Source organism: Eumetopias jubatus, unplaced genomic scaffold (genome assembly GCF_037043125.1).
Source record: "Eumetopias jubatus isolate StellerSeaLion01/CBP00866 unplaced genomic scaffold, mEumJub1_p1.0 scaffold_10, whole genome shotgun sequence".
In the NCBI taxonomy this organism is placed as follows: domain Eukaryota; kingdom Metazoa; phylum Chordata; class Mammalia; order Carnivora; family Otariidae; genus Eumetopias; species Eumetopias jubatus.
Genome location: NW_028274816.1, coordinates 63,223,679 through 63,295,291, shown reverse-complemented (window position 1 = coordinate 63,295,291; position 71,613 = coordinate 63,223,679). Strand labels below are relative to the sequence as shown.

The 71,613-nt window shown below is 43.6% G+C and overlaps 5 protein-coding genes and 1 pseudogene across 5 annotated transcripts; 4 read left to right on the top strand and 2 right to left on the bottom strand.

Moving 5' to 3' along the window:
* Positions 1-6,874: 6,874 nt before the first annotated feature.
* Positions 6,875-7,864, top strand: LOC114202502 (olfactory receptor 10A7-like). The gene has a single exon (XM_088027034.1). It carries the CDS (start codon positions 6,875-6,877, stop codon positions 7,862-7,864), a length of 990 nt encoding a protein of 329 aa, XP_087883160.1.
* An 8,396-nt stretch (positions 7,865-16,260) lies between these two features.
* Positions 16,261-17,190, top strand: LOC114204057 (olfactory receptor 6Z7-like). The gene has a single exon (XM_028097273.2). The coding sequence runs from the start codon at positions 16,279-16,281 to the stop codon at positions 17,188-17,190; it is 912 nt and encodes a 303-aa protein (XP_027953074.2). The 5' UTR covers positions 16,261-16,278.
* Positions 17,191-26,699: 9,509 nt separating this feature from the next.
* On the top strand, positions 26,700-27,674 carry LOC148163303 (olfactory receptor 6Z7-like). Its single transcript, XM_088026974.1, has one exon. The coding sequence runs from the start codon at positions 26,700-26,702 to the stop codon at positions 27,672-27,674; it is 975 nt and encodes a 324-aa protein (XP_087883100.1).
* An 8,755-nt stretch (positions 27,675-36,429) lies between these two features.
* Positions 36,430-37,404, bottom strand: LOC148163302 (olfactory receptor 6Z7-like). The gene has a single exon (XM_088027033.1). The coding sequence runs from the start codon at positions 37,402-37,404 to the stop codon at positions 36,430-36,432; it is 975 nt and encodes a 324-aa protein (XP_087883159.1).
* A 9,060-nt stretch (positions 37,405-46,464) lies between these two features.
* On the bottom strand, positions 46,465-47,403 carry LOC148163301 (olfactory receptor 6Z7-like). The gene has a single exon (XM_088026975.1). The coding sequence runs from the start codon at positions 47,401-47,403 to the stop codon at positions 46,465-46,467; it is 939 nt and encodes a 312-aa protein (XP_087883101.1).
* An 18,379-nt stretch (positions 47,404-65,782) lies between these two features.
* LOC114202163 (vomeronasal type-1 receptor 3-like) lies at positions 65,783-66,649 on the top strand (annotated as a pseudogene).
* Positions 66,650-71,613: the final 4,964 nt, after the last annotated feature.

Below are 71,613 nucleotides of genomic sequence, written 5' to 3'. Positions count from 1 at the left end.
CGGTCGCACTGGTTGCTGACAGTCTTCTTTGCAAGTGGAGCATCTTTTGGTTATTCAGGGAGAAAAGGATGGTTCTCTGAGGATCTGACGGGGGCAGGAGGTGTGGATGCCCCCGCTCTGCTTTCTGAGTTGGTGAAGTTCTTTGGGCTTCTGTTTCCTGCTTCGTCCATCATCTGAAGATAACCCCACAGAACAGGATGACAGTAGGGGCATGGGGGTGGGGCAAGGGGACCGCCGGGTCACGTAGGCAGACTGACCCTCTCTGAGCTTCACCTTTTCTGGTCCAAAATAATTGTAAAATAATTCCTCTCCCTTTCCCTCTGTCCCCCCCGCCCTGTTTCCTCCTTCATCCCTCCACCCCTTCTCATTCTCTCAATCCTTTCTCACCATAACTCATTTAAAAAGGTAAAAACGCCCCACACTTACCCACAGAGATGTCCATTGTGGCATTCTCTGGAGTTCTAAAAAATCGAGTACAACTTGATCACAGAGTAATGATGATAATAAGACAGCACACATCAAATGCTTGCCATATGCCAGGACCTGTATTAAGAATATTAATGCATGAGCTCCATTCATTCCCACCACAAACCTTCGAGGTAAGTACTTTTACTCACTTCATTTGGCTGGCAAAGAAAACCTCCTCATGTCACTTGTGTAACTTAGATTTCTTTAAATATTATTTGCCAACACCATATGACAAGATAGTGCACACTAATTAAAATCATGATCATGAACATTTTTATTAATATGGAAAAATACTCCATGGATGAAACACACTAAAATGTAAAATTTTGTTTTCAAAATGAAATCTATACCCATGTATGTAATGCATCGAACATCCATGGGGATGACCTGTGTGGAATTACAGGTAAATTTTCATAAGCCTAATTTTTTCTGATCCTAAAGTGTTAAGTGAAATTATAGTAGGAGTCAAATCATATAAAACATTTCATGTACATACAAATCTGAGGGACATAAGGCCAAACTATAAATCCTGGTTATCACTTTGAAGTGGGATGTGATGTTTCTGGAGAATGCTCAGTTTGTTTTGTGCATACTTATATTATTTCAAATATATTTAAATTTTTTATTTTATTAAATTGTGGTAAAGTACACATAACATAAAATTTACCATCTTAACCATTTTAAGTGTACAGTTCTGTAATTAAGTATATTCACATTGTTGTGCAACCAACTTCCAGAACTTTTTCATCTTGCAAATTAAAACTCTGTACCCATTAAACAACTCCCCATATTTCCTTCCTCCCAGCCCCTGGCACCCACCGTTCTACTTTTGGCCTCCATGAATTTGACTCCCCTGGATACCTCATATAAGTGGAGCTAACGTTTTTATAGCAAGTATGCTTGTTTGTGAAGGGCTTTCATTCCTTCTTCAATGTCTAAAATTTCTGCAGAAGCAAAATTTTTAGAGGTAAAATACATGTCCATGGACAAAATTAAAAATGTTCCAAGGATGTATGATGATAAATGTCTCTTGCCTCTCTGACCCCCAGCGAAACTCTCCAGAGGTAGCCACTGTTAGCAGAATCTTTTATGTCTTTCCAGAAACATCTCTTGCATATACATATGTATATATATGTATAGATTATATATAATACATATATATGTAACCTCTTCTGTTAGTAGAGAAACGATAGCATATTCTTCAGTGTTGTACACCTTGCTTCTACATATTAATACCATTCTTGCAGGAGGAGCTATAGAGTTTTGCAGTGTAAAAATACAACATAATGCATTTCCCCAATCCTATCAGTGGACATTAGGTTCTTTTCAGTCTTCTATTCTTAGAGATAATTCCCAGCTCTAACTAACCTCATACACAGACCTTTGCGTGCACATGCACATCTGTCAGTAGGATAAATTCCTAGAAGTAGAATTGCGTGGCCAAGAGATTTCCTGAGTGTTAATGTGGACAGATGTCTCCACTCTGCCCTTCAAAAAATTTGTTCCAGTCTACACTGCTGCCAACCATGTTATGTGAATGCTTGTGGGAAGATCTTTGTAATCATTCTTAAAGTCTAGGGATGGAGGGGCTGTCATGAGAGGTGATCAGCTCCCTGTCACGAGAGATATGTAAGCAAGGGTTTAACAACTGCTTGGTGGGGGTGTTGTCTTGGTCATGGCTCCAGAATCACAGAAGGGAAGTGGGTGAAGTCACTCGAAGAAACTAAAGATTCTGTAGTTAGTGACCCCACCCATCCTGTAGGAAGTGTAGTTTGCAAGCCATCAAATGTTTCCTGAGTTACCACCCTCAACACCTTTGTGCATGAAAGGCCAGAGACCAGGTTCTAGGCCTCTCACTGGTTTCCCAGTGTCGAGAGAAATGTCAGGACTCATGTCTGACAAGTGCCCAGATATCCCCAGAAACTAAACCCTGCCCTCATAACATGGTGCGTTAGGTCTTCTTAGCCCCATTTTGCTTATGTGGAAACAGAGGCTTAGTGAGGGAACAAAATGGTCCAAGGCCACACAGCTAGGAAGGGGCATCTGGGATTATTCATTTGTAATAGGAACAACGATAACTACTTCTGGCTCTAGATGCCAGACCCTGTTGTATTGATTAATCTAGACTAAAGCCACCATCAGCCCATTTTACAGGAGATGAAACTGAGGAATCTATTAATAGTATATGAACACATTTTCCTTGAAAAATATTAAATTTTTATAGTGAAACAAACATCTCATTTTGCTACAACCCACATGTGTCTTCTCTGCCACTACCTGGTGGTGTGTTTTTCCAAGCTGGATTTTACAATGAATATTGTCTCTAACATGCAACCTCATTAGATTCTCATGACCCTGCAGATGGATCTTTTTTCAAAAAAATTTTTTTTCTCCCAGTTTCTTTACTAGGGAACGGACATTCAGAGAGGCAAAGGTCCTTGCCCACGATCACATGGTCAGAAAAAGGTGGAGCCTGGATTTGAACCCTGCTCTGTCTGAACTCTACTCATGGTCTCATGGTACCAAGGGACTGGAGGCCATCATTCTCACTGGGCCAGTGCAAATGTGAGTACCCCATGGATGATTTCATCCTCCAGGACTGAGGGAAGCAAGTGGAGGGGGTGTTCTATGTGAGCTTGGGGTAAATAGGTCAAGCATATGGGAGGAAACTCATGTGTTACTTTATAAACTATTATCTACTGTGTGTGGAGGCTGCATAGGATAGAGCTTATCCCACAGCCAGACACGTGGGTTCAGATCCATGCTTTTCCATTTACCTCGGCAACTTTACTTAATATCGCTGGCCTCAATTTCCCCATATGGGAAACAAGGAAGATATAACAACAGCACTTCACACAGTTGTAGTGAGTGCCCAGGTAAGGTGAGCAATTCTTATGCCCTCTTCCTACTACAGAGGAGGAGATGGAAATTTGGAGAAGTTGATTCAGCCTCTCTCCAAGTAAGCTCATTTGATCCATGACTTTGGAAATTCTCTCTGTCCTGATGATGCTCAAATGTTTATCCCCATGCTGAAGCTCTCACCTGAACCCCAGACCTGCAAACCCAACCAACCGTCTCCATGACAACCCAACTAGGGGCTCTCACAGCTCTCACGCTCACGTCGGGGGCTGGAGTGTGGACCGGGTAGATGGAAAGGCTTGAGTGTGAATATCTGGTCCACTGCTTAGCAGCAGTGTGACTTTGGGGAAGTTACTCAATGTAAGAGTGCTGGTTTCCTCTTGACTTTGAGCAAGACAGTTATATTCTCTGGGCTTATTTTTTTTTCCTATTTTGTTTTATTTATTTTTTCCAGCTTTTTAAAGATATAATTGATAAATAAAATTGTATATATTTAAAGTGTACAGGTGATAATTTGATATGGGTATATATTGTGAAATGATTACCACAATTAAGTTAACATATCCATCATTACCCACAGTTATATTTGTGGGTGTGCACTGTAAGGACAGCTAAGGTTTACTCTCTTAGCAAATTCTAAATATACAATACAGTGTTATTAACTATAGCCACCACACTGTACTGTAGATCCTCAGAAATTATTCATATCTAAGAGGAAGTTTGTACCTTGGCTGACATCTCAATTCTTTTAATTAATTAACTAATTAATTTGAGAGAGAGAGAGAGAGCATGAGCAGGGGGAGGGGCAGGAGGAAGTGGGAGAAGCAGACTCCCTGCTGAGCAGGGAGCCCAACACGGGGCTCGATCCCAGGACCCTGGGATCATGACCTGAGCTGGAAACAGGCACATAACTGACTGCGCCACGCAGGTGCCCCCAACATCTTATTTCTGCATGCTCCCAGCCTCTAACATCCACCATTCCACTCTGTTTCTATGAATTCAACTTTTTTTTTTTTAAAGATTCCATCTATGGGGCGCCTGGGTGGCTCAGTTGGTTAAGCTTCTGCCTCCGGCTCAGGTCATGATCCCAGGGTCCTGGGATCGAGCCCCGTGTTGGGCTCCTTGCTCAGCAGGGAGCCTGTCTCTCTCTCTCCTGCTCCCCCTGTTTGTGCCCTCTCTCTCGGTCAAATAAGTAAATATTTTTAAAAAATAAAGGTTCCATGTGTAAGTGATGTCATACAGTATTTGTATTCCTCTAACTGATGCATAATGCACTCTGGCTTCATCCATGTTGCCCCAAATGGCAGATTTTCCTTTGCTTTCTTTATGGCTGAATAATATTGCATTGTATATGTAATACATATATTATGTGATTTATGTTCTATATATCACATTATATCTACGTATATATTACTTTATATATATTTTTATATATGTTATATATGTGTGTCACATTTTCTTTGTCACTTATAAATCAGTGGATACTTAGGTTGCTTGCATGTCTTGGCCACTCTGAACAATGCTGCAGTGTGGGGCATTGTATGGGGGTGCAGATGACTTTGAGATAGTGATTTCACTTACTTTGGGACACTTATATTCTCTGGGTTTCATTCTCCTCATCCGCAATTCCGAGACATAGGTTTCTGACTATGAAATCCACCTACAGATGAGAAAATGAGGCTCAGAGGAAAATAGTCGTCTTGCTGGAATTGCAGGGTTAATAAATGGCACATATCAAGCTTCAACACTTACTCCCCAGCTCCAGCCCCCATGACTGTGCCGTTTAGCCACATGCCATGCAGTCTGAGCTTGGCATGATTTTTGGGCTGCGTGGAGATGTGTGGGGACAGCCAGCATGAAGCTGGAATGTGCGTGCAGTGAGTGAGCACCTGGGGAAAATTAGAAGAATGTGTTTAACCGGAGGGGCTTGGTGAGAACTGAGAACAGATCATCTCCTTAGCTATTCAACAGATATTTTTGAGCTACTTCTGTGTGTGCCAGGTCCTGGGGAACGTAACTACGTATGAGATAGATGTTCAGCCACTCAATAAAGAAAGCCAGGCTTCGTGTTAGGTGCTGGGGAGAGAAGCATGGGCAAGACAGAGGTTCGTGCATGCTGTAAAGGTTGATGGAGCATCTAATGCGAGCTGGACAGGACACCAGGTGTTGAGACGCCATTAAAGAGAAGGCTTGCCCCGCTTCCGAGGAAGGCATCCCTCTGTTCCTCCAGGGCAGCATGATGTCAGGGAACAGGTGTGATTTTCCTATTCATCCCCAAATCCGAGCTCAGTGCCTGCTACAGTGCCTGGTGTGGTGAATTCTTCTCTCTGGCTAAATAAATGAATAAATGTGGGGGCCATGCCTCAGGGGAGCTTGAATGCTGTGACAGCAGATTTTAAGCTTCACGTTGTATGTAACAGGAGTATAGAAACAACTGCATGATGTGGGTTCATCTGGATTCCTTTAACAAACACTAATGCCCGTGGACTTAATCATGTGACCGCCCCAGTGCCCAGAACTTCCGTGTATTGTGTCATTTATTCTTCACAAAAAACCCTTGTGAGAGAGAAGTTATAGCACCGTATAATGGGGAATAAGTTGAGCTGGGCATTAAATGGAAAGGTGTCTACTCCCATGGTGCGCACAGTCTATAGAAGGAAATAGATTACTGAAGAAAAAGTAAAGTCGATTTAATTCCAAACTGTGTATAGTGGAGGGGGTGGCTGGTTACATTCTTTCTGGCCATCACGGGAGGGGATTCTGAAAAGATGATTTTTGAGTGGAGACCTGAAGGATGAGAAAAGTCCAGCCAGGGGTGCCTGGGTGGCTCAGTCATTGGGTGTCTGCCTTCGGCTCAGGTCAGGATCCCAGGGTCCTGGGATTGAGCCCTGCATCGGGCTCCCTGCTCTGTGGGAGCCTGCTTCTCCCTCTCCCACTCCCCCTGCTTGTGTTCCCTCTCTCGCTGTGTCTCTCTGTCAAATAAATAAATAAGATCTTGAAAAATTAAAAAAAAAAGTCCAACCATACCCACAGCTGGGGGGACCGAATTGTGCAAGTGTAAAAGCCCTGGGGTGAGAGGGAGGTTTTGAAGCTGGACTTAGCGAGCGAGAAGATCAAAAGAAGACAGGGATGGAGATGTAGCCAAGAACCAATCCTCACAGACCTCGGGAAAGGAAACCAGTGATACAAACAGCCAGGGAACAGCATCTCAAGGGGCAGGGATGGCAAGTGCAAAGGTCCTGAGGCAGGACCAGGCATTGTGGATGCAGCTCCACAGAGAAGAGGTCAGAGGGTAGTTGGGCCAGACCAGTTAGGGCGCTGTGGGCCTCCTAAGGCCCTGGGATCTCCTTCCATGCTCTGGCGGGGGGGGGGGCATTCAAGGAGGACCCTGCGTGTGGCCCGAGCTGATCTGCCTTTTGATAAGATGCCTCCCCTGCTCTGCACAGCGCACGTTGGGGAGACAGAGCCCGGGCAGGCGCAGCTCTGCTCCTCACGGCCTCTCCTTACCTCTTGCCCTCCCAGAGGCCCCTTCCCCCAGCCCGGGTTCATGCCGACGGCCTGGGCTCCCCCGGGCGCCCCCGAAGCCCCACCCTGCGCCAACCAGAGCTGCGCCCCCCACGACCTGGTCCTGCTGGGCTTCGCGCACGTGCCCACGCTGCGGCCGCTGCTCGCTGCGCTCTTCCTGGCCATGTTCCCGCTCACGCTGCTGGGCAACGCGCTCATCGTGCTGCTGACCGCCCTGGACCCGGCCCTGCGCGCGCCCATGTACTTCTTCCTGCGCCACTTGGCCCTGCTGGAGGTCTGCTTCTCGCTGGACATCGCGCCCCGGCTGCTGGGGACCCTGCTGCGGCCCGGGTGGGGCGTGTCCCCCGCGGGCTGCGCCCTGCAGCTGGTCCTGGTGCTGTCGTGCGTCACGTCCGAGTGCTTCCTCCTGACAGCCATGGCCTGGGACCGCTACGTGGCCATCTGCAGGCCCCTGCGCTATGGCGCCATCATGAGCCCCCGGCTTTGCCACCTGCTGGCCGCCACGTGCTGGCTGGCCGGAGTCCCCGTGTCGCTGGTCTTCACCATCTGGCTGTTCAGCTTCCCCTTCTGTGGGCCACGTGGCATCCGCCACTTCTTCTGTGACATCGCCCCTCTGCTGAGCCTGGTGTGCGGGGACACCAGAGTCTTCGAGGCCAATGTGTTGGCGGCCACTGTGCTGGTCATCATGGTTCCCTTCTGTCTGATAGCCACGTCCTACACTGGGGTCTTGGCCACCGTGCTTCGGATGCCATCCGCCACGGGGCGCCACAAGGCCCTGTCCACATGCGCCTCCCACCTCATCGTGGTGGTTCTGTTTTATGGCACCACGGGGGTCATCCACTTGCGACCCAAGGCCAGCTACTCCCCAGAGAGCAAGCAGGTGGTGTCCCTGTCCTACACGCTGGTGACCCCCATGCTCAACCCCCTCATCTACAGCCTTCGGAACAAGGAGGTGAAGGCTGCCCTGGGGCGGGTGTGTTGCCGACACCAGGAATCTGGACCCCAAGAGTGATCTCTTCAGGAATTGTTGATGGATGTTTGACAAGGATCTGTGTGAAAATACAGATTGTGGTAGAGTACTCTGACTTTTTTCTGGAAAACTGTATTTTTTTCCTCTTCCAGTCATGGTAGTGCTGGTTCTTTCTGTCCAAGAAAAGGCTCATGACAGAGAATTCAGTTCCTGATTACAATTATTTGGTAGTGGTAGACAAATTAACCTAATTTGGGTCAACTAGAGTGTATTAGGTAGCAAGTGCCGCAAGACTGCTGTGTGGAACCTAGAATGCGGTGTATTAAAGCATGTTGTTTATTCCCATGAATCTTCAATCAGCTGAGGGTTAGCTAATCTAGGTTGAGGTCATCCAGGTGGTTTTTCTGATCTTGGCTAGGCTTGCTCATGCAAATGAGTGTTGACTGTCATAGACTTGGTGTAGCTAGTTTGGTGTACACGTTTCCCATCCTTTTCCTGGGACCAGAGCTCCAGCATGATTTTTCTCATTACAATAGCTGAATGAGAAGGCCTGGTTGTTCAAGTGATTTTCAGAGCTTTGGCCATGTGACACCCAATAAGATGGCATTAGCCTATGCAAGTCACATGGCCATATCCCCATAGTCATGGGGTAAGGAAGTATACTCTGTCTCTTTGTGGGAGGAACCCTGAGGTTATATGACAAATGATATTGACAAAGGGAGGAGTGAGTAGTTTGGGGCTTTAGAACTTACTTCAGAGAGCCAGACACTGAGATTTTTGTTCAAACTTCTCTTTGTTCATAGCTGTTAAGGATGTAAGCTTATAGATGCCATCAACTATCTGGTCTTTAACAGGAGTTCCTGCTTGATAAAGGAGTCATTGCAAAGAGAATCAGAACCAGTGGTGGTGGATGGGGGGGAAAGATGTGGTTCTAATGATTTTGTTGAGTTTCTGGATCCAGTCATGCCTGAAATCTGTCCTGCCCTTGGGAATTCCTCTTACGTGAACCAGTAAATTTGTCTTTTACTTAAGCCAACTTGGGTTGGTGTTCTATCCCTCTCAGTGCCCTGATTTACTGATCTCTAATAATTAGCCTGGTACATGAGTTACATCATTTCTTCTCTCAAGCTCAGAAAGAGTATTTTTTTGAATATAGGTAAATGTATCAGAGGAAAAGTTTCTTCACTTCAGTTTATGGTCTACCTTTGAAGGGATCTGTTTTTTCTAGAAGACAAACCTGGATTTGAATTGTCACTCTTCATTTTCTTGGTTGTACAAACTAGGACTTGACTTCCCTGAGCCTCAGGCTTCTCATCTGTGAAGTGGGAGTAGTAACCATACTTACCACACCAGGTTGTTACCATTAAACAAGGGGATGTGTGGAAACACCTAGCACAGTGCTTGGAATACAGTTGGCACTCAGTTAATGGTCTCCATTCATTATGCACATAGCTATCCTCATAGATTAGGAACCCAAAGCTCTATCTTTGGGAGGAAATGTACTATGGTATTCCCAGGAGGCTGGATTTGGCACTGGGGGACTTGGGAGTTCAAGTGTGGAATGAAATCCTTCCATGTGGGTTGGACAAGTCTCTCTGAGGCTCAGTCTCACCCTGTATAAATGGGAAAGGGTTTGAGGAAGAACCCCTGCCCTTCTACCACCCAGGTCTCTAATGAGACAATCATAAAAAAATACAACTACTGCCCAAGGCTGAATGAGTTTCTGTTCTTGGTCATCAGACCAGTTCTGCCAAAGTTTTCACCTTTCCCAGGTGTTTTCCCCTTAGTTTGACATCAAGTAACAAACAAGTGTGTACTGAACATCAGCTATGTATCAGGCACTTCTTGAGGCTCCCAGGACACTGTGGTGAATAAGACAGCATAGTCTGGGCCCTCATGACCTTTCAGGAATGTGCAGCATTTTCTTAAGATGTGGTTCAGAAACACCTGGGGTGGTCGTTGAGCATGGAGATGTCACACCCAATGTGTGTAGGTCGGCCCCACCCCATCTACGGCCATACCACCCTGAACGCGCCCGATCTCATCTGATCTCGGAAGCTAAGCCGGGTTGGGCCTGGTTAGTACTTGGGTGGGGGACCGGCCCCACCCCGATCTACTGAATCAGAAACTTTGAGATCACAGTCCAGGAATATGTATTTGTGAAAAAGTGCCCTGGGTTATTCCAATGTAGAGATGTGGATCTACTAGTCTAAAGATCCCTCCTTAGGAGGGAGAGGACAAAGAAGGCAAACACATCAATCCCAATGCAGACACTAAAGGGAAAATGGTCTACAATCTAACCAAACTCTCTTCCCTACCCTGAATCTCTGAGGTCTTCACCACTGAAATCTGCTCAACCTATCTCTATGGACAGTTATGACCAAGATAAGGAACCTCAGTTCTACTATCACTTGGAATATAGAAGTGGTCATTGGGCCATCAACCCTGTGCCCAGTACAGCTGTGGAGAGGAAGAGGTAAAAGGCTGGGCCTCCTGGTACTGGATAAGCCACCCCTTTCCTCAGCCATGGGGCATCTCTCATGACATCTGTTGATTTTCCTGCTGTGCACTCATTCCCCCTTCTTCTGGTAACTGTAGGTGGATTTGTCTTTGGGAAGCTCCATGCATCCTATCTCCTACAGTCTTTTGTCTTTGGCAGTTTGATGGAAGTAACTTCCTCTGCCTTCACCATGTACAGGGTGTTGGCTTGGTAACCCCAAACTAAGCCACTCCTGCACTTTCTCCCTGGAATTGGATCAGTGATTGAAACAAGCACTGAATATGGAACTGACGGTTCTCAGTGGTTGGCCTGGTACTTCTTATCTGGTTTACCAAAAGTGTCCTGGTCCATGATCCTGGCAAAATATGGTTCTTCAGCAATCCCACAGTCTCCAACCACTTTCTTGGCTTAAGTGACCCAGAGTTAGCTTCTCTTTTGAGCAACCAAAGGACTTAAAATGATACTGCATCAGCCCCAGTTTCCCTGCCTGACACTGCAGTTCTGTTTGGCCTGGACCCAGTGGCTGCCAAGGTCACTTTACAGTGCTTTTCTCAAGAAGATGTTCTTGGGTTTTTTGTCCTTCTCACCATTGTTTCAGGTTCTTCTTGAAAACATGACCCAGTTGTTACTGGATTTGAGAACCTCATGGACTCATAAACCCTGACTTTTGAGCCCTAGTCTCTAACTCAGACCTTCCAACAACCGAAGAACACGAGGAACCCTTGGGACAGTTGGTTCCAGGCCGCCATTCTCCCAGATCCCTCCTCTTACATCCTGTCTCCCCTATCCCTGGATGTATCATGAGAAAGCTGTCTGAAGTCAAGCCTATATTTTATGGGACCCAGAACTTTCTAGGAAGTGGGAAGCAGAACTCTAGTTTTATCCTACCCATGCCCCATCATCAAACATCCCTGGAGTATGCACTAGGAGTCAAGCCCTGTGCTTGCCTCTGTGGATACAGAAAGAAAAGACAAGTTTCTTCTTCTGAAATAACTTTTTATAGATGAGGCACAGAAGACAAAAAAGAAGTTATAATTTAGTGTGAAGCATGTTGTAGTAGTACACTGAGTCATTATTTTGAACATTGGGATGGAGATGAGCTAGTATGTATTGAGTACTATGCGTCAGTCACCACACTGGACATGTGACATATTTGCGAATATAATTTTCCAGAAGATGTCTTGGTTTAATGCCTGTCTGATGGTAATAATATTATTGCTTCCATGTGCAAGGTATTTAATCTGCACTGAGCTCAGAGACTTACATGCGTTAAATAGTTTTATCCTCTCAATGACCCTAGGAGGAAGCAAGCGTTATCTTATTTTATAGGGAGGTTCAGAGACAGAGTAAATCATGACAGTTCTGCAGCTATTGAGATTTGCTTCAAGAGCTGAATATCGTCTTCCAGTCTCCAACTCTGCAGAACATTTCCACAACCTCATTCGGAGCATGAGTGGTTAACCAACACTGACCAATCACCTACTGTGGTCCCAGAAGTAATTACATCACACCATACTATTTTATCAGAGAAGGGAACTAATTCTTTGTGGCTAGAGAAAAGAGAGGGTTCATAAATATTTTTCAAAGACTGAAGTTTCATGTGAAATTTAAAGGGTTGAATTAGATTTCATTGTGAGAAAAGGCAATGTCTTGTCGGAAAGAATAGTTTGGGCAAAGTTCCTTAGGAGTAAATGTACTTTAGACCTCTGGATGTTGGTGTGAGCAAGGATAAAGGTGTGGAAAGACTCCCACAAATATCTTAAGGTTGGATATAAAGGTTATAGTGATTCTTTTTTTAAAAAAAGATTTTATTTATTTATTTGAGAGAGAGATCATGAGCAGGGGGGAAGGGTAGAGGGAGAAGCAGACTCCCCACTGAGCAGGGAGCCCGATGTGGAACTCGATCCCAGCACCCTGGGATCATGACCTGAGCCAAAGGCAGACGCTTAACTGACCGAGCCGCCCAGGCGCCCCGGTATAGTGATTGTAATTGTGTAAAAATATACCTAACATAAATTTGCCCTTGTTAACCATCTTTAGGCATACAGTTCTCTGGCATTAAGTACATTCACACTATTACGCAACCATCACTGTCATCCATCTCCAGAACACTTCATCTGGAAAAATGGGAGCTCTGTACCCATCAAACACGAATTCCCAATTCCTCTCTCCTCCAGCCCGTAGCAGCCACCATTCTACTTTCTGTTGCTAGGAATTTGACTACTGTAGGCACCTCATATAAGTGACATCACACAATCTCTCTCCTTTTGTGGGCTGGCTTATTTCACTTAGCATAATGTCTTCAAGATTATCTGTGTAGTAGCATATGTCAGAATTTCCTTCCTTTTTAGGGAGAGCTAAATTCCATTCCATGTATATACCACAGTTTGCTTATATCATTGCCTCCATCCTTGTACACGTGGGTAGCTCCCATCTTTTGGCTATTGTGAATAACACTGATGTGAACACGGAGGTGCAGATACTCATTTCTGCCAGTACTTTGAATGGGCAGCATCGTCTTGGCATCTAATTTCTCCTGGAAAGTTCTCTCCTGTAGTCCTCAGATGCATTAGTTCTTCTTAGAACAAGTTATGAACATGTGTTTCCATGACCAGACTTATCAACCAAAGGCAGGAATGGTTTACCACTCATCCTTATACCCCAGGACCCAAACACAAGACCAGGCATTTGCAAAGCAATCAGTCAATGCACAATGGCCTGAACTGAGGGTGGTTCCAAGGCTCCGCCTCCCCTTAAGCATCCACAGAGTATCAGTAAAAGTGTTTTTCACATCAACTCTTCTCCAGATCTGCAGAGACCAGGGGAGGTCTCTGAGGTCCAGAGCTCCAATTTAAGCCGGCCTCCCTGCCTCCTTCTCACGGTGAGGAGAGTCAACTCAGCAACTTAGAGCATCCAGAACCACGAAGAGAAACAACAGTGGGAGGAGTGGATGCCTCCTTCAGGAACAGCTTCTTCCAGCATGGACTGAAAGGTGACTCCGCTCTTTGGCATCTCCTCCTCCAGGTGGGAGCTGAATGCACCTGAGCATCTGAGCCTCTTTCAGGAGCAGCATCAGCAAGAACAGATCTGAAGCTGTTGTCCTTTGACCATCACACAAGGAGACCAAATGTTCTTCTTGGGGGCTGAGGACAAGGAACAACAGGGAGAAACTGTCTTTTATAGAATATCCAAAGCATACCAGGTACTGACTCTGAATACTTTAGAAATATTAACTGATCTAAGCCTCCCTTAGTACTTATCCACATATTGTACATTAATTTACAAGGCAGAATTAAATGGATTGAGTGACTTTCCTAGAGTTCCACTGCTTTAAAGTTCTCGAACACTTTGAGGCTAAAACCAGTTTGATTCGTGCCCATATAGCCACCACTTTTGGCGCACTGCTTCTTTGCACAAAGCCCCTTACTTAATAAATAATTACCATTAAAGACTTTATCAGCCAAGGGTCTGTCTTCTCATGAGAGAAATTCCTTTTTTTTTTTTTAAAGATTTTATTTATTTGAGAGAGAGAGAGTGAGAGAGAGAGAGCACATGAGAGGGGAGAGGGTCAGAGGGAGAAGCAGACTCCCTGCTGAGCAGGGAGCCCGATGTGGGACTCGATCCCGGGACTCCAGGATCATGACCTGAGCCGAAGGCAGTCACGTAACCAACTGAGCCACCCAGGCGCCCCTCATGAGAGAAATTCTGAGTTTCATTTAGAACAACAGGATTGAAACCCACTTCTGTATAACTCTGAGCTCAAGCTTTAACCACAACACTATGTTGCCCCTCTTCTGACAATGGGGAATTGTATAGTTCAGGTGAGAGATGGTTATCTATAGTTTTGAATAACATACAACTGAAGTTAAGTAGAGTACTCAAGACGACAGATTAAACTCTGTGGCCCAGATTGCTCTGCGGAACAGGAATGTGTTCTTACTGACCACCATATCTCCTTTGAACCTAGCACATCTCTTAGCAAAGAATTTGTGGATAACAATTATTTTTGAGATGGAACAGTCCCTGAATATCTAGTTTTGGGATTTGGGATGCTAATGTGACCCTCTAGGGGTGCACTCGCTGGTTTTGATGCAGATTATCCAGGGATCTCTTGGTTCATCTGAAGTCCTAAGTTAGGAAAGGCAACTCGGAAAAGGATTTGTGGAGGAGGTGCGTGTTGAGTGGATACGGACGAGAAGATAATGAAGATCAGAGGCAGAGCCAAAAAGAGGGGAAGCAAGAAATCTCAGTTGAGGGGAAGGACTGAGGTGGAATGGGAAATGGAAGGTGAGCGGACTCCTATCCAGGAAGTGTTTACTGGGGTGCACGTTCTGCCTGACAGCTATAAAGTGGGTTGGTGGAGTCACACTCCTGAGCCTTGGCTGCCCAGTCTGTGTTCGTGCAGTGACGTACACAACATCTCTGTGTCCCGAGGATTAAATTAGCTTGTGCTCCTTATGCCTTTGCAAAGAACCTTAGGACCTACAAATCCGGCCTCTCGGAAGACTCTGATGCTCTACAGCTAGGAGACAACTTAGAGCAACAAATTCTTTCATGCAGGAAGTTCACCCAGGTTCCCGCTAACATAACTTGAGAGATTGATGCTCAGGACACCTTTCATCCCTAACATTGCTGTGCAGAGTAGACATCTTTCTTATGAAAACTTGGCAGATACCTCTGTCATTAGTTTATTCTCAGTTATTTTTGCTTACATAGCCTTGAACACCAATCTCACGGCCCCCTCTAACCTGGAATTTATTTTGTTGTTGTTGTTGGTTTGTTTGTTCATCGAATCTTTCTCATAGGAAATCAGTGGCCACAGACATGGACTATATGTGTCTTCTTCACCCATGTATTCCCAACACCTAGCATAGAAAGGGAAGTTTAATAAATGGCATCAAATGAATTCTGCAAATGATAGCCTGTAGTCAGAAGGATTCTCTAGTTGAGTCACTTGTCAGCTCTTTACTCCCCATGTCCCAGGTGTAGACTTTTCAGGCTTGATTGTGAAGATAAAATGGAATGGGGTTGGCACAGCGTAGACATCTGGCCCAACTGTGTGTTCTTCGTAGTGTTGTTGCGTCCTGGGCAAGTGAATTCATCTGTTTGGGCTCCATATCTGTCTTATGGCATAAAACCAATGAATATAAGTAGGTTTTATGGCAAGTTACTAATGCATGCGAGAGGCTCAATGAGTTATGGAAGTTTCCATTATGAGATTGTATGTCCCAGTGTACATTAACAATTTTTTTCTGTCAGCCTCAACTTCCTGAAATGTATCAGTAGGGGAAATAATGCCTATGTGTATTTATGATCACATACATTGATACAATAAGTGACATTTCAAGCCTTCTGCTGAAAGGCATGTCAATCTTTTTGGGGATTCCTCCCTCTTTGCTCTTCTTGAATATCATCATTGGTGACCTACAGCCTAATGCAATTCTCAAAATAAATTTGCATTGAGAAGAGGACCATTTTCAAACAAAAGACCTGATCATCTTGCTCTACTCCAGATTTATAGAATACTCCCAAATTCCTACATAGAGTATACTAAGAAAGGAAAAATATAACCTACAATAAGCACTTTTTTGGAACAGAAAAAACAACAATCCTGTTTTCTTATTTGGTATAGCAGTGCCTTATTTATTATAACAACCTCATGGGAGGCCAATGATTTTCTCCCAATTTTCAGGCAGTCTGATTATATAAGGGCACAGACTTAGGCCAATTTGAGTAAAGACTGTGATCTCATGCTGAGAGTTTGGTTCACAAATTCTATTCAGCATTTGTCTGTAAGAGTCAATTTTCAACAGAAGCTGACCTGGCCCAGTCTTAGGGTCTACATACACTGTGAACATACTCCTGATTTTTTTCTTAACTACTGTGTCTCTGAAGAAACCAGAATGTCAACAAACTTGTCTCTCTGCAGAGGGAGAGGTCCCTGGAGTCAGGCAACATGACCAGAGTTCAGGAGTTTGTCTTGCTGGGTTTGTCCACCAGGCTAGACATAAGGGATGTCCTGTTTGCCATCTTCCTGACCCTCTACCTGCTGACCCTCCTGGAGAACACGCTCATCATCTACCTCGTCTGCAGTCACAGCGAGCTCCACAAGCCCATGTACTTCTTCCTGGGCAACCTCAGCTGCCTGGAGATGTGCTACGTGTCAGTGACCATGCCCAGCCTGCTCGTGGGGCTGAGGACTGGACCCTACCACATCTCCTTCACAGTCTGCATGACCCAGCTCTTCTTCTTTATAGTCCTCATCGGCACGGAGTGCACCCTCCTGGCCTCCATGGCCTATGACCGCTATGTGGCCATCTGCCACCCACTCCACTACCCACTGCTCATGAGGCCCCAGGTCTGCCTGGGCTTGGCCATGACTTCATGGCTTGGGGGGCTGTTGGTCTCAGTGGTAAAGACATCTTGCATCGCCAGCCTTTCCTACTGTGGCCCCAACGTTCTCAACCACTTCTTCTGTGATGTCTCCCCTCTGCTCAACCTGTCCTGCACCCATGTGGCCCTGACTGAGCTGGTGGACTTCATCTCTGCCATCGTCATCTTCTGTGGAACACTGTTGGGAGCCCTGGCCTCCTACTCAGCCATCGGGGTGGCCGTGCTCCACATGCCCTCAGCCGCTGCCCGGCGCAAGGCCTTTCCCACCTGCGCCTCCCACCTGGTGGTGGTGGGCATCTTCTACTCAGCAGCCCTCTTCATCTACTGCCGCCCCAGCCGCATCAAATCCATGGACCTCAACAAGGTGCTCTCAGTCATCTACACGGTGGTCACGCCCATGTGCAACCCCATCATCTACTGCCTACGGAACAGGGAGGTCCACGTGGTGCTTCGGAAAACTCTCCACTGGCCTTGATCACAGTCTTGGGTCATTGACCTCTCGTCTCCTGATTGAAGATCTGCCATGGCCACGAGATTCCAAACATAACCGAAAGGCAAAAGAAAAACTAGGGGAGTATGTTTCCCATCTAATAAACAATGAGTTCATTTCAATCAAGAACAAAATCTGAATTACCCATGGGACAAGTGAACAATGTCTACGAGAACACAAGTCGTCAAAGATAAATGATAAGTGACTGGTAACTCACATGACAAGATGGTCCACTTTATCAGTAAACCAAGAAGTGCAAATTTAACAACCCCATCACTTGATTCCTAGAATGACAAATACTTAACAAATGTTTCTATGTGTTCCCGCGAGTAGAGATAGATTATGGATACAGAGATATTCATAGCATCTTTGTAATGAAAGAAAAATCAGAAAAACCCATTATCCATCCAAAATGGATGGATTAAATACATTATATTCATTCTGAGATAAACAGTGGGGCTATTGAATAAAAGGAAATAGATTTATATCTTTGACATGCTGATGTGGCCGATACATATATATTAAATAAAAAATTAAGACAGGGCTTTTTCTCAATCCCTTCCCCATCCCTTTGCTACTAGCTATTACCTATCTATATTCCTTTCTTAAAGATTTTATTATTTATTTGAGAGCGAGTGCATGCACACGTGAGTGGGGGGAGGGGCAGAGGGAGAGAGAGAGAGAGAGTCAAGCAGACTCCCTGCTGAGTGTGGAGCCTGACCTCACCACCCTGAGATCATGACCAGAGCAGAAATCAAGAGTTGGATGCTTAACCAACTGAGCCCCGCAGGCTCCTGACCTATCTCTATTAACAGTGCCTTAAAAAAAAAAAGATTTTATTTATTTATTTGAGAGAGAGAGAGAGCGCACACACGCACACATGAGCAGGGGGTAGGGGCAGAGGGAGAGGGCAAAGCAGACTCCTTGCTGAGCAGGGAGCCCAACACGGGGCCCCATCCTGGACCCTGAGACCACGACCTGAGCTGAAGGCCTAACCGACTGAGCAACCCAGGTGCCCCAGTAGTGCCTTTTAATAAAGAGAAGCTCTCAATTTTGGTGAAGTCTAAATTATCAATATTTAAATTTAGTTATTGCTTTTTACATCCTAACAAAATCTGCCTATTTCCTGGTCGCAGAAAACCATCACCTAGAAGGTTTATAGTTTTAGCTTTCTAATTTGTGCGCATGATGCCACCCAAAAAATGTGCGTGCGTTTATGTGTGTGATATAAGTTGAGCTTTATTTTTTCCTACATAATCCAGTTTCACCAAAATGATTGTTGGAAAGACCCTCCTCTTAAATTGCATTGGCAATTTTCTCAAAAATCAGATTGAGCATAAAAATGTGGCTGTTTCTTTTTTTAAATATTTTATGTAAATTCAATTTAGTTAACATATAATATAGTATTGGTTTCAGGAATAGAATTTAGTGATTCATCAGTTGCGTATAACACCCAGTGCTCATCACATCACGTGCCCTCTTTAAAGCCCATCCCCCAGTTACCCCGTCCCGCACCCACCTCCCTCCAGCAACCCTCAGTTTGTTTCCTAGAGTTAAATCTTTTACGGTTTGCCTCCCTCTGTGTTTATCTTATTTCATTTTCCTTCCCTTCCCCTGTGTTCATCTGTTTTGTTTCTTAAATTCCACATGTGAGTAAAATCATATAATTGTCTTTCTCTGACTGACTGACTTCACTCAGCATAATACCCTTTAGTTCCATCCGCGTCGTTGCAAATGGCAAGATTTTATTCTTTTCGTTGGCTGAGTAATACTCTATTGTGTGTGTGTGTGTGTGTGTGTGTGTGTGTGTGTGTACCACGTCTTCTTTATCTGTTCATCTGTCAGTGGACATGTGGGCTCTTTCCATAGCTTGGGTATTGTTGACATTGCTGTTATAAACATTGGGGTGGAGGTGCCCCTTCTTTTCACTACATCTGTATCTTTGGGGCAAATACCTAGTAGTGCAATTGTGGGGTCATTGGGTAGCTGTATTTTTAACTTCTTAAGGAACCTCCACACTGTTTTCAGAGTGGCTGCACCATTGCATTCCCACCAACAGTGTAAGAGGGTTCCCCTTTCTCCACATCCTCACCGATACCTGTTGTTTCCTGACTTGTTAATTTTAGCCATCCTGACTGGTGTGAGGTGGTATCTCATTGTGGTTTTAATTTATATTTCCCTGATAATGTGGCTCTATTTCTAAACTCCTTATTCATTCTCTATCAATCTATTTGTTTATAATTTCACCAATAGGAGTTTGTCTTGATTACTAGAGTGTTATTGCCAGATTTAATGTCAGGAATTTTAAGTTCTCCCACTATGTTCTTTTTCAAGATAGTTTTGGTTCTTCTAGGTTCTTTACATTACCATACAAATTGTAGACTCGGCTATGCATTTTTGTAAAAAATGCCTCCTTAGGTTATAATTATGATTGGATTGAATCTAGACATCATTTCGGGGCAGAATTGACGTTTTCGGCAACACTGAGTCTTTCAAATCATAAATATGCTATACCTTTGCATTTCTTTAGCGCTTAAAAATTTTTTTGAGTGTAGTTGACCCATGGGACCTTAGTTTCAGGTGTACAACATGGTCACTGCCCAAGTTCAGACATCATGCTGTGCTCACCCCAAGCGCAGCTGCCACCTGTCACGATACAACCTGTTCCAGTGTCATCGGCCACATTCCCTGTGCTGTACCTTCCATCCCCGTGACTCACCCGTCCCATCACTGGAAGCCTGCGCCTCCCACTGCCCTTCACCCATATTTAGCACTTTTAACCTTTAGCTGTCCTGTCAGCCATGTTTCGGATTTTTTACTGTGGGGGTCATGTGTTTCTCTCCTTCCACTTATTTCCATGTATTTAATGTTTTCAGTACTTTTGTATACCTAATCGTTCTGTAAATTTTATTTTCCAATTGCCACGTCTCGTATTTAGAAACAAAACTGGCTTCTGTGCCTTTGTCCTGTATCCTACAATCTTTGTAGTCTCATGTATTAGCTCTAATATGTGTTTCGTAGATTCCTTAGGATTTTCTGTGTGAACAATCATGTTACCTGCAAATAATAGTAATTTTCCTTCTTTTTTCCAATTTTTATGCCTTTTCTTTCTCTCTTCTTGGGTCACGTGTATCTACACACCCAGCCCTCTGAGCTGCAGATCCACGAGTGCCGAGTGGGTTCCTGTGGGGCTGCTTCTGGTCCCGTTGACACAGACACTGGGCACAGACTGGAGATGGTGTGCTCTCCAGTGACCCTGTGTGGAGCTCATCAGAGCCTGTAGCAGTGGCTGGAGCAAGAGGGGAGTCTAAGAGGATCGTAAAGGGCAGCACGATGCAATCTGCCGCTGTTACAGATGCCCCAGATCTCAGCACCTCAACATGCTGAGACTTCTGTCTCACCTGCACCATAATTCTGTGCAGCTTGCCAAGGGGTGCTCTCCCTCCTGCAGTTGCCCAGGGACCCAGAGTCTTTCCTTATAGCACCCGTTGTCCTCCAGAGCCTTGAGGCTCCCCACTTAAAATTTTGTCTGTAGACAGGCAGGGAAAGAGAGAGGGAGAGGAAATGAGAATGAGGCATCCTCCAAGGTTTGAAGGGCCCGGTCTGACATTTATATGCATCACTGTTGCCCACACTTCATTGGCCAGGGATGAGCCACATGGTCATACCGGTGTGCAAGGGGTGCTGGGAGATGTAGTTTAGCGGCATGCTCCTGATTCTGCCACATCACTGCTAAACACACAAATTGTACACGGAAAGGATAGTGTTATTTTTCATCTGTGAGTTCTAAAAAATGGAGACAATATGTATGTATACGTGACCTCCATTTGACAGGTATCAATAATAGCAATCAATAACTACCACTTCCTGAGCTCCTAATACGTACTAGGAATCGTGGTAGGTGCTTTACGCGCATTGATTAGCTTAATCTTCATGAGAACGCTTCCAGGTGACCATCCTCATCACCGTTTTATAGATGGGGACACGGAGACTCAGGGAGGTCAGAGTCACACAACCTTCAAATGACAGATCGGGAATTCAAATTCAGATTCTCATGCTCCAAATTCCCAGGACACGTCTTCAACTTGGGTTGAGCCCAGGCATTCCATCAAATTCCTGGATACCTGCTGGGGATCAAGCCATGTTTACCTTAGCGCACTTCTCCCTCAGGAGGGAGCAAAGGGTTAACTCCTGGTGTCTGGAAGAGCAGAAGTGGGTGAGAGCTTCTCTAAGGAGGTGAGGATGACCCTGAGAGAGGAGTTAGATTTCATTGGGAGGGGAAGGAAAAGCCAGGCAAGCACACGCATGAGTATGTTAAAGTGTTTCAATCTTCGTTCCCTTAGAGATGAGGGGAGCAGAGGACACACTGGAGAGAATGTGGTCACGCGTGAGCTCAAACATATTTTGTGTTGTTTATTGACTGCAGCATATTATAGACCAATGGTTTTACTGTTCCTCAAAGAATGCTGCGTTATGGTGTGGGCACATTACTTTTAAATCTATGTCATTTGATCACACAAAAGGAGAAAAAAAAGGATAAAATTGAATTTGAGAGTTCTCCCTCTGAATTTGCACTGGGCATTCCAGAAACAGAGAGACCTATTTAGTGGACAATCCATAGCCTAGAGAGGAAAAGATGTGTTTCTTTTTATTTATTTATTTTTTTTAAGATTTTATTGCCATGAGAGTCCATGGACTCTGAGAAACCAACTGAGGGTTCTAGAGGGGAGGGGGAGGGGGGATGGGTTAGCCCGCTGATGGGTATTAAAGGAGGGCACGTACTGCATGGAGCACTGGGTGTTACACGAAAACAATGGATCGTGGATCACTACATCAAAAACTAATGATGTAATGTACGGTGATTAACATAACATGTAAAATAAAATATAAAATAAAATAAAAGATTTTATTTCTTTGAGAGAGAGAGTGAGCACAAGCAGGGGAAGGGCAGAGGGGAAGAAGCCAACTTCCTGCTGAGCAGGGAGCCCGATGTGGGGTTCAATCCCAGGAACCTGGGATCGTGACCTGAACCAAAGGCAGACACTGAACTGGCTGAGCCACCCAGGCACCTCGAAAAGATGTGTTTCATGCATAGAATGCTTCATGTGAAATACTAACTCAGGCAGCTAAAATATCCAGCAGGCAGTGGGGAAAGGATGTTTCAGTTTTCTCTATGAGCTGGGAGAATGTTCTATCTCTCTGTTTCTTGTCTTGTTTCAAGCAGAGGTGATCTTGAAACACTTCTGAGAGACTGAGCTCACACTCCCTCCTGCAATGTGTTCCCAAACCTCCAGGTGCCCCTTCTCTGAACACCCACAGGTTGCTCATCTCTCACTATAATTATGTGTAAATGTGTGTTTCGGGGTCATTATCCCTCAGACTCCTAGGAGCAACTTGAGAGCAGGAATTACATCTCATTCAACGTTGCAATGCCAGTATCCCACTCAAATCCTCGCATCTATTACGGGCTCCAAACTGTGTGAGAAAGGACTTGGGACCAACCGTAGCGTCGAGTCGCCTTCCCAAGCCCCAGTCCAATCATGAAAAGTTTCACTTCCGTCTTCCCTCTAAACCCACAGAGGTTAGGACAGCCCCCTAAGGTCCATCTCTTGGATTTAAACTGGACCTTCTGCTTGCAGCTGGATGTAAGGGCAGAGTTCTCTTGGAGCTCAGAGAACACAGGGGGGCCGAAATGGAGAGAGGCGGGTGAACCCATCGCTCAGGACAAAGACAGCTTCTTCCGGACCTCTCTGACGTCCTTGAATTGACTGGCCAACCCTTCAAGTCACTGGCATCTTCACTCGTGTCCAGGGGCAGAAGCTGAATATTGTTGGCCCCCAGAGTCTCCTTTAGAAGAGAAAAGCAGGACCTGTGTCATGGTAGCTGAGAGGTAAGAAAACAAGAGCACTTGATTTGGGAAAGAAAAAAAGGGAAGACCAGAAAAGTTCTGCCTCCTACAAGTCACCTGTGGGGTGCTAAGCCCTACCTGGTGCCATGGAGACTACCTGAGATTTAATCCCCATGACAGTGTGAGAGGGTCCCTACTGCAGATGAAGACACGAGGGTCGGAAAGTCAGAGCCCTGGTCTAGGTCAGGGACAGAGCCTGGGCTGGAACCAGATTCTGTCTGATCCCAAAGGCCTTCTCTTAACCGGAATGACAGTATATTTTAAACTGAGGCTTCTAAAAGAAATGTATCGGGTCAGTACTAGCTTTAAAAATCACATGGCGTGGGCCGCCTGGGTGGCTCAGTCGTTAAGCATCTGCCTTTGGCTCAGGTCATGATCCCAGGGTCCTGGGATCGAGCCCCGCATCGGGCTCCCTGCTCCGCGGGAGGCCTGCTTCTCCCTCCCCCACTCCCCCTGCTTGTGTTCCCTCTCTCGCTGTCTCTCTCTGTCAAATAAATAAATAAAATCTTTAAAAAAAAAAATCACATGGTGTGGCGTGCCTGGCTGGTTCAGTCAGTGGAGGATGTGACTCTTGGTCTCGGGTTTGTGAGCTCAAGCCCCATGTTGGGTGTAGAGATTCCTTAAAAAAAAAAAAAATCTTAAAAAGAATCCCATGGCACAGAACACGAGAGAAAATATCAAAGGGAATCACATAGAATAAAGGTTTAAGTGTTCTTTGTTAGATTTCTGTTTTATTTGTGTTGTGCTGTGTGTGTGTGTGTGTTTGTGTGTGTGTGCGCCACTGTGTTGGGTAACAGCATGAATGTATTTCTTACCCGCATTATGGTAAAAACTCATGAGAGGAACTGCACTCTATTTTCCTGCATCTAGATTGCTTGTACATAGAAAGCAGGCAATAAATGAAAGCCATCTTTACACAGTTTCTTCTTCATTCCTGATGGAAATATTGTTACCGTCCTTGTAATAGTTAACTCAGGTTTAGCGAGATTAAGAATCTTGCTCATGGATACACAGTGGGGTCATAAACTTCTCTGCAGGGGTGGAAACCAAGTCAACCATAATGACATCTTAGGTCCTTGGTGTTAGAGATGACAATTTATCTATTCTACTACTGGGCATTTGGGATGTGTGCAGTCTTTTTTTTCTTTTTTGCTGGTTAAACAGTGTTGCTGTGAACAGTACTTACTCTGGATATATGCTTAGACATAGAATTTCTGGGACATGGTCACATCTTAAAACTTACTACGTTATGCCAGTTTGTTTTCTGAAGTGAGCATACGATTCAGACTCCCAGCAAGTGTGTACAGAAGTTCTCATTATTAAACTTAATATTTTCAGACATCTATATTTGTGCCAATGCCATGGATGTAAAGTGGTATCTAATTTTGGTTTTAATTTCCATTTCCTTGGCTCCTAACGAGATTAACATATTTCCATGTTTCGAGTGATGAAATTCTTTGGTGAGGTATACTTGCAGGGCTTTTCCCCAATTTTCTTTCTTTTTTTTCCTTTTTCCTTTTTTTTTTTTTTTTTTTTTGAGAGAGAGAACACAAGTGGATGGTGCGGGGTAGGGGCAGAGGGAGAGAGAGAGTCTTAAGCAGTCGCCATGCTCCTGGGGAGACGAATGTGGGGCTCAGTCTCATGACCCTGAGATCATGTCCTGAGCCGAAGTCAAGAGTGGGTTACCCGATGAACTGATCCACCCAGGTGCCCCTCCCCAATTTTCTGTGGAAGAGACTATTTTGCATATTAATTGACCAATTTCTTTGTAGAGCCTACATAGGGATCCCTTGTCACTCTTATGTATTGCAGGAATATTTTTCCAGTTTGTGATTTTTAATTTTTTTGTAGTGATCAGATTTTCTTTGGGTGATTAGATTTTTACAATTTAAAGCAGCCGAGTGTTGAATTCTTCTCCTATACTCTTACAGTTTTCTATGCCACCAAGGCCATAAAAATATACTTTTATTTTGTTTTCTACAATTTCAGAGATTTGCACTTCACCTTTATGTTTTTTGTTCACCTGAAATTGATTTACATCATGTGGTGTGATGTATGGCTTCAGTTTCTTTTTATTTTCCTACACAAATGACTAGTCACCTAAAAACCATGTATCGAAAGGCCCATCTTCTTCCTGCTTATCTTCAGTACAAGTTATGTCCTAGGCCAGTTTGTATACACGTGTGACGTGTTCCTGGGCTTTATCCCATTCTGTTACTCTGTGTCTGAGACTTAATTTTTTCACTGGGATGTTTAACTTGGACTACAACACTGCAGAGATTTGGAATACACTGGGGTGGAGATGGAGCTCCAGGGAAACAGATTTTGCTCAATGCTTAGTGGAAAGAAAATGAGTTTCTTTCCCTCTCACTTGCCTATTCTTCAGCCACACTGGCTTTTACTGTCCTCGGTGATGCTAAACCCCCCTTCCTGACCTAAGGTTTTTGCACTTGCTTTTTCCTGTTCTGCCTCAAATGTCCTTCCATCAGCTCAATATTCAGCTCATTCCTCCCGACATTTCAACTATCCTGTTTTGCTTTCTCCTTAGCATTTACCCATTAAGATTTATTTCTATATTTGTCCTTTTGTTTGCTTCCTCTATTCCTCAATACCAAGAATATAAATTTTAAAAGTTCACAACCATTGATTTTGTTCACTGTTGGATTTCAGGCACCCTGTGCATAGTATATACTCAATAAATAGTGGCTATTTTATATATATGATAAATGATAAGTCAGAAATAAATCCAAATAGCATATTTTCTACATGCCAGTTACCTAAAAATCACACTGAATCCTGAGTTAATGACAGAGGCAAAGGACCCCTACTTCTATCACTCTGTCCTTTTGGACAAGGTACTCACTGCCTATGAGCCTCAGTATAGTTGTGTAGGAATGGATAAAACCATGCCATTTTTGTAGGGTTGTGAGCATAAATTGATCTCCATGTGTTTAAAAAGGGCAGTACAATGTAAGGGCACATAAGTGATGTTAATACATGTATTTTCTTTCCTTAAAAAAAGAACATGTTATCTTTCTTGAAGGGGTCGTTTTTAGAAATATTCACGAAGGAAATTACTCATTGGTCTTTCTTAGAAAAACCATTATTGATGGTACTTTTCTCTAATAAGCAATGGCAAATTTCCTCCAGAAATTCAATCAGTTAAAAGAGGTATACATCTCAGAATAAAGGAATTATGATTCTTCCTTTATTTAGAATAGTGCAGGCAACTGTTTAGATCCTGGGAAACTTTTCAAGAAGGAAGGAGTAAGGAAGAAATCCAACCTAGAAAAGACCACTTAAAGTCATAAAAAGAAAAGAAAGAACGATCATAGCTCTGACCTCCATTTTACAGAAAAGATAACTGAGGCTCATAAATGTTGTCTTGCTGAAGATCACAGATTTGCTAAGTACAGGTGGAAGATTTTCAATTCCGGTTTTGCAACTTTCCAGCTCACCAGTCCTCCTGACAACAGTTAACCTACAGCATGTACCTTGGCTCTCAGGGCCCCTGATGCTTCCCTCTTTTACCATTTACTCCTGCCTGGATCATGGTGTCCGCTAACCTATTTCTTTCTCCACTTAGATGGAGAGGTCTCTGGAATTGGCCAATATGTCTAGAATCCAGGGGTTTATCCTACTGGGCTTGTCCGCCAGGCTGGGCATAAGGATTGGCCTGTTTGCCATCTTCCTGACCCTCTACCTGCTGACCCTCCTGGAGAACACGCTCATCATCTACCTCGTCTGCAGTCACAGCGAGCTCCACAAGCCCATGTACTTCTTCCTGGGCAACCTCAGCTGCCTGGAGATGTGCTACGTGTCAGTGACCATGCCCAGCCTGCTCGTGGGGCTGAGGTACAGTCCATGCCATGTGTCTTTCACTGCCTGCATAATTCAGCTTTTTTTATTCAGAGCTCTCATTAGTACCAAGTGCACCCTCCTGGCCTCCATGGCCTATGACCGCTATGTGGCCATCTGCCGCCCACTCCACTACCCACTGCTCATGAGGCCCCAGGTCTGCCTGGGCTTGGCCATGACTTCATGGCTTGGGGGGCTGCTGGTCTCAGTGGTAAAGACATCTTGCATCGCCAGCCTTTCCTACTGTGGCCCCAACGTCCTCAACCACTTCTTCTGTGATGTCTCCCCTCTGCTCAACCTGTCCTGCACCCATGTGGCCCTGACCGAGCTGGTGGACTTCATCTCTGCCATCGTCATCTTCTGTGGGTCCTTTCTTGTTGCTCTGGCCTCCTATGTGGCCATCGGGAGAACCGTGCTTCACATGCCCTCAGCTGCCACCCGCCGCAAAGCCCTCTCCACCTGCGCCTCCCACCTGGTGGTGGTGGGCATCTTCTATGCAGTGGTCCTCTTCATGTGTTCCCGCCTTAGCCACGTCAACTCCACAGACCTCAACACAGTGCTGTCAGTCATCTACACAGTGGTCACGCCCACGTGCAGTCCCGTCATCTACTGCCTACGGAACAGGGAGGTCCACACGGCGCTGCAGAAAACTCTCCACTCACGCTGGGTCTCTTCAACGAGAACTGACCTTGCCCACTCCTGAATTTAAGAGAACAAACTGATGGTCACCAGAGCGGAGGTGGGTGGGGGGACGGGTTAAAAAGGTGTTGGGGATGAAGGAGTGCGCTTGTCACGAGGAGCGCCGGGTGGTGTATGGAAGTGTTGAATCACTCTATTGTACACCTGAAACTAATAGTACACTGCATGTTAACTATACTGGAATTTGAATAAAAACTTAAAAAAAAATAAAACTGTCACAACCAAACGCAGACACAAGCTCAAAGGCAAAGAGAAACCCGGAGGAAAATATTTGCAACGAAATGTATGAAGATGTTCTTAAAATAAATGAGAAAAAATAGGAATGCTCCAAGCGAAAAACAAAAGAAAAATGGTCATGAACAGGAAGGTTATTGAAGGAAAAATATGACTGATGGTCTACCAAAAAAAATGTGCAACCTCTCTAGTAAATTTAATCCAAAGATAGCAGTTTACTCCATGCCTCTTGAAAAATATTATGAAAAATACTATCATTCAAAACATATGTACAAGAATGTTTATTGAAAAATTGTGAGATTTGGAATAAATATTATATATTACAAATTATTGGAAATAACTCAAATGCCCATCAACAGGATATTATTTAAATATATTACATTGTATCCACACTATGAAATAACACACATCCATTGAAGAGATTAAACTAGACCACTGATATCTACTAGAAACTATGGTGGGGATGGTCTGTTGTTGAGTTAGAGATGGAAGAAGCAGTACATGAATTATGTCAACATTTTGTGAAACAGTAATGATAAAGACACTAATTACAATAGTTATTCAAGTTAGCACATACCTAGAAAGGGTATATACCAAACAGTTTTTAAGCGTGAGACCACAGGAGACCCATATTTTCCATTTTATATATTTGAATATTTAACAATAAGCTTGTATGAACTTTATAATTGAATAAATAAACATAGGAGAAAATAGAAATTCAAAGAATGACCTTCTATGGGATGACTTACTCATCACACTAGCGCATCTTAAATTTATTTTAAATTTACTTTTACTTTTCCGCACTTTATTGAGATATAATTGGCATTAACATTGTGTAAATTTAAGGTGTACAATGTGTTGATTCAATCCATTTATATATCATGCATACTTTTAATTTTTAGTTTAAGTAATAAAAATTCATGTTGACAGTACCTCAAGGGAAATGAGCATGTTCTGGTATTGTTTGTGACCATATAGACTGGTGCATTTTAGAAGGGTATTTTGTTAATAAATACAAAAAGTCTTGAGAATCTGAATGCCCTTGTATCCAGCAATTCCACTTTGGGAATTTATCTTGAAGGAAAAAAAATGAAGGAAATGAGCAAAAACTGAGGTACAAAGATACCCATTCAGGACTATTTTCACAAAGACAAATAGCCTAATAGCTTGGTTTTTTAAGTAATAGGAAAGGCCAATAAACCTATGGAATGATGCTCAACCTTCACCACTACGAGAGACATGAAAATCAAAGTAATACGATGAATTTCTGCATAGCAAAAAAAGAAATTGAGAAAACCCAGTATCGGTTGACGGAGGGGTGGGGAGGCACTCTCTAAGACGCTGTGGGAATGCAGATTGAGGTAGTGTTTTTGTAGAACAATCTGCCAATAGTAATTCAAGTTTAAATTCACATACGCTTGGATACAGCAATTGCCATTTTATCTTTGCGCTATAGATACTGAGATAGTCGTTAATGCTCTTCATCAGTGATTCCAGCCCTCCACCTGCCAGGGACATGTGGGATTGCACTTTCTGGGTTCTTGGCGGGTGGGTAGAGTCCCGTGGGTGGGTGAAGTCATGTGAATGGTTCTGGCCAACCAGCAGTGATGTCACCTACAGGCCAAAGCGCTGAGTCCCTGATGTGAGACCTCCTGATCTCTCTCTTCTGTCTTGCGTCGTCTTGTCTTGACTCTGGCAAGTTTCAAAACAGTGGCTGCTTCTCCTACCTGAGTTCCTGACTGTGGTTAGCAGAATCCTCCCCACCTGCCAACCTTCACAGGACATGGGACAGGAGCAATTGATAAACATTTATTAAATTAAGTCACTAAGATTTCGGGGTTATTGTTGTCATAGCATTAACCAGTCTTTCCAGCAAAATACGAAACTATTCAGACATGTGGACAAAGGTAGCTAATCAAAGTCTTTATTGTAACATTTCTTGCAACAACCATAAACTAAAATTTACCTATATTTATCCATAGGTAAAAGACTGATCTGTTATGAGTTTTATGCCTTCACAAACCTTTATTTTTAAAAATTTTTTTCTTTAAATTTTGTATTGTTATGTTAATCACCATACATTACATCATTAGTTTGTGATGTGGGGTTCCATGATTCATTGTTTGTGCATAACACCCAGTGCTCCACCAGAACGTGCCCTCCTTAATACCCATCACCGGGCCAACCCATCCCCCCACCCCCTCCCCTCCAGAACCCTCAGTTTGTTTTTCAGAGTCCATCATCTCTCATGGTTCGTCTCCCCCTCCAATTTCCCCCCTTCATTCTTCAAAGGGGTGCGTGCACCCCGATGTTTATAGCAGCAATGTCCACAATAGCCAAACTGTGGAGAGAGCCAAGATGTCCATCGACAGATGAATGGATAAAGAAGATGTGGTGTATATATACAATGGAATATTATGCAGCCATCAAAAGGAATGAGATCTTACCATTTGCAATGACGTGGGTGGAACTGGAGGGTGTTATGCTTAGTGAAATAAGTCAATCAGAGAAAGACATGTATCATATGACCTCACTGATATGAGGAATTCTTAATCTCAGGAAACAAACTGAGGGTTGCTGGAGTGCGGGTGGGGTGGGAGGGATGGGGTGGCTGGGTGATAGACATTGGGGAGGGTATGTGCCATGGTGAGTGCTGTGAATTGTGCAAGACTTGAATCACAGACCTGTACCTCTGAAACAAATAAGGCAATATATGTTAAGAAGAAAAAAAGAAGATAATTTTTTTATTATGTTCAGTTAGCCACTGTATAGTACATCATTAGTTTTTGATGTAGTGTTCAATGATTCATTAGTTATGTATAACACCCAGTGCTCATCACAACATGTGCCCTCCTTAAATACTCATCACCCTGTTACCCCCTTCCCCCACCCCTCTCCCCTCTGAAATCCTCAGTTTGTTTCCCGGGGTCCAGAGTCTCTCATGGTTTGCCTCCCTCTCTGATTTCTCCCCTTCAGTTTTCCCTCCCTTCCCCTGTGGTCCTCCATGCTATAGTTTATGTTCCACATATGAGTGAGACCATATGATAATTGTCTTTCTCTGCTTGACTTATTTCACTTAGCATCATCCCCTCCAGTTCCATCCATGTCGATGCAGATGGTGGTTATTCATTCTTTCTGATGGCTGAGTGATATTCCATTGTACATATGGACCACATCTTTATCCATTCGTCTGTTGAAGGGCATCTCGGCTCCTTCCACAGTTTGGCTATTGCAGACATTGCTGCTAGGAACATTGGAGTGCTTGTGTCCCTTCTTTTCACTACATCTGTGTGTTTGAGGTAAATACCCAGGAGTGCAATTGCTGGGTCATAGGGTAGCTCTATTTTAACTTTTTGAGGAACCTCCACATTGTTTTCCAAAGTGGCTGTACCAACTTGCATTTCCCCCGACAGTGTAAGAGGGTTCCCCTTTCTCCACAATCTCTCCAACATTTGTTGTTTCTTGCCTTGTCAATTGTTGCCATTCTAACTGGTGTAAGGTGGTATCTCATTGAGGTTTTGATTTGTATTTCACTTATGGCTAATGATGATGAACATTTTTTTATGTGTCTATTAGCCATTTGTATGTCTTCTTTGGAGAAGTGTCTGTTCATGTCTTCTGCCCATTTTTTGACTTGATTATTTCTTTTTTGGGTGTTGAGTTTGAGAAGTTCTTTATTGATCTTGGATACCAGCCCTTTATCTGTAGTGTCATTTGCAAATATCTTCTCCCTTTCTGTGGGTTGCCTCCTTGTTTTGTTGACTCTTTCCTTTGCTGTGCAGAAGCTTTTTATCTTGATGAAGTCCCAAAAGTTCATTTCTGCTTTTGTTTCCCTTGCCTTTGGAGATGTGTCTTGAAAACCTTTAAAATGGCGATGGAAATTCTCTATATGCCTGTCTCACACAAGCATTGTTAAGTGACAGAAGTAGTATGTCAAGTAATACGATCTGAGAAATGAGATGATTTAGTTCAAATAGTTTGGAAAATATGTAGTATCAGTTGACACAACTTCCTCCCTCCCTTTAGCTGATGCAAACCACTCTGTAAATTTTACCTCGTGATAAATCAGTCAGTCAGCGTGGGGTAGGTAGATGACTATTCCCAATTAGAGATGAGGAAGGCAACATTCAGAAAAGTTCGGTAAGTTGCTCAAGGTCACACAGGCAGCATCTCTAATACCCCAACTTCTTTTGTGCCCATCTGACTCAGGTACCTTGTGCTCCTGGATGCTCATGATGTGGCTCTGCCTGCAGAATTGAACCTCCTTAGCTAGGGATGGGCACCAGATCTCTGCTCCCTAAAAGGATACCTTACAGTGTCTTTCTGTGTCTGGCTGATTTCACTTACCATAATGTTCTCTGGGTTCATCGTTTTGTTGCAAATGGCAAGAATTCCCCTATTTTGTGGGGAGGGGGGGCTAAATAATATTCCATTGTATGTATATGTCACATTTTCTTTATCCATTCCTCTGTCAATGGACATTTAGGTTGTTTCTATATCTTGGCTATTGTGAATAACATTAAAATAAACATGGAATGCAGATTTCTCTTCAAGATCCTAGTTTAAAGTCATGTACATTAAATATGTATAGCTTTTTACACATCAATTTTCCTCAATCAAGTGGTTTTAAAAATCTCATGACCCTAATTTACTTATATAAAATACAAATAATAGAATTATCTCAGGTATATTGTATGATTTGCTCACAATTCCTCTCTACTCACTGTCCTTATCATGACTTTACTCTGGATAAAATATACTTCCCGGTTCCTGATGACTTTTGCTTGACCATATAAATCACTTTGGCTAGTGGAATGTGGATCAGATTGAGAGTTCTGAGCTGATGCCTAAAGAAACACCAACTGGGGGCACCTGGGGGGCTCAGTCGGTTAAGCGGCTGACTCTTGGTTTTGGCTCAGGTCACAATCTCAGGGTCCTGGGGTCGAGCCCCGTGTGGGGCTCTGCACTCAGCAGGGACTCTGCTTGTGGTTTCTCTCTCCCTGTCCCTCGGCTCCTAGCCCTGCTCGTGCTCTCTCTCTCTCTCTCTCTAAAATAAATAAATAAATCTTTAAATACATTTTTTAAAAAGAAATACTGTTTCCACTGCCTTCTTGCTATTTGGCTTGAGAAGAGCATATCCTAGTTCTGGGATAAGAAACAAGTGGAACAGACCTAAACCTGACCCGCAGCCTGAAGCAGACCACCACCAGTCAACCATAGATCCACAAGCCAGGAAAAAAATGTGTGCTATTGAAGCCACTGAAAAAAATTTTTTTTGATTGCTTGTTACATAGCAGTGTTGTAGTAATAGCTGACTAATACAGCATCATATCAGTTAGGTGATGGGTTCAGCTGAAAAATAGTTTCTTAAACAGGATAGAACTAATTTCTCATCAATGTCACAGCATTGATTTGGGGTTGATTAAATAGTCCAAAATGTCAAAAAACCTGAGTCCCCCTATCTTGTTCCACCATTCTCAGCATGAAGCTTCCAGGTCAGGGTCCAAGATAGCTGCTCCAGTTCCAGCCATCATGTCTGCATTCCAACCAGAAGAGGAGGAGAGCAAAGGAAGTACAGGAAAGTGTCTTTCCCCTAAAAAGCATATCCTAAAACTTTGTCCAGCGCATACTCCTATGACCCCATGTAGGGACAAGCAAAGAGCTGGGAAACATTTTTTTCTGGGTGGCTATGTGTCCAGCTGAGATCTGGTGGATCTATTACCAAAAGCAGGAGGAAGGAGTGATGTTGGTAGATGACAACACTCTTTGTCACACGTATCTCCCTCACAGTGCAGCTGTAAGGCTTAAAATGCGGCAAGTCTATATACAGGGCTTTGCATAGGGTCTGGAATTCAGCAAATTCTCTATAGGCAGCAGGTATTATAATAGTCATGCATCTTTGGAAGTATGGAGATGATGAAGACTTTACCTTTCTTCAATGAATGGTTCACTTATTTATTCCACCAAATTCACTGAGCAGCTAACATGTACCAGGCATTGTTCTGAGCATTGGCACCACTGAATGGGAGCGATGGGGTCTGTGCTTTTGCAGTGCTCCTGTTGTGGTCTGTATATTCTCACTTGTGGAAGTGAGAGCCACAGAAGAACGGAAAGAGAGATGCATTTGTGCCTCAGTATCAGGTGATTAGGAAACGCTCCATAACAAAGGGACCCAGAAGCCAGCCCTCAAAGGTGTCTGCTTGCACTGGGAGGCCAAGGAAGATCAGGGCATTCAGATGGAATAGCTTGCCCAAGGCGCTAGATGTGACAGACTTGAAATGTCTGTGTAATGTTGAGTCTAGCGTGGCTGAGACTGGGACAGAATGGGATCTTGAATTCCTAGTTAAGGAGATTCAGCTCTGTCTTACGGGCGCAAAAAGACAGAGATTAAAGTGATTTTTTAATTGAAAAATACATTTTTATTACAAAAGCAATGCATGCTTGCCTTGCCACAAAAAAAAAAAATTGACAAAATACAACAAAATGAAAACGAAAGCAAAGCTCTCCCAAGATCTTCCACATAATGGCAATCACCATAAACATTTTTATAGAATTGATTTTCAAATTCTTTCCTATATCCATATGTACACACACTGCATTACACTGCATTTAAACATTAAAATGTAGTTCTGCTGTGCATGTCATTTTTGTAACCTGAATTTTCCACATCACCATGTATAATTGACATCTGTCATGGTAGTAAATGTACTTATAGGACTTATTTTTCATGCTACCTTAGGATTCCATTGTGTGGCTGTGCTGCAATTTATTTTGACTACTCTTGCATTGACAAATATAATTTTTTCCCAATAGTTATCAATTAAAAAGCACAAGGGGGCAGCTGGGTGGCTCAGTCAGTTGAGCATCTGACTCTTGATCTCAGCTCAGGTTTTGATCTCAGGATTGTGAATTCAAGCCCCGTACTGGGCTCCACATCAGGCATGGAGCCTACTTTAAAAAATTAAATTAAATAAAAAAATAAAAGCACAAAATGCATTGCTGCAAGCATCCTAACTTATTTTCTTGGCAAAAGATTTTTAACCGGTATGCTGTCAAAGCCCACACACATTCAGGTTTTTTATGCATATTGCCAAATTGCCCTCCAGAAGCATTGTACACATTTCAGTTAATAACTTTCATTGATCTTAAAATTTGCAAAAAAAATGTTTTTACTCTTCCAGAATTCTTATCTTTAAATTTTAAAACTTTAAAGATTCATTGGGGCATCTGGCTGGCTCAGTCAGTAGAGTATGCAACTCTAGATCTGCAGGTTGTGAGTTCAAGCCCCACATTGGGTATAGACCCTACTAATAAAAAAATATTTTAAAAATTTTAAAGATTTATTTAAAACTTTACTCCAAAATTTTACCTTTTCATATACAAATATGTCAGGCCTCCATATAAGTATAAAGAGATATAACTAATTCTTTTTTTTTAAAAAAAGCTTCATAAGATTTCACAATATGGAGTCACTGTGACATATTCAGTCATTATCTTATTGATGAAAATTCACATTCTTTCCATACGTATTTTTATAGACCTCTGATTTACTTATGAGGTATTCATAAAAGTGGAGATGCTGAGTCAAAATATAGGCACAATTAAAAATTTAATAGATGATATTAGGTTGTTCTTCAAGAAGGTTCTAACAATTTATGTCACCACTAACAATATATGACAGAGAATGCCCACTTCCCCAAGGCTACCTCAGCCCCACATGAGAACAAGCATGTGAATTTTTCCTGATTGGGTATAGTGATGGTATAGTTTATTGTAGTTAGAATTTTTGCTGAATACCAAGGATATGTTTAGATTCATTCATCTTTTGCCTTATGTCATCTATAAATTGCCATTTACAACTGCCCTCCCTACCCTGACATACTTGTATTTTAAAAGTAAGGTATTGAATGCTTGGGAAAATAGCAGGGACAGTCCTTTAAAAAGTTAAACATAGAGTTACCATATGACTCAGCAGATCCACTCCTAGGCATATACCCAAGAAAAATGAAAACATATATCCACACAAAAAGTTTTACACAAATGTTTACAGCAGCATTGTTCTTAATAACCAGAAGGTGAAAACAACCTAGATATCCATCAATTGATTAAGGGGTAAATAATAAATGGTATATCCATACAATGGAATATTATTCAGCCATAAAAAGGAATGAAGTACTGACATGTGCTACATCATGTATACACCTCAAAAATATTACACTAAGTGAAAGAAGCCACAGAGAAGGCCACATATTATATGATTTCATTTATACGAAATGTCCCAAACAGGCAAATCCATAGAGACAAAGAAGATTTTCCAGTTTTTTAAGGCTGGCAGGCCGGGTTTGGGGAGTGACTTCTAATGTGCATGGGTTTTCTTGGTAGTGATGAAAACATTCTGGAATTAGATTGTGGTGATGGGTGCATAGCTTTGTGAATATACTAAAACCCGATGAATTGCACATTTTAAATGGTGACGTGTATGCCATGTGAATTATATCTCAATAAAAATGAAAAGTATTGATAACCTAAGATCTCCCCATGCCCTGGTCAGCTGGCCAGCTTTGGGACCAGTATAGGGTTCTACGAAATGCTGCCTGGACTTCCCTGTTCCGTAGGCAGTAGATGACTGGGTTGCATATGGGCGTGACCACCGTGTAGATGACTGACAGCACTTTGTTGAGGTCCATGGCTTCTATGCGGCTGGGACGGGCGTAGATGAAGAGAGTGGCTGAGTAGAAGATGCCCACCACCACCAGGTGGGAGGCACAGGTGGAGAGGGCTTTGTGACGGGCAGCGGCTGACGGCATGCGGAGCACAGCCCTCCCGATGGCCACATAGGAGGCTATGGCCACAAGGAGGGAGCCCCCGAGGATGACGATGGCAGAGATGAAGTCCACCAGCTCAGTCAGGGCCACAGGGGTGCAGGACAGGTTGAGCAGAGGGGAGACATCACAGAAGAAGTGGTTGAGGACATTGGGGCCGCAGTAGAACAGGCTGGCAATGCATGCTGTTTTGATCACTGAGACCAGCAGCCCCCCAAGCCATGAGGACAAGGACAAGCCCAGGCAGACCTGAGGCCTCATGAGCAGTGGGTAGTGGAGTGGGCGGCAGATGGCCACATAGCGGTCATAGGCCATGGAGGCCAGGAGGGTGCACTCTGTGCAGATGAGGGAGACGAAGAAGAAGAGCTGGGTCATGCAGGCTGTGAAGGACACATGGCAGAGTCCAGTTCTCAGCCCCATGAGCAGGCTGGGCATGGTCACTGACACGTAGCACATCTCCAGGCAGCTGAGGTTGCCCAGGAAGAAGTACATGGGCTTGTGGAGCTCGCTGTGACTGCAAACAAGGTAGATGATGAGCGTGTTCTCCAGGAGGGTCAGCAGGTAGAGGGTCAGGAAGATGGCAAACAGGACATCCTTTATGCCCAGCCTGGTGGACAAACCCAGCAAGACAAACTCCTGGACTCTGGTCATGTTGCCCGACTCCAGGGACCTCTCCATCTAAGTGAAGAAAGATAGGTTAGTGGAGACCATGATCCAGGCTGGAGTAAATGGTAAAAGAGGAAGAGCATCAGGGGCCCTGAGAGCCAAGGTACATGCTGTAGGTTAACTGTTGTCAGGAGGACTGGTGAGCTGGAAAGTTGCAAAACCAGAATCGAAAATCTTCCACCTGTACTTAGCAAATCTGTGATCTTTAGCAAGACAACCTTTATGAGCCTCAGTTATCTTGTCTGTAAAATGGAGGTGAGAGCTATGATCGTTCTTTGTTTTCTTTTGAGGACCTTAAGTGGTCTTTTCTAGGTTGGATTTCTTTCTTTCGAGCCCCACATTGGGTATAGAGATCGCTTCAATAAATAAATAAACTTGAAAAAAATTGAAAAATAAAATGTATATATCTAATCATCAAAAGATAATCTGATCACCAGAAAAAAATTAAAATCACCAACTGGAAAAATATTCCTGTGATACAAATGAGTAACAAGGGATCCCTATGTAGGATCTACAAAGAAATTGGCCAATTAATATGCAAAATAGCTTTTTTCATAGAAAATTGGGGAAAAGGCCTGAAAGTATACCTCACCAAAGAATAATTCATCACTCGAAACATGGAAATAGGCTTATCTCATTAGGAGCCAAGGAAACAGAAATTAAAACCAAAATTAGATACCACTTCACATCCACAGAATTGGCACAAATATAAATGTATGAAAATAGTAAGTTTAATAATGAGAACTTTCATACACGGTTGCTGGGAGTCTGAATTGTATGCTCACTTCAGAAAACAATTTGGCATAATGTAGTAAGTTTTAAGATGTGACCATGTCCCAGAAATTCTATGTCCAAGAGTATATCCAGAGTAAGTACTGTTCACAGCAGCACTGTTTTACCAGTAAAAAGGAAAAAAAAAAAAACCATGTAAATATGCCGTGTCCGGTAGTAGAATTGATAAATAAATCATGATCTCGTTATATAATGGAATACTATTCTTTAATTAAATGAATGAATCAGAACCACATCTAATGTTATGAATAAATCAATCTCAGAAATTTTATACTGGACCAAAAAGGAAAAGTTACATAAGTGTGCAAACAGTTATAATTCCATTTATATAGAATTCAAACTGTGCAAAAATTTTTAAGAAATATATTGTTTAGGGACACAAAGTCACATGACAAAATAAAATAGGAGAATAATGACCCCAAAATTCAGGAAGGATACTTCTTACCAGTGAGGAGTGGTCTAGGAAGAGCACACAGGGGCTTCAAAATAGTCATGTTCTTAAAATAGCTAATGAGTACAAGGGAGTCATTGCGTCTTTTATTATTTTATCTTTTATGTAAATTCCAATGTAGTTAATGTACAGCATTATATTAGCTTCAGGTGTACAATATAGTGATTTCTAGAAACAGCCCAAGTGTCCATCGACTGATGAATGGACAAGGAAGATGTGGTATAGATACACAGTAGAATATTACGCATCCATGAAGACGAATGAAATCTTGCCATTTGCAACAACACGGATGGAGCTAGAGGGTGTAATGCTCTGTGAAATAAGTCTGTCAGAGAAAGACAAAGGCAGCAAAGTTGGTGCTTAAAGCTCTTTTCAGGCCAGCTTCTGACTGGGGTGGATGTTCTTAGCTCTGAACAAGGCCACCTGGCCTGTCGGGCTGTGCTTGGTCCTGAACGAGGGCTGAGCCACGAATGTGGCTGGCAGCGTCCTGTCCTTGGTTCTAAATAAAAATGAATTGCTGCCACAACCTTTTTCCGTGGACTTCTCTGCTGGATTTCCTTCTCTCTCTGCTCTGCTTTACCGTAGTCTTGCTTCCTGCCCTTCTCTTCCTTCCAGCTGCCCCTGATCTTATCCTCACGTCTTCATGAAGGCTTCTGGAGGCTGTCCTGCCTCTCTGATAACATTAGGTGCTCTAGAATACCTTTGATTAATCTGACGAAGAACGGGTAAGTATACCTGAAAAGGTGCTGGACTCTCAGGGGATGATTCAAACATTTCCAGCCCATTGCACATACATTTGTTACACCTCAGTTGCACCAAGGGCCAGAGATGCCCTTGTGGTTGACTTGGTTTTCAACCCTGCAGAGAAATTTATGACCAGCAGCTTGCTTACTGTGTATCCACGAGCTAGACACTTAATCTCGCTAAACCTGAGTTAACTATTACAAGGACGGTAACAATATTTCCATCAGGAATGAAGAAGAAACTGTGTAAAGATGGCTTTCATTTATTGCCTGCTTTCTATGTACAAGCAATCTAGATGCAGGAAGATAGAGTGCAGGTCCTCTCATGAGTTTTTACCATTCTGCGGGTAAGAAATACATTCATGCTGTTACCCATCACAGTGGCGCCCACACACACAAACACACACACACACACACACACAGCACAACACAAATAAACCAGAAATCTAACAAAGAACACTTAAACCTTTATTCTATGTGATTCCCTTTGATATTTTCTCTCGTGTTCTGTGCCATGGGATTCTTTTTAAGATTTTTTTTTTTTTTTAAGGAATCTCTACACCCAACATGGGGCTTGAGCTCACAAACCGGAGACCAAGAGTCACATCCTCCACTGACTGAACCAGCCAGGCACGCCACACCATGTGATTTTTTTTTTTTTTAAAGATTTTATTTATTTATTTGACAGAGAGAGACACAGCGAGAGAGGGAACACAAGCAGGGGGAGTGGGAGAGGGAGAAGCAGGCTGCCCGTGGAGCAGGGAGCCCGATGCGGGGCTCGATCCCAGGACCCTGGGATCATGACCTGAGCCAAAGGCAGATGCTTAACGACTGAGCCACCCAGGCGGCCCACGCCATGTGATTTTTAAAGCTAGTACTGACCCGATACATTTCTTTTAGAAGCCTCAGTTTAAAATATACTGTCATTCCCGTTAAGAGAAGGCCTTTGGGATCAGACAGAATCTGGTTCCAGCCCGGGCTCTGTCCCTGACCTAGACCAGGGCTCTGACTTTCCGACCCTCGTGTCTTCATCTGCAGTAGGGACCCTCTCACACTGTCATGGGGATTAAATCTCAGGTAGTCTCCATGGCACCAGGTAGGGCTTAGCACCCCACAGGTGACTTGTAGGAGGCAGAACTTTTCTGGTCTTCCCTTTTTTTCTTTCCCAAATCAAGTGCTCTTGTTTTCTTACCTCTCAGCTACCATGACACAGGTCCTGCTTTTCTCTTCTAAAGGAGACTCTGGGGGCCAACAATATTCAGCTTCTGCCCCTGGACACGAGTGAAGATGCCAGTGACTTGAAGGGTTGGCCAGTCAATTCAAGGACGTCAGAGAGGTCCGGAAGAAGCTGTCTTTGTCCTGAGCGATGGGTTCACCCGCCTCTCTCCATTTCGGCCCCCCTGTGTTCTCTGAGCTCCAAGAGAACTCTGCCCTTACATCCAGCTGCAAGCAGAAGGTCCGGTTTAAATCCAAGAGATGGACCTTAGGGGGCTGTCCTAATCTCTGTGGGTTTAGAGGGAAGACGGAAGTGAAACTTTTCATGATTGGACTGGGGCTTGGGAAGGCGACTCGACGCTACGGTTGGTCCCAAGTCCTTTCTCACACAGTTTGGAGCCCGTAATAGATGCGAGGATTTGAGTGGGATACTGGCATTGCAACGTTGAATGAGATGTAATTCCTGCTCTCAAGTTGCTCCTAGGAGTCTGAGGGATAATGACCCCGAAACACACATTTACACATAATTATAGTGAGAGATGAGCAACCTGTGGGTGTTCAGAGAAGGGGCACCTGGAGGTTTGGGAACACATTGCAGGAGGGAGTGTGAGCTCAGTCTCTCAGAAGTGTTTCAAGATCACCTCTGCTTGAAACAAGACAAGAAACAGAGAGATAGAACATTCTCCCAGCTCATAGAGAAAACTGAAACATCCTTTCCCCACTGCCTGCTGGATATTTTAGCTGCCTGAGTTAGTATTTCACATGAAGCATTCTATGCATGAAACACATCTTTTCGAGGTGCCTGGGTGGCTCAGCCAGTTCAGTGTCTGCCTTTGGTTCAGGTCACGATCCCAGGTTCCTGGGATTGAACCCCACATCGGGCTCCCTGCTCAGCAGGAAGTTGGCTTCTTCCCCTCTGCCCTTCCCCTGCTTGTGCTCACTCTCTCTCTCAAAGAAATAAAATCTTTTATTTTATTTTATATTTTATTTTACATGTTATGTTAATCACCGTACATTACATCATTAGTTTTTGATGTAGTGATCCACGATCCATTGTTTTCGTGTAACACCCAGTGCTCCATGCAGTACGTGCCCTCCTTTAATACCCATCAGCGGGCTAACCCATCCCCCCTCCCCCTCCCCTCTAGAACCCTCAGTTGGTTTCTCAGAGTCCATGGACTCTCATGGCAATAAAATCTTAAAAAAAATAAATAAATAAAAAGAAACACATCTTTTCCTCTCTAGGCTATGGATTGTCCACTAAATAGGTCTCTCTGTTTCTGGAATGCCCAGTGCAAATTCAGAGGGAGAACTCTCAAATTCAATTTTATCCTTTTTTTTCTCCTTTTGTGTGATCAAATGACATAGATTTAAAAGTAATGTGCCCACACCATAACGCAGCATTCTTTGAGGAACAGTAAAACCATTGGTCTATAATATGCTGCAGTCAATAAACAACACAAAATATGTTTGAGCTCACGCGTGACCACATTCTCTCCAGTGTGTCCTCTGCTCCCCTCATCTCTAAGGGAACGAAGATTGAAACACTTTAACATACTCATGCGTGTGCTTGCCTGGCTTTTCCTTCCCCTCCCAATGAAATCTAACTCCTCTCTCAGGGTCATCCTCACCTCCTTAGAGAAGCTCTCACCCACTTCTGCTCTTCCAGACACCAGGAGTTAACCCTTTGCTCCCTCCTGAGGGAGAAGTGCGCTAAGGTAAACATGGCTTGATCCCCAGCAGGTATCCAGGAATTTGATGGAATGCCTGGGCTCAACCCAAGTTGAAGACGTGTCCTGGGAATTTGGAGCATGAGAATCTGAATTTGAATTCCCGATCTGTCATTTGAAGGTTGTGTGACTCTGACCTCCCTGAGTCTCCGTGTCCCCATCTATAAAACGGTGATGAGGATGGTCACCTGGAAGCGTTCTCATGAAGATTAAGCTAATCAATGCGCGTAAAGCACCTACCACGATTCCTAGTACGTATTAGGAGCTCAGGAAGTGGTAGTTATTGATTGCTATTATTGATACCTGTCAAATGGAGGTCACGTATACATACATATTGTCTCCATTTTTTAGAACTCACAGATGAAAAATAACACTATCCTTTCCGTGTACAATTTGTGTGTTTAGCAGTGATGTGGCAGAATCAGGAGCATGCTGCTAAACTACATCTCCCAGCACCCCTTGCACACCGGTATGACCATGTGGCTCATCCCTGGCCAATGAAGTGTGGGCAACAGTGATGCATATAAATGTCAGACCTGGCCCTTCAAACCTTGGAGGATGCCTCATTCTCATTTCCTCTCCCTCTCTCTTTCCCTGCCTGTCTACAGACAAAATTTTAAGTGGGGAGCCTCAAGGCTCTGGAGGACAACGGGTGCTATAAGGAAAGACTCTGGGTCCCTGGGCAACTGCAGGAGGGAGAGCACCCCTTGGCAAGCTGCACAGAATTATGGTGCAGGTGAGACAGAAGTCTCAGCATGTTGAGGTGCTGAGATCTGGGGCATCTGTAACAGCGGCAGATTGCATCGTGCTGCCCTTTACGATCCTCTTAGACTCCCCTCTTGCTCCAGCCACTGCTACAGGCTCTGATGAGCTCCACACAGGGTCACTGGAGAGCACACCATCTCCAGTCTGTGCCCAGTGTCTGTGTCAACGGGACCAGAAGCAGCCCCACAGGAACCCACTCGGCACTCGTGGATCTGCAGCTCAGAGGGCTGGGTGTGTAGATACACGTGACCCAAGAAGAGAGAAAGAAAAGGCATAAAAATTGGAAAAAAGAAGGAAAATTACTATTATTTGCAGGTAACATGATTGTTCACACAGAAAATCCTAAGGAATCTACGAAACACATATTAGAGCTAATACATGAGACTACAAAGATTGTAGGATACAGGACAAAGGCACAGAAGCCAGTTTTGTTTCTAAATACGAGACGTGGCAATTGGAAAATAAAATTTACAGAACGATTAGGTATACAAAAGTACTGAAAACATTAAATACATGGAAATAAGTGGAAGGAGAGATACACATGACCCCCACAGTAAAAAATCCGAAACATGGCTGACAGGACAGCTAAAGGTTAAAAGTGCTAAATATGGGTGAGGGGCAGTGGGAGGCGCAGGCTTCCAGTGATGGGACGGGTGAGTCACGGGGATGGAAGGTACAGCACAGGGAATGTGGCCGATGACACTGGAACAGGTTGTATCGTGACAGGTGGCAGCTGCGCTTGGGGTGAGCACAGCATGATGTCTGAACTTGGGCAGTGACCATGTTGTACACCTGAAACTAAGGTCCCATGGGTCAACTACACTCAAAAAAATTTTTAAGCGCTAAAGAAATGCAAAGGTATAGCATATTTATGATTTGAAAGACTCAGTGTTGCCGAAAACGTCAATTCTGCCCCGAAATGATGTCTAGATTCAATCCAATCATAATTATAACCTAAGGAGGCATTTTTTACAAAAATGCATAGCCGAGTCTACAATTTGTATGGTAATGTAAAGAACCTAGAAGAACCAAAACTATCTTGAAAAAGAACATAGTGGGAGAACTTAAAATTCCTGACATTAAATCTGGCAATAACACTCTAGTAATCAAGACAAACTCCTATTGGTGAAATTATAAACAAATAGATTGATAGAGAATGAATAAGGAGTTTAGAAATAGAGCCACATTATCAGGGAAATATAAATTAAAACCACAATGAGATACCACCTCACACCAGTCAGGATGGCTAAAATTAACAAGTCAGGAAACAACAGGTATCGGTGAGGATGTGGAGAAAGGGGAACCCTCTTACACTGTTGGTGGGAATGCAATGGTGCAGCCACTCTGAAAACAGTGTGGAGGTTCCTTAAGAAGTTAAAAATACAGCTACCCAATGACCCCACAATTGCACTACTAGGTATTTGCCCCAAAGATACAGATGTAGTGAAAAGAAGGGGCACCTCCACCCCAATGTTTATAACAGCAATGTCAACAATACCCAAGCTATGGAAAGAGCCCACATGTCCACTGACAGATGAACAGATAAAGAAGACGTGGTACACACACACACACACACACACACACACAATAGAGTATTACTCAGCCAACGAAAAGAATAAAATCTTGCCATTTGCAACGACGCGGATGGAACTAAAGGGTATTATGCTGAGTGAAGTCAGTCAGTCAGAGAAAGACAATTATATGATTTTACTCACATGTGGAATTTAAGAAACAAAACAGATGAACACAGGGGAAGGGAAGGAAAATGAAATAAGATAAACACAGAGGGAGGCAAACCGTAAAAGATTTAACTCTAGGAAACAAACTGAGGGTTGCTGGAGGGAGGTGGGTGCGGGACGGGGTAACTGGGGGATGGGCTTTAAAGAGGGCACGTGATGTGATGAGCACTGGGTGTTATATGCAACTGATGAATCACTAAATTCTATTCCTGAAACCAATACTATATTATATGTTAACTAAATTGAATTTACATAAAATATTTAAAAAAAGAAACAGCCACATTTTTATGCTCAATCTGATTTTTGAGAAAATTGCCAATGCAATTTAAGAGGAGGGTCTTTCCAACAATCATTTTGGTGAAACTGGATTATGTAGGAAAAAATAAAGCTCAACTTATATCACACACATAAACACACGCACATTTTTTGGGTGGCATCATACACACAAATTAGAAAGCTAAAACTATAAACCTTCTAGGTGATGGTTTTCTGCGACCAGGAAATAGGCAGATTTTGTTAGGATGTAAAAAGCAATAACTAAATTTAAATATTGATAATTTAGACTTCACCAAAATTGAGAGCTTCTCTTTATTAAAAGGCACTACTGGGGCACCTGGGTTGCTCAGTCGGTTAGGCCTTCAGCTCAGGTCGTGGTCTCAGGGTCCAGGATGGGGCCCCGTGTTGGGCTCCCTGCTCAGCAAGGAGTCTGCTTTGCCCTCTCCCTCTGCCCCTACCCCCTGCTCATGTGTGTGTGTGTGCGCTCTCTCTCTCTCTCAAATAAATAAATAAAATCTTTTTTTTTTAAGGCACTGTTAATAGAGATAGGTCAGGAGCCTGCGGGGCTCAGTTGGTTAAGCATCCAACTCTTGATTTCTGCTCTGGTCATGATCTCAGGGTGGTGAGGTCAGGCTCCACACTCAGCAGGGAGTCTGCTTGACTCTCTCTCTCTCTCCCTCTGCCCCTCCCCCCGCTCACGTGTGCATGCACTCGCTCTCAAATAAATAATAAAATCTTTAAAAAAGGAATATAGATAGGTAATAGCTAGTAGCAAAGGGATGGGGAAGGGATTGAGAAAAAGCCCTGTCTTAATTTTTTATTTAATATGTATATATCGGCCACATCACCGTGTCAAAGATATGAATCTATTTCCTTTTATTCAATAGCCCCACTGTTTATCTCAGAATGAATATAATGTATTTAATCCATCCATTTTGGATGGATATTGGGTTTTTCTGATTTTTCTTTCATTACAAAGATGCTATGAATATCTCTGTATCCATAATCTATCTCTACTCGCGGGAACACATAGAAACATTTGTTAAGTATTTGTCATTCTAGGAATCAAGTGATGGGGTTGTTAAATTTGCACTTCTTGGTTTACTGATAAAGTGGACCATCTTGTCATGTGAGTTACCAGTCACTTATCATTTATCTTTGACGACTTGTGTTCTCGTAGACATTGTTCACTTGTCCCATGGGTAATTCAGATTTTGTTCTTGATTGAAATGAACTCATTGTTTATTAGATGGGAAACATATTCCCCTAGTTTTTCTTTTGCCTTTCGGTTATGTTTGGAATCTCGTGGCCATGGCAGATCTTCAATCAGGAGACGAGAGGTCAATGACCCAAGACTGTGATCAAGGCCAGTGGAGAGTTTTCCGAAGCACCACGTGGACCTCCCTGTTCCGTAGGCAGTAGATGATGGGGTTGCACATGGGCGTGACCACCGTGTAGATGACTGAGAGCACCTTGTTGAGGTCCATGGATTTGATGCGGCTGGGGCGGCAGTAGATGAAGAGGGCTGCTGAGTAGAAGATGCCCACCACCACCAGGTGGGAGGCGCAGGTGGAAAAGGCCTTGCGCCGGGCAGCGGCTGAGGGCATGTGGAGCACGGCCACCCCGATGGCTGAGTAGGAGGCCAGGGCTCCCAACAGTGTTCCACAGAAGATGACGATGGCAGAGATGAAGTCCACCAGCTCAGTCAGGGCCACATGGGTGCAGGACAGGTTGAGCAGAGGGGAGACATCACAGAAGAAGTGGTTGAGAACGTTGGGGCCACAGTAGGAAAGGCTGGCGATGCAAGATGTCTTTACCACTGAGACCAACAGCCCCCCAAGCCATGAAGTCATGGCCAAGCCCAGGCAGACCTGGGGCCTCATGAGCAGTGGGTAGTGGAGTGGGTGGCAGATGGCCACATAGCGGTCATAGGCCATGGAGGCCAGGAGGGTGCACTCCGTGCCGATGAGGACTATAAAGAAGAAGAGCTGGGTCATGCAGACTGTGAAGGAGATGTGGTAGGGTCCAGTCCTCAGCCCCACGAGCAGGCTGGGCATGGTCACTGACACGTAGCACATCTCCAGGCAGCTGAGGTTGCCCAGGAAGAAGTACATGGGCTTGTGGAGCTCGCTGTGACTGCAGACGAGGTAGATGATGAGCGTGTTCTCCAGGAGGGTCAGCAGGTAGAGGGTCAGGAAGATGGCAAACAGGACATCCCTTATGTCTAGCCTGGTGGACAAACCCAGCAAGACAAACTCCTGGACTCTGGTCATGTTGCCTGACTCCAGGGACCTCTCCATCTAAGAACAAATACATCTACAAAATATTTTGCACATTCTCTTCCTTTACATCTTCCCTTACCCTAGATCCAAGGCATATATCACCTGAGTAAATGAAATAATCTCATGTCTTGTTTCTCTGCGTCCATTCTTGCTCCATCTCCATGCAGAAGCTAGTGGGGTCTTTCAAAATCATAGATCATATAGGGTTACTCTTCTGCTTAAAGGCCTTGGCACACTCCCATCATCCTTAGAATAAACATCATGTGTCCTATCATGGCCCTCAAGACCCCAGTCTTCCGATCCTCGCCAATTACTTCAGTTTTAACTCATGTCATGGCTCCTTTTCTCACACCCACTGGAGCCCCATGGGTGCCCTTTTAATTCCTTAAATATTCCAAGGTCTTTCCAGCCTTAAACAATTCCCATACAAAGTCCCTTCTTCCTGAAATAGCATTCTCCCCATTCTTGTTTTTCCCATTTCTGGGAATCCTTGGCACAAGTTTTTTGATGTCTTATCCTTAGAAAATCCCCTATCAAACCCTGTGTCATTATTCTTTACCTCTGCAATCCATTACTTCCTTCCAGAGTGATTGTTACTAATTTTATTTATTTTAAATTATTTGCATGAACTGGAGGTTGTCAGAGGGGAGGGGGGCACGGGGGATGGGAGAAATAGGTGAAGGGAATTAAGGAGTGCACTTGTGATGAGCACTGAGTGATGCATAGAAGTGTTGAATCACTACATTGTGTGCCTGAAACAAATATAACACTGCATGTTAATAATACTGGGATTTACATGAATGAATGAATGAAATTACTTGCATGGTTGTTCAGTTATGCAATGTCTCTCCAACTGGACTGTAAGCTTCTTGAGGAAAAAGATGGGGTCTATCTCACTCAGATCTCTAACCTCAGAACCTAGCAAAGGAGTGCACTGCCCAGTACATCATAGGTTCTCCACATGCTTATTCAAAGCATGGAGGACCAGAGTTGGACTTTCAGGCATCGCACTCCTCAGCAGGTGCTGAGAACCAGAGGATGACCAGACCACCAGCCCCGGGGACGGTGAGTCCAGGGAGGCCTCGTAAGAAAACACAAGCCGCAGGGAAATGGAATGGGTAGTGAGACCTTTTAAGACCCCATCCTCAAATATGCAAGAGGAAGATAGCCATTTCTTTTTTTCACCTTATTACTTTTGCTTTTTGTAGGGCTGGTGTCCACGTTACATATCACAACAAAAGGGAGATTTTCTTTCTGGTTCAAAGCAGGAAATGGACATTCCAAAGCCATGGAATGTCACCATCTAGCCCAGAATGTTGATGAGCAGTGCCTTCTCCAAAGATGACTGAGGTTCTCAGAGGCTACGAGCACAAAGTGAGGACACGGATTTTTTTCCCAAACCAGTTCTGCCTGATCTTACCACCTGCCAGTGCCCCGTATGAGGCCGCACTGCTTACGACATGCCTGTTCGAGAGCCACGCTGAGTCCCATTCTGTTCTGGAAACCTCCCTGGCACTATCCCAAGTACACAGCACAGATGACGTTTACTCCAATCCTACTCTGGCTTCTGCCTTTTACAGGGATCTCCTTCAGAAGGAAACGGACATATCTCTAATCCTGGACATGCCACTTCGTCCCTAGGAGGTCTTTGAACCAGTCACGTAATCTCTCTGAGGCCTAGTTGGCTCACAGATAAATCCCGGGGTTCTGAGTGCAGAGGGAAGCCTGGCGTTTATCAAGTCACCAAATGCCAAATGTTGTGTCTGGCGATCTTTGCTCTTATCCCCTCCCAACACTGAGAAGTCATCGCCAGTGATCCCATCTTACAGGTGTGAAGACTAAAGGTCAGAGTCCGTGCGTTTCCCCAAGGCCTCCCAACGGTAAGTAGTAGAAAACAGACTCAGCTTCCCAGGTAGGCTGACCCCATGACTCTTGGGATTTGGGATGACATTTTCATTTTACTTGTTTGGAAACACGGCGAAGAGGAAAAGAAAATTATTCTTCTACTCTAGAAAGGGGAAGTTAGGACTGGAAGAACCATTTGAAGGTACACAGTTTGACAGCCTCATGTTTTTTGTTTTGTTTTTAGATTTTTTAATTGTTTTACTAACATATACTGTATTATTTGTTTCAGGGGTACAGGTCTGTGATTCGTCAGTCTTGCACAATTCACAGCGCTCACCATAGTACATACCCTTCCCAGTGTCCATCACCCAGCCACCCCATCCCTCCCACCCCCCACCACTCCAGCAACCCTCAGTTTGTGTCCTGAGATTAAGAGTCTCTTACGGTTTGTCTCCCTCTCTGGTTTTGTCTTGTTTCATTCTTTCCCCAGTGATCCTCTGCCTTGTTTCTTAAATTCTGCATATCAGTGAGATCATATGATAATTGTCTTTCTCTGATTGACTTATTTCACTCAGCATAATACCCTCTAGTTCCATCCACGTCGTTGCAAATGGCAAGATTTCATTTTTTTTTTTTTTTTTTTGGATGCACATCCTTGTTTTTAATGGGAGGGAACGGAATACCTACACAGGTGAAGGGTTGTGGTTGATGTCATGATTACCTAGTTGAAATGGATTTGAGGGGCACCTTGGTGGCTCAGTCAGTTAAGGGTCTGCCTTTGGCTCAGGTCATGATCCCAGGGTCCTAGGATTGAGTCCCTCATCGGGCTCCCTGTTCAGTGGGGAGCCTGCTTCTCCCTCTCCCTCTGCTGCTCCCCCCTCACCCTCTCTCTGTGAAATAAATAGATAAACATCTTTTAAAAATGGATTTGAGTTTCCCAAAATACCAGATGTCAGGTGGCTGCAGCTGGACTGTCTTGGGATCCCGGACAAAGAGTCTATAGGTAGGATCTTATTTCACTGTGCCATTCACCTGCAAAGGAAGCTTTTTTAGCCCCATTTTACTGATGAAAAATCAGAGGCGTAGAAAGTCTAAGGCATTGCTCAACTTACGTCAGTCAGTTACGGAGGCAGTGCTCAGTGTCGTTTGTCTCACAGATGAGGATCTGCATCCTGGAGCTGTGGTCACCTGGTTCCTTCACTATGCGGTGTCTCAATTCCCCTGATTACTCTTCTATCCTCGGAGAAGACTGAATGCAGCAAAGGGGTTAGTACACTCACTGCTCAGGTGAAGTCTCTTTGCTTCGGTCCAATAGTGGCTGGAGCTGTGCCCAGTCCTGAAACAGGCACCCCACCTCTGCCCATAGCGTCCCCGCTCCCAGGAAGCTCTCTGTGGTCTTGAGTGGGACTCCCCAGCCAAGCCTGTCCAGCGAAAGGGATGGCAGAGCTCCCGCTGGTGCTAAACAAGAACCCCTGACTGCCCTCTTCCCTTCGTGTCCACCCCCATCAGATTTTTCTCTTCCGTGACCCACTTTCTCTGTGCTCCTGCCTCTGTTAATAATCCCTCTCTTTGTCCCTGCACCAGACTTACCTGCGCCACGAAGTATCCCATGGGTCAACATCACAGCTAAGCACCTTAGGTGCCAAGAGGTTTGGTTATGTTTTCTTTTTTTCTTTTTTTCTTTTTGCTTATCTTACATAAGAACCAGTCAATTTAACTTCAAAAGTCACTTTGGAATTCTTCAGCCCAGAATCAGAGTGCACAGTGACGATTTAGGATTTGTATCTCTTCCCATAGACATTTATCAAGCATCAGCAATGTCGTGTGCACTCTGCTAGGCACAGTGGGGATGTGGAGGCAAACAAGCTATACCCCACCCAGAGGAGTTTCCTATCTGATTCTTATTGGCTCGATGCGGACAAGGGACTTAGCCTGTCTGGCAGTCAATAGCCTTTTATTAAAAAAAAAAAAAAAAAGATAGATGTAATTATCTCCATCTCAAACTATGTAAACTCTCATAAGAACGACAAATACCATATGATTCCACTCATATGTGGAATCTAAAAACAAAACAAATGAATAAGCAAACAAAAAGCAGGAGCAGATCTATATAAGTACAGAGAACAAACTGGCGGTTGCCAGAGGGGAGGGACGTGGGGATGAGCAAAAGGGGTGAAGGAGGGCGGGAGGCTCAGGCTTCTCATGATGGGATAAATAAGTCATGAGAATAAAATGCACAGCACAGGGAATACGGTCACTTTTATGGTACTAGTGTTGTGTGGCGACAGACGGTAGCTACGGAGAAGTTGAATCACTCTATTGTGCACCTGCCACCTAATGCAACATTGTGTGTCAACTATACTCAGATAGAAACATTAAATAAAAAACAAGAGTCAGCTAGACCTGGCTCTGAATACAGATCATTACTGAATCGCTGTGAGAATTTGCACAATTTACATGTCTTCAGAGAACTTCAGTTTCCAGACAGGCAAGCTGGGAAGTACCGAAGTACTTCTAGGGTTGCCCTGTGCCAAGTTTCTGGCACCTGATAAACGCCATCCAAATGCAGGTATCATCTTTTTTTTTTTTTTTTTTAAGATTTTATTTATTTATTGGACAGAGAGAGACAGCGAGAGCAGGAACACAAGCAGGGGGAGTGGGAGAGGGAGAAGCAGGCTTCCTGCTGAGCAGGGAGCCTGATGTGGGACTCGATCCTAGGACCCTGGGATCATGACCTGAGCCGAAGGCAGACGCTTAATGACTGAGCCACCCAGGCGCCCCAAATGCAGGTATCATCTTTATGGTAGGCACCTGTTTCATCAATCTGGGTTGTAACCATTCTGTGAGGGAACTGTGACGCTTTGCATTTGGCACAGGAGGAATTAAGGCGATGAGAGGCAAAGGAACTTGGCCAAGGTCACACAAGGTCTTCAGTGGCACATCCAGCGATCAAACCCGGATCTGTCTGATTCTGAAGCCAGCAATCCCTCCACTAGAGCGTGCTGCATCTCTGTGTGAAAGCAGTTGCACATGTTTGCACATGTGCCGTGACGCTATCCTTGAGTCTGACCTCCAGACTGGATTTCAGGGCTCACTGTGTAATGTAACCCTTTCTAACACAGAGGCAGTCAGCAAGGAGGAGGCAACAGTAGGCAGGGCAGGGTTGTTTTTTTTTTTTAAGATTTTATTTTATTTATTTGACAGAGAGAGACACAACGAGAGAGGGAACACAAGCAGGGGGAGTGGGAGAGGGAGAAGCAGGCTTCCCGCTGAGCAGGGAGCCCGATGCGGGGCTCGATCCCAGGACCCCGGGATCACGACCTGAGCCGAAGGCAGACACCCAACGACTGAGCCACCCAGGCGCCCAGGGTAGGGGTTTGATGGCAGAATATTCACTCCTAGAAGGAAGAACTGGGAAAACCTCACGTAGGATCTGACATTTTTTTTTCAAAAATCTCAATTTATTGCAGACTCTTCTCTTGTGTTGTAATTCCAGTGTTCCAAACATTAATGAAAACACATTTGTTAAAAAAAAAATCTCCAGTGTCTCATTTCTCATAAAGTCTTAAGTCACAAAAATAGGTTTACAATTTTTTCTGTTTTAATAAAATGGAAAGTTGTTTTTTTTTTTACTAAATTTACAAATTTATTAACCATACTCCCGAAGTTTTTTTACTATGTTATGTTAGTCATCATACAGTACATCATTAGTTTTTGATGTAGTGCTTCATGATTCATTGCATGTAACACCCAGTGCTCATTGCAACACATGCCCTCCTTAATACCCATCACCGGGCTAACCCATCCCCCACCCCCCCTCCCCTCTAGAACCCTCAGTTTGTTCCTCAGAGTCCATAGTTGCTCTCATGGTTCATCTCTCCCTCCGATTAACCCCCTGCTTCATTTTTCCCTTCCTTCTCCTAATGTCCTCCTTGCTATTCCTTATGTTCCACAAATAACTGAAACCATGTGATAATTGACTTTCTCTGCTTGACTTATTTCACTTAGCATCATCTCCTCCAGTCCCATCCATGTTGATGCAAAAGTTGGGTATTCATCCTTTCTGATGGCTGAGTAATATTCCATTGTATACATGGACCACATCTTCTTTATCCATTCGTCTGTTGAAGGGCATCTCGGCTCCTTCCACCATTTGGCTGTTGCAGACATTGCTGCTATGAACATTGGGGTGCAGGTGCCCCTTCTTTTCACTACATCTGTATCTTTGGGGTAAATACCTAGTAGTGCAATTGCTGGGTCATAGGATAGCTCTATTTTTAACTTTTTGGAAGAACCTCCATACCTCTTCCCAGAGAGGCTGTACCAGCCTGCATTCCCACCAACAGTGTAAGAGGGTTCCCCTTTCTCCACATCCTCGCCAACATTTGTTGTTTCCTGCCTTGTCAATTTTTGTCATTCTAACTGGTATAAGGTGGTATCTCAATGTGGTTTTGATTTTAATTTCCCTCATGGCTAATGATGTTGAACATTTTTCATGTGTCTGTTAGCCATTCATATGTCTTCTTTGAAGAAGTGTCTGTTCATGTCTTCTGCCCATTTTTTGACTGGATTATTTTTTGGCAGGATGTTGAGTTTGAGGAGTTCTTTATAGATCTTGGATATCAGTCCTTTATCTGTAGTGCCATTTGCAAATATCTTCTCCCATTCCATAGGTTGCCTCTTTGTTTTGTTGACTATTTCCTTTGTTTTTTATCTTGATGAAGTCCTAAAAGTTCATTTTTGCTTTTCTTTCCCTTGCCTTTGGAGACATGTCTTGCAAGAAGTTGCTGTGGCTGAGGTGAAAGAGGTTGCTGTCTGTGTTCCCCTCTAGGATTTTGATGGATTCCTGTCTCACATTTAGGTCTTTCATCCACTTTGAGTTTATCTTTGTGTATGGTGTAAGAAAATGGTCCAGTTTCATTCTTCTGCATGTGGCTGTCCAATTTTCCCAACACCCATTTGTTGAAGAGACTGTCTTTTTTCCATTGGATATTCTTTCCTGCTTTGTTGAAAATTAGTTATCCATAGACTTGAGGGTCCATTTCTGGGTTCTCCGTTCCGTTTCATCAATGTATATGATTGTTTTTGTGCCAGTACCCTACTGTCTTGATGATGACAACTTTGTAATAGAGATTGAATCCTGGAATTGTGATGCCACCAGCTTTGTTTTTCTTTTTCAACATTCCTCTGGCTATTTGGGGTCTTTTCTGGTTCCATACAAATTTTAGGATTGTTTGTTCCAGCTCTGTGAAAAATGTCGATGGTATTTTGATAGGGACTGCATTGAATGTGTAAATTGCTCTGGGCAGCATAGATATTTTAACAATCTTTATTATTCCAGTCCATGAGCATGGGATGTTTTTCCATTTCTTTGTGTCTTCCTCCATTTCTTTCATAAGCGTTCTGTAGTTTTTAGAGTACAGATCCTTTATCTCTTTGGTTAGGTTTATTCCTAGGTATCTTATGGTTTTCGGTGCAATTGTAAATGAGATCAGCTCCTTAATTTCTCTTTCTTCTGTCTCATTGTTAGTGTGTAGGAATGCAACTGATTTCTGGGCATTGATTTTATATCCTGTCACGTGGCTGAATTCGTATATGAGTTCTAGCCATTTTGGGGTGGGTCTTTTGGGTTTTCCCCATAAAGTATCATGTCAGCTGCAAAGAGTGAGAGTGACTTCTTTGCCTATTCAGATGCCTTTTATTTCTTTTTGTCGTCTGATTGCGAGGCTGGGACGTCTAGTACTATGTTGAACAGCAGAGGTGAGAGTGGGCATCCCTGCCGCGTTCCTTGTTCGTTTATTTCTACCCACGAGAATTCCATCCCATTTCTTGTTTTCTGCCGTATCCTAGGAACCTAGCACAATGCCTGAAGTACAGTAGACAGTACTAGGTAGTTGAAGGTACAGTGGTCAGCAAAGTCCTCATTAAAGAGGTGAACTTTAAGAGACAGGCTGATGAAGTGAGATAGCTAACTACGCAGATATCTGGGGAAAACGTGTTAAGCAGAGATGAGGGCAAGAGCACAGGTGCTAAAGCAGGAATGTGCTTGGAGGATTTGAGGAAGACTGAAGAGATTAGGGAGGATGGTATAGAGTGAGCCACGAGTAGCAAGTTGGACAAAGTCAGGAAGTCAAGGGCCAGGTCATGTGGGGCATCAGAGGCTGTAGGAAAACGAAGTCATTGCAAGTGTGACGGCAAGTGCGGTTGTCTTGATCAGGTGGGTCGCCTGACGCCTGACTTAGATCTGTGACACACGGTAATGAGTGCTGGTGAAGGTGGATCCACTCACAACCCTTCCTGAATCTTCACATGGACCCACATGTGACCTTTGAGAACTGGAGTAGGGCGGGATCAGAAGCATGGAGACCCGTTTATTGCCTGTTTGAGGTAGTTGTCCTCTGACTTGGTTGGGTCTAGTTTTACCTAAAAGAGGGACGGCTTGAAAACCTGGGCATCCTCAATTTGCATGACTGCCTCTTACGCTGGGAGGTGTGAGTCGCGAGCTAGTGCGTGTGAAGAAATTGCCTCACTGCCTCCTGAGCAGCAAGACACTGAGAAAGTGACCTTCTGTAAGAACCTACTGAGCAATGATGTGATGGAAATCCTGTGTCATGCTGTGCTCCGTCCAGATTTTTTTCTTGAGTCACGGGTGCAAGTCGGTTTAGACAAGCCTGTCATATAGAAGTTTTGACCTGAGTATGTTGTCAAAACACACCTGAAGGGGAAAGTACAGCAAAGCAGAATAGCTGAAGGCATGGTATTTGGAGGCAGATACATCTGGGTTATTATTCTGGACGGACAACTTTTGCCCCACAATGGTGGCCCAATTCTCTTTAGATTTTTTTCAACTTGCATTTCACAGTCTGGAGAATGAGGTCATAACACTCTCAACCTTATGGTTTTGAGTTAAATATGGAAGTTCCAGACTCATCTGGGCCAGAGCGACTGACTCGATAAGAGAAAGGAATTCTAATTATTTTAACAATAAGCAGCTATGCTAGGTGTCAGGTCAGATGTGATGTTCTTGAGAACACAAGAAAAAAATCTCAGAAAAGGAGGCTTGCTACTTATGTTTTCCAGTCTACTTCTTTCAAGATGGCAGACGATGAGTTCTTCTTGTGTCTCTATTTCTCATTTGTTCCAATGATATAAGATCTTTTTCTCCATTCTGGAGAAGTTACTAGAAAAACAGAGTATTTCAGATGGTTGAGATATGGCAAAAGATGGGGATATATATCAAATGTAGGGCATAAAACTACAAAAAGGTGGAGATTGGCAGGAATAGTCAGAAAAAACAGAATAAGTAGCTCAAAATACGATTGAAGACTGTAGTTTTTATTTTTTTAGAACTCAATAAATTTCAACACATGACAACTAGAACTAAAACAACTCTTTATAGTCTCTATTCATATATTTTTCTGTAGAAATATTCATTGTAATACTAACCCCTCTTAGTATTACATAAAAGTCTATTCTAGAATTGTCTGTAAAATCTCAAGTTGTTCTGGGATATATCTGGCCCCAGAGGAATCCAGTAAGCAATTGCCAGCATGAACAAAGTTTATATTCTAGAAGAAGGAGTCATGAAAAAAAGGGGTAGGGAGGAACATCCATACTATTTTCCAGAGTGGCTATACCAGTTTGCATACCCACCCAACAGTGTAAGAGGGCTCCCCTTTCTCCGCATCCTCACCAACACCTGTTGTTTCCTGTGGTGTTAATTCTAGCCATTCTGACTGGTGGGAGGTGACATCTCATTGTACTTTTGATTTGTATTTTTTCCCTGATAATCACTGATGTTGAGCATCTTGTCTTGTGTCTGGAACCATCTGTATGTCTTCTTTGGAAAATGTGTATTCATGTCTTCTGCCCATTTGTTAACTGGAATATTTGTTTTGGGGGTGTTAAGTTTTAGAAGTTCTTTATATATTTTGGATATTAACCCTTTATCAGATAGGTCATTTGCAAATATCTTCTCCCATTCTGTAGGTTGCCTTTTGGTTTTGTTGATTGTTTCCTTCACGGTGCAGAAGCTTTTCATTTACATATATATGATGGAATATTATTTAGCCACAAAAAGGAATGAAAGCTTGCCATTTGCAATGACATGGATAGAGCTATAAAGTATTGTGCTAAGTGAGATAAGTCAGAGAAAGACGAATACCATATGATTTTACTCATATGTGGAATTTAAGAAACAAAACAAATGAACATGGTGGGGGGGAGAGGCAAACGAAGAACTCTTTCATTTGCCCAAGATTGCACAGCTGGAGTGGCAGAGCCAGCATCCAAGGACAGAAGGGTCTGGTAGCAACTAGTAAACGTAGAAGGAATGATGGAATTAGAATATCATCAATTGTCAACCACCATAGAAAAAAATGATTTCATAGTGGTTTTTTTTTTTCTAATTCTCTGACATTTTCATGTGGCCAGATCTGGAAGGATCCATTTTACTTCAGCCCCAAAGTAGTTTTTGGTGGGAGTTCATTTCAGCCCTCACATCTGGCCATCCAATGGCCATGACAGTTTCTGCCCTGACTTCCACCCCCTCCCGTATCCCACACTTTCCAATCCACAGAACACACAGCTTTGAACCATCCAAGGACAGGTCTTGGGCTCAGCATTTTCATGTGGCTGTGATGGCCAGGGTCTCTCTTGGTTCCACACACAATTTTACTGGAACAAGAGGTCTTAACTCCAGATTCTTCTAGTTTTGGCTCTTGAGAGAACCTCCAAGTTCAAACACCTGTGAGCCCTCTAGGGGAAGTGTACATGGAGATCACCAAATCTTTGGCACGAGTAAATGATTGGATAATAAGTCTCTGCAACTGACACCAAATCCTATCTCCGTAAGTAATCAGCTCTGTAGAAGGAAAATGTGATGAGCCATCCAGGTTCCCCTAAAATTTATATTTTAATGGACAAATGTTAGTGTTTGAAATTATAAATGTTCAAACTGATATAAAATATTGTGGGTGAAATATAGTATTAAAGAATTAGCCCTAAAAGTAGAATAAAAAACATGAGGTCATCGTCAATAGTAAAGAAAAGACAGGAAAGGGGCGCCTGGGTGGCTCAGTCGTTAAGCGTCTGCCTTCGGCTCAGGTCATGATCCCAGGGTCCTGGGATCGAGCCCCACATCGGGCTCCCTGCTCCGCGGGAAGCCTGCTTCTCCCTCTCCCACTCGCCCTGCTTGTGTTCCCTCTCTCGCTGTGTCTCTCTCTGTCAAATAAATAAAATCTTAAAAAAAAAAAAAGACAGGAAAAAGCAATTTCTTGGTGAAAAGACTGTTGGAAACCCATGGGGAGTGTATGGTTGTCCCAGGGATTGGGGGCACTGTGGGCTTTCGGATATAGGGTGGGTGGCGGGCACTGGAAGTCTGAATTCCTTTGTTACAACGTTATGTCTCCTATATGGCTTTGCCCTTAGCCCAATGTGCGGGCTCAGGAATGTTTCATCCCCATGCAAATGATCCAGAATAAAGAGGGGAGTCTGGTTACACAATGAGAGGCACAGGAGGCAGGCTGAATGGGGACTTGGAAGGGAAATTATCTTGTTTGGAGTCATGTGGGGATTAGGGATACCTGTATTTTGAGGTGGGAAAGATGCTTTCAAAATGGGGTATTTTCCAGACTAAAAAGACCTAGGGCCATAAACAGCAAGGAGCATGGAATTTAAAGTCATGTTAAGACCAGAGTCCTGACCCGGTGAGGATGGTCAATATTTTGGAAAGATGAAAAAGCACTGAGGAACATACCCCGTTGGAAATACAGTAAAGGGAGCCCTCTAGGCAGCTTTCCTGTGTAACTGGAAGCTGGCCCCCCGCACACAGAGGGCAGGAAGGGACCGAAGAAGGAGGCAGGCCACTCCAGGTTGGTAGATGGCAATTTCAATAAGCAAAGGGAACTTACATACGAGGCTTGTCTCGGCAGCAGCAAGATGAACGGATCCCTGAATCTGCCCTGCAAACCTAAGTTTATAAAGAGGTGCCACCTGGGCTCGGGCAGGTCTTTTCATCACATCACTATCTCAAGGCTATGCCCTTGGAGCAGCCTCTGGGAGTGGGAAAGGCAAGCAAATCCACATTCCAAGGCCAGGAGAGAGGATGAGGAGCCTCTGAGTGCCCAGGTGCAGCTCATGGGTAAGTGGGCGGCCACACCTTTTTTTCTGAGAGAGAGCATGAGCAAGAGCAGAGGGGGAGGGGAAAAGGGAGGGGGCGAGAGAGAGAGAGAGAGAGAGAGAATCTTAAGCAGACTCCCTGCTGAGCACAGAGCCCAACACGGGAAGGGGGCTCGATCTCACGACTCTGAAATCATGACCTGAGCCTAAATCAAGAGTTGGAAGCTTAACCGACTGAACCACCCAGGCGCCCTGGTGGTCCTATCTTTTTTTTTTAAGATTTTATTTATTTATTTGAGAGAGACAGAAAGCACAAGCAGGGGGAGGGGCAGAGGCAGAGGGAGAAGCAGACTCCCTGCTAAGCAGGGAGCCTGATGGGGGACTTGATCCCAGGACCCCAGAATCACAATCTGAGCCAAAGGCAGACGCTTAATCTAGACTCATCCAGGCACACCCCCTTCTCCTTTTAAAAAATATTTCATTTATTGATTTGAGAGACAGAGAGCAAGAGCTAGAGAGAGAGCATGAGCAGGGGCAGTGGTCACATCTTGTTCCCCGAGTCCTTGAGGTGCCTTTCCGTGTCCCTTTAACTCCTGATTACAACTTTGATTCTAAATATGGTTTTCCACAGGGAGCTAGAAAACATTTTTATGCCAGCTCTTTGGCTACCCCCACCCCAATCTTCTTGTTAATTGCCAACAACTGTCCTTAATCATCTGAAGAGAGTGATGGTGATTTGCACTGGGGATTAAATTAGCTCCTCACTGGAGATGCCCCAGGCTCTCCATGCAGAGGGTCACCAAGACTACAGCTGACATGGTAAGGGCATCTCTGTGGGGAGATCGGGTCCAGGAACCCTGTCCCTGTAACTGGCTCGTTGTGATTGACACTTCCCTGCACAGAGCTCTGGAGCAAAGACCAGCCAGGTGAGTGGTTCCTTCTGTTCAGGGCAAAACCCAGGAGAGCAGGAACTTGGGGATGTGGTTGGGCACCAACATGGATTGGGCAGGACGCACGCCAACCCTGCCTCACTCTGAGCAGCTGCATCTATGCCACAGCTGGGTGGAGGTGTGAATTAGGGAGCACAGAGTGGGGTTTCTAGAGGAGTCATAGGAGGCCTTACTGCATGAGACTCAAGTCAAAACTTTTGCCAGTAAGGAAGGTTCCATGGGATCCGTTGAGGCTACAGTAAAACCCAGCACCCTGGAGTGCCAGGGAATTTGCAGGTCATTATACTTCAAAGGACAGACCAGCATAAATTTGCTGTATTTCCTCCTGCTGTTGTTGGAGGTGATACAGAACAGTAGGAGGTGCTGTTTGCTCCCTGTGTCCAGACACTATGGCTGAAGTATCTACCAGTGGATCAGGAGACGACTCCTCACCCAGCTCAGTGTAGGGGGAAGAGAAAAGCTATAGGAGTAAAGAAACAAACAGGGATATGATGATGGAGAATGGCGGTCAGGCGTCTGTGAGCAGGTGCAGCTGGGTGGGCTGGAGCTGGAGAAGGTGTGAGACATGGGAGGTGATGGGAGGAGGGGCTTCCAGGAGGAGAATGAACGTGGGTTGTGTGATGACGTGAAAACACGTCTCTGGTTCTTTGTAGGGAAGTGAATTCAGCTGACTATAGGAATGGATGGGAGAGGAGTGGGAAACGCAGTTGGCTGCCTGACCGTGGATGTCCCGCCTCACGCTCCTGCCAGTGGTGAGTAGAGAAATGAGAATCTCTTCCAAAAGCCAGCTCTGGGTTGCACCAACCGTTTCTGTTTTTCTGGTTTGTTTCATTATTTCTGCTCTGACATTTGTTACTTCCCTCTAAGTACTGTGGGCTGAGTTCTTTTTTTATTCCTTGAGGTATAAACTGAGGTGGTTTGTTGAGATCATTGTTTCTTCTCCCCTTCCTCCTCCTCTTTTTTTTTTTTTTTTTGGTAAAGATTTTAAGTAATCAATACACCCAACACAGGGCTCGAACTTACACACTGGAGACCAAGTGTCGTGTGCTCCACCGTCTGAGCCAGCCAGGTGCAGATATCTTTCTTCTTTCTTAAGGTAGGCGTTTATCGCTATAAACATTCCTCTTAGAATGGTTTTTGCTGAATCCCCTACGTTTAGTGTGTTGTGTTTCCCCTTAAGCTTGTCTCAGAGTATTTCGTGGTTTCCCTTTGATTTCTTCTTTGCCCCATGGGTTGTTCAGGAGTGTGTTGTTGAATCTGTGCATGTTTGTGAATTTTCCGGTTTTCCTGCTGTTACCGATCACTAGTTTCATGCCATTGTGGCCAGAAGATACTTGATATGATGTCAGTCTTCGTAAATCTGTTAAGACGTGTTTTGGGACCTAACCTATGATCTTTCCTGTACTCTGTGTGTGCGTGGAAGCAGGTGTACTCTGCCACTGTTGGACGTATGGTCAGGATGTCTGTAGGTCGAGGGGGTCTATTGTGCGTTTTGGGGGCAATGCTTCCTTACTGAAACTCTGTCTGATGATCTGTCCAGTGTTGAAAGTTGGGGTATTGCTCATACTTTAAATAAGTAGAAAAGGGCCCTTCTATTTTTGTTTAACTTCATGCAGCAAGTGCAGAGAGAAAATTTTAGTAAGATGAACTCTGGTTCATTTTCAAGGCACACAAAATAGTGTGAGTGTTGGAATGCAGCTAGCCTGTTCTTCCCATTTTACGTGTCATCATTCTTCCCTTTAATCCCTGGTAGTGGCAGGTAATCAAAACAAGGCAACAACCCCTATCATACAAATAATTCTTCCCACCACTTAATGAGAACTTTGTTCTAGCCGTTGTGATCAATAATCGACATGAAATCCACCGTGCGTATCCACATGAGGTTTGAGTGGTGTTCATATTAAAGCAAACTTTACTTTTCAATGAGAAGACAGATGCACAGAGTGGTGACTGACGCTCCCCAGGTGGGACTAAGCTTGTAAGTGGATGATTGTAACCCACAGTAAGAGCTTTCAGGATGCAGAGGATGGAATCTTCGTCTGCTCAAGGATTAAGCCTCTGACCCACGGTTCCACTGTCATTGCCATGTCACAAATGAGAGAACAGGTTCTCAGAGCTCAAGGATGTGTCCTAATGTCCCAGCACCATTAATTATCATTGAAGAGTGGGGAATACAAAACAAAACCCGTACTGGGTGAGTCCAGAGCCGATGGTCACAAGGTACTCACTGTGCTGTTTCCTGTCTTGTCTACACAACAGTCCCCTAACATGGACCCAGTTTTCCCAAAGAGCAAGAAACTCGGAGATGTTTTGCTCAATATCATTTATTTTTCCTTTCTCACTGTGGCTTCTGAATCCTACAGTAACAATTAGGGTTATTGCCTTTGGAAGGCTTCACACCTTTTACCAGAATAGGTCCGTCTTTCTCTTGTATGTCACAGAACCTTCTTTTTCACTCATAACGGCTCAGAGCAGTCTTTATTTTAATGGTCCACCCAAATGTGCTATGGTTGCTTTTGAGCTAAGGTATCTAGTTTAATTGGTTCTGGATTCTATAAATGAGAATCAAAGACTCAGAGAAAATATAGAAACTCAAAAGCTCAAAGAGATGTAACTCAATCTGTGCAATGGTTTAATGATAGACCAGTTTTACTAGCTTTATTGAGGTGTAATTGACTAGTAAAATTGTTTATAGTGAAGGTGTACAACTTGATAGGTTTTTAAAAAAAATTGTTACTTCACATACAGTGTAATACTGGTTTCAGGAGTAGAATTCAGTCATCACTTACATACAACACCCAGTGCTCATCACAAGAAGTGCTCTCTTTATTTTATTTTTTTTTTTGAGGCAGTTCAGTATGTTATTTTTTTTCTCATGGAAATAGAAGTTGGTTTTTTTTCTTTTTAAAATTATCTTATGTTAGTCACCATACAGTACCTCATTAGTTTTTGATGTAGTGTTCCATGATTCATTGTTTGTGTATAACACCCAGTGCTCCACGCAGAACGTGCCCTCTTGAATACCCATCACCAGGCTAACCCATCCCCCACCCCACTCCCCTCCAGAACCCTCAGTTTGTTTCTCAGAGTCCATAATCTCTCATGGTTCATCTCCCCCTCCGATTTCCCCCCTTCATTCTTCCCTTCCTGCTATCTTTTTTTTTTCGACATATAATGTTTGTTTCAGAAGTACAAGTCTGTGATTCAACAGTCTTACACAATTCACAGCGCTCACCATAGCACATACCTCCCCAATGTCTGTGACCCAGCCACACCATCCCTCCCACCGCCCCCAACTCCAGAAACCCTCAGTTTGTGTCCTGAGATTAAGAATTCCTCATATCAGTGAGGTCATATAATACATGTCTTTCTCTGATTGACTTATTTCGCTCAGCATAATACCCTCCAGTTTCATCCACGTCGTTGCAAATGGCAAGATTTCATTCCTTTTGATGGCTGCATACTATTCCATTGTATATATATATACCACCTCTTTATACATTCATCTGTCCTTGGACATCTTGGCTCTTTCCATAGTTTGGCTATTGTGGACATTGCTGCTATAAACATCAGGGTGCACTTACCCTTCGGATCCCTACATTTGTATCTTTGGGGTAAATACCCAGGAGTGCAATTGCTGGGTCATATAGTAGCTCTATTTTCAACTTTTTGAGGAACCTCCATACTGTTTGTTGGATGTAGTGATCCATGATTCATTGTTTGCACATAACACCCAGTGCTCCATGCAGTACGTGCCCTCCTTAATACCCATCACCGGGCTAACCCATCCCCCCTCCCCTCTAGAACCCTCAGTTTGTTTCCCAGAGTCCATCGTCTCTCATGGTTCGTCTCTCCCTCCGATTCCCCCCTTCACTTTTTCCCTTCCTTCTCCTAATGTCCTCCTTGCTATTCCTTATGTTCCACAAATAAGTGAAACCATATGATAATTGACTTTCCCTGCTTGACTTATTTCACTTAGCATCATCTCCTCCAGTCCCATCCATGTTGATGCAAAAGTTGGGAATTCATCCTTTCTGATGGCTGAGTAATATTCCATTGTACATATGGACCACATCTTCTTTATCCATTCGTCTGTTGAAGGGCAACTTGGCTCTTTCCACAGTTTGGCTGTTGCGGACATTGCTGCTATGAACATTGGGGTGCATAGGGCCCTTCTTTTCACTACATCTGTGTCTTTGGGGTAAATACCCAGGAGTGCAATTGCTGGGTCATAGGGTAGCTCTATTTTTAACTTTTTGAGGAACCTCCACACTGTTTTCCAAAGTAAGAAGTGCCCTCTTTAGTACCTGTCTTGATTGGTGGTTTTGAGTAGTGTTTACTTTTTTGTGTGGACTGAGGTGGGTGGGAGACCACTTTGAAAAACCTCTCTAGGAACTGACTTCTCAACAAGTTACAGTCTGTGGAATTATTAATAAATGGAATTCTTTGGCCAGTAGGGATATTTTCTCTACTGAATGGAATATCTGAAGACATTGGAGGGGCATGTTGTGTATTCAAATGGCTACTGATTTTTTGAAAAGCGTTTTGTGTCCTGTCACTCTAATATATAATATCGAGTCCTCAGGAGCAGAGAGATTAGAGGCAAGGTAGTTAAGAGGTATTGCCATAATGAAAGCAAATTGACTTAAAAATAGCAATCAAATGGAGATGTGAGAGATAATGGAAAAGGATGAATCAAGGATAATTATCTGGCTTAAGTAAATGAGTAGATGGTGACACCATTTACAGGACAGATTCAAATGGAGGATCAGATTTGGGGATGTCGTACAAGTCCGGTAGGAGGAGGGTAATACAGGGTGCATTCAGTTCAGGTATATTGGGTTTAAAACGCCGGTGGGATGTAAGGAGGTAAAGATGTATGCAGTTGAATATATAGGTCTAGAACTGAGAGCTATAGGTAGGGCTTTGGGAATTACCAGTCTTTCCTTGTGACCTAGCAATAGGATGTGCACTTCCAGTCGATGTGCTAAGTGTAAATAAAGAGGAATATCCATAATTCAAAAGTTGAATGTGTATTCCTTGCAATATTAGTTAATCTTATAACATGTGTGTTGTTTTTTGCATTTCCATATAACTTTATTAATGCGTTATAATGGCAGACAGGATGGCAATGAATTATAAAGAGGGTACACTGTATTATTGTTGTCTCCTTCCACATATTCATTTATAAAATACATATTCATTTTATACCCATTATGTGTCAACTGTATTTTTGACCAAGACAGGCGTGCTTCCTAAGTTCGTGGACTTCATATTCTGATGGGGAGTCAGAACATAAAAGTCAATAGAAATACAAAGTAATAATATGAAATTTGTGTCCACGACGTGCTCTCCGAGTCGAGTCTCCTGTGGAATGTGACTGTTTCTCCCTTTTCAGAAGAAAAGGTCGTAGAACTAAGAAGAGTCCTTATGCTGGGACTAACAGCCTACTCTTCACTCTGGCCTGGAGTGAAGCCCTCACCATGTCTTTTCAGAACAACGCCCTAAGAACCACAGGGGAAGAGGCTCTGAAAACGGTCTTGTTCGTACAGATTGGGGTTGGGTCTTTGCCAGTGTCCTCTTCTCCCGTAAGGTCCCTCCAGTCTGGCACGGACACAAGCAGAGGCTCTTCAGTATGATTCTCACCCACGTGGCTGTAGCCAATCTCTTGGTTCTTCTCTCCACTGAGATTCCATTCCACTCACAGTGGCGGCTTTTGTCTTTAGGCAACCCCTGTCCACTCTTGGGTGTACACTTGTCCATTACATCCACCAAATGGCTTGCAGCACCACCTTGTGCTCCACCGGTGTCCTGAGCACCTTTCAGTATGTCGTTGTCTTCCCCAGGACAGCGGGAGGGATGAACCCCCAAGGTCATTGGTCCTTCCTGATCATCTGCTGGATCTCCAGTGTCTTGATTAATATCTATGTTCCTGTGAAAGTTACTGGTCTACAGGACACATACAACCATACCCAAGGCAAATGGTTTTGCTCATCCTTAGGTCCTAATACAAGTCTTGTCTTCTTGTGGTGCATCTCTGATGCCATGTTTATTGGCCTCATGGTCTGATCCAGTGGTCCCACGGTGCTGCTCCTGCACAGGCACCACCAGAGAGCGCCGTGTATTCACACCCCCAATGGTTACTGCAAATTCCCCCGGAGACCAGAGCTACCCATACCGTCCTGATGCTGGAGACCACATGTGTTGTCTTCTACATGCTGAATTCCGTTTTTGCTTTTTATGTCATTACTTTAATAGGCTCTTATTTATGGTTGATGCATACCTCTTATATTGTAGCTTCATGTTTTCCTACTTTTGGTCTCTACTGCCGATCCTTAGGGATTCTATAGCTCCTAATTTCTGCTTTTGAAATTTTTAAAAAAATTTTGTTAGTCACCATAAAATACATCATTAGTTTTTGAGGTGGTGATCCATGATACACTGTTTTCGTATAACACCTAGTGCTCCATGCAGTACGTGCCCTCCTTAATACCCATCACCAGGCTAACCCATCCCCCTACCCCCTCCCCTCTAGAACTCACAGTTTGTTCCTCAGAATCCATAGTCTCTCATGGTTCATCTCTCCCTCCACTTCCCCCCCAACTTTTCCCTTCCTTCTCCTAATGTCCTCCCTGCTATTCCTGATGTTCCACAAATAAGTGAAACCATATGATAATTGACTTTCTCTGCTTGACTTATTTCACGTAGCATCATCTCCTCCAGTCCCATCCATGTGGATGTAGAAGTTGGGTATTTATCCTTTCTGATGGCTGAGTAATATTCCATTGTATACGTGGACCACATCTTCTTTATCCATTCATCTGTTGAAGGGCATCTCGGCTATTTCCACAGTTTGGCTATTGTAGACATTGCTGCTATGAACATTGGGGTGTATATGGCCCTTCTTTTCACTACATCTGTGTTTTTGGGGTAAATACCCAGGAGTGCAATTGCTAGGTCATAGGGTAGCTCTATTTTTTTTTTAAGATTTTATTTATTTATTTATTTGAGAGAGCAAGAATGAGAGGGAGAGGGAACACATGAGAGGGGGGAGGGTCAGAGGGAGAAGCAGACTCCCCGCTGAGCAGGGAGCCCAATGCAGGACTCGATCCCGGGACTCCGGGATCATGACCTGAGCCAAAGGCAGTCGCTTAACCAACTGAGCCACCCAGTGCCCCAGGTAGCTCTATTTTTAATTTTTTGAGGCACCTCCACACTGTTTTCCAAAGTGGCTGCACCGACTTGCATTCCCACCAACATTGTAAGAGGGTTCCCGTTTCTCCACAACCTCTCCAACATTTGTTGTTTCTTGCCTTATCTATTTTTGCCATTCTGACTGGTGTAAGGTGGTATCTCAACGTGGTTTTGATTTAAATTTCCCTGATGGCTAATGATGAACATTTTTTCATGTGTCTGTTAGCCATTTGTATGTCTTCTTTGGAGAAGTGTCTGTTCATGTCTTCTGCCCATTTTTTGACTTGATTATTTGTTTTTTGGGTGTTGAGTTTGAGAAGTTCTTTATAGATCTTGGATACCAGCCCTTTATCTGTAGTGTCATTTGCAAATATCTTCTTCCATTCTGTGGGTTGCCTCTTTCTTTTGTTGACTGTTTCCTTTGCTGTGCAGAAGCTTTTTATCTTGATGAAGTCCCAAAAGTTCCATATTTGCTTTTGTTTCACTAGCTTTTGGAGATGTATCTTGAAAGAAGTTGCTGTGGCCGATGTCAAAGAGGTTACTGCCTATGTTCTCTTCTAGGATTTTGATGGATTCCTGTCTCACATTGAGGTCTTTCATCCATTTTGAGTTTATCTTTGTGGATGGTGATAGAGAATGGTCGAGTTTCATTCTTCTCCATGTGGCTGTCCAGTTTTCCCAGCACCATTTATTGAAGAGGCTTTTTTCCATTGCATGTTTTTTCCTGCTTTGTCAAAGATTATTTGACCATAGAGTTGAGGGTCCATATCTGGGTTCTCTATTCTGTTCCATTGGTCTATTTGTCGGTTTTTGTGCCAGTACCATGCTGTCTTGGTGATCACAGCTTTGTAATATAGCTTGAAATTGGGCAGCATGATGCCCCCAGCTTTGTTTATCTTTTTCAACATTTCTTGGTGATTCGGGGTCTTTTCTGATTCCATACAAATTTTAGGATTGTTTGTTCCAGCACTTTGAAAAATGTCAGTGGAATTTTGATCGGGATGGCACTGAAGGTATAGATTGCTCTGGGCAGCACAGACATTTTAACAATGTTTATTCTTCCGATCCATGAGCATGGAATATTTTTCCATCTTTTTGTGTCTTCCTCAACTTCCTTCATGAGCGTTCTGTAGTTCCTAGAGTAGAGATCCTTCACCTCTTCGGTTAGGTTTATTCTGAGGTATCTTATGGTTTTTGGTGCTATTGTAAACGGAATCGTTTCTCGATTTTCTCTCTTTACAGTTGCATTGTTCGTGTATAAGAAAGCAACTGATTTCTGTGCATTGATTTTGTATCCTGCCACATTACTGAATTGCTGTATAAGTTCTAGTAATTTGGGGGTGGAGTCTTTGGGGTTTTCTGCATAAAGTATCATGTCGTCTCCGAAAAGAGAGAGTTTGACTTCTTCTTTGCCAATTTGAATACCTTTTATTTCTTTTTGTTGTCTGATTGCTGTTGAGGACTTCTAGTACTCTGTTGAACAATAATGGCGAGAGTGGTCATCCTTGAAGTGTTCCTGATCTTAACGGAAAGGCTCTCAGCTTTTCCCCATTAAGGATGATATTCGCTGTGGGTTTTTCATAGATGGTTGTTATGAACTTGAGGAATGTTCCCTCTATCCCTATACTCTGAAGAGTTTTAATCAGGAAAGGATGTTGTATTTTGTCAAATGCTTTTTCTGCATCAATTGAGAGGACCACATGGTTCTTCTCCCTCCTCTTATGAATGTAATCTATCACACTGATTGATTTGCGAATGTTGAACCACCCTTGCATCCCAGGGACAAATCCCACTCGGTCATGGTGGGTCATCCTTTTAATGTATTGTTGGATCCTATTAGCTAGGATTTTGTTGAGGATTTTGGAATCCATATTCATCAGGGTTATTGGTCTGAAATTTTCCTTTTTGATGGGGTCTTTGCCTGGTTTGGGGATTAATGTAATGCTGGCCTCATAGAGTGAGTTTGGAAGTTTTCCCTGTTTCTATTTTTTGAAACCGCTTCAGTAGAATAGGTATTATTTCTTCTTAGAATGTTTGGTAGAATTCCCCAGGAAATCCGTCAGGCCCTGGACTCTTGTTTTTTGGGGAGGTTTTTGATCACTGTTTCAATCTCGTTGCTGGTTATTGGCCTATTCAGGTTGTCAGTTTCTTCCTGTTTCAGTCTTGGCAGCTTATAGGTTTCCAGGAAGGCGGCATCCATTTTATCCAGATTGCTCAGTTTATTGACATATAGTTGTTGATAATAATTTCTAATAATTTTTTTCTATTTCCTTTCTGTAAGTTATGATCTCTCCCCTTTCATTCATAATTTTATTAATTTGGGTCCTTTTTTGGATAAGTCTGGCCGGTGGTTTATCGATCTTATTCTTTCAAAGAACCAACTTCTAGTTTCGTTGAGCTGATCTACTGTTTCTGGTTTCTAATTCATTGACCTCTGCTCTAATTTTATTATTTCTCTTCTAATGTGTGGCTTAGGCATTGTTTGTTCCTTTTTCTCTAGTTCTTTAAGTTGTAGAGTTGGTGAATTTGTGATTTTTCTGTTTTTTTGAGTGAGGTTTGGATGGCTATATATTTCCCCCTTAGGACCGCCTTTGCAGTATCGCACAGGTTTTGGACCAATGTGTTTTTGTTCTCATTGATTTCCATGAATTGTTTAAGTTCTTCTTTGATTTCCTGGTTGGCCCAAACATTCTTGAGCAGAGTGGTCTTTAGCTTCCAAGTGTTTAAATTTCTGCCAAATTTTTTCTTGTGATTGAGTTCCAGTTTTAAAGCATTGTGGTCTGAGAATAGGCAGGGAATAATCTCCATCTTTTGGTATTGGTTGAGACCTGATTTGTGACCCAGGAGGTGGTCTATTCTGGAGAAAGTTCCATGTGCGCTCGAGAAGAATGAGTATTCTGTTGTTTTAGGGTGGAATGTTCAGTATATATCTATGAGGCCCATCTGGTCCAGTGTGTCATTCAAAGGTCTTGTTTCCTTGTTGATTTTCTGCTTAGATGATCTGTCCATTGCTGAGAGTGGAGTATTGAGGTCTCCTACAATTAACGTATTGTTATCAATATGACTCTATTTTTTTTTAAGATTTTATTTATTTATCTGACAGAGACACGGTGAGAGAGGGAACACAAGCAGGGGGAGTGGGAGAGGGAGAAGCAGGCTTCCCGCGCAGCAGGGAGCCTGATGTTCGGCTTGATCCCAGGACCCTGGGATCATAACCTGAGCCAAAGGCAGACACTTAACGACTGAGCCACCCAGGCACCCCAATATGACTTTAACAGTTGGCTTATGTAGATGGCTGCTCCCATGTTGGGGGCATAGATATTTACAATTGTTTGATCTTCTTGTTGGATAGACCCTTTAAGAATGATATAGTGTCCTTCTGTGTCTCTAATACAGACGTCAGTTTAAAATCTAAATTGTCTGATAGAAGAATTGCTACCCCAGCTTTCTTTTGAGGTCCGCTGGCATGGAAGATGAATCTCCATCTCTTTACTTTCAGTCTGGATGTATCTTTAGGTTCCAAATGGGTCTCTTGTAGACAGCATATGGATGGGTCCTCTCTTTTTATCCAATCTGCAACCCTGTGCCATTTTATGGGAGCATTTAGGCCATTCATTCATGTTCAAGTGGTTATTGAAAGATATGAATTGTCATCATGTTGCCTGTGAAGACGTTGTTTTTATAGATTGTCCCTATAAATTTCTGTTGTATATCACTCTTGGAGTCTTTCTTCTTTTAGAGAACCCCCTTAATATTTCTTGGAGGGCCGGCCTAATGGTCACATATTCTTTCAGTTTCTGCTGGTCTTGGAAGCTCTGCATCTCTTCATCCATTCTAAATGACAGCCTTGCCAGATAAAGTATTCTTAGCTGCATGTTCTTCTCGTTTAGTACCCTGAATATGTCTTGCCAGGCCTTCTGGCAAGACATATTCTCCCTCTGTACTGCCTCTGTACTGAAGGAATCCCTTCCCCCTAACTGCCCGTAAGATGGTTTCCTTGGTTCTAAGATTTGCAAGTTTTACTATCACATGCCGGGGTGTTGGCCTGTTTTCCTTGATCTTGGGAGGGGTGCTCTCTGCCTCTAGGATGCAAATGTTTTTTTTTCATTCCCCAGATTAG

What these genes read in the sequence shown, in the direction of transcription:
- LOC148163302 (XM_088027033.1), bottom strand. Translation starts at nt 37,404, where the DNA reads ATGGAGAGGTCCCTGGAGTCGGGCAACATGACCAGAGTCCAGGAGTTT.
- LOC148163301 (XM_088026975.1), bottom strand. Translation starts at nt 47,403, where the DNA reads ATGGAGAGGTCCCTGGAGTCAGGCAACATGACCAGAGTCCAGGAGTTT.
- LOC148163303 (XM_088026974.1), top strand. Translation starts at nt 26,700, where the DNA reads ATGGAGAGGTCTCTGGAATTGGCCAATATGTCTAGAATCCAGGGGTTT.
- LOC114202502 (XM_088027034.1), top strand. Translation starts at nt 6,875, where the DNA reads ATGCCGACGGCCTGGGCTCCCCCGGGCGCCCCCGAAGCCCCACCCTGC.
- LOC114204057 (XM_028097273.2), top strand. Translation starts at nt 16,279, where the DNA reads ATGACCAGAGTTCAGGAGTTTGTCTTGCTGGGTTTGTCCACCAGGCTA.